At 41.0% G+C, this 72,089-nt stretch overlaps 3 protein-coding genes and 1 long non-coding RNA gene across 8 annotated transcripts; 1 reads left to right on the forward strand and 3 right to left on the reverse strand.

Annotated features, from left to right (window-relative positions):
* Nucleotides 1-4,597: 4,597 nt before the first annotated feature.
* On the reverse strand, nt 4,598-6,223 carry LOC129833867 (uncharacterized). The gene is made up of 2 exons (XR_008756128.1): nt 5,893-6,223; nt 4,598-5,037 (listed from the first exon to the last, which is right to left on the reverse strand). It is a non-coding gene; the product is annotated as an uncharacterized LOC129833867 (long non-coding RNA).
* Nucleotides 6,224-16,636: 10,413 nt separating this feature from the next.
* On the reverse strand, nt 16,637-24,574 carry LOC129833869 (uncharacterized). 3 transcript variants are annotated; one of them, XM_055898710.1, is made up of 4 exons: nt 24,376-24,574; nt 23,042-23,762; nt 21,814-21,963; nt 16,637-18,542 (listed from the first exon to the last, which is right to left on the reverse strand). In XM_055898710.1, the coding sequence occupies exons 2-4, from the start codon at nt 23,690-23,692 to the stop codon at nt 17,511-17,513; spliced, it is 1,833 nt and encodes a 610-aa protein (XP_055754685.1). In that variant the 5' UTR covers nt 23,693-23,762; nt 24,376-24,574; the 3' UTR covers nt 16,637-17,510. The 3 variants fall into 3 exon arrangements, with proteins under 3 accessions (XP_055754685.1, XP_055754686.1, XP_055754684.1); XM_055898711.1 differs by having other exon boundaries at nt 21,814-21,942; nt 23,042-23,791; XM_055898709.1 differs by having other exon boundaries at nt 23,042-23,791.
* On the forward strand, nt 24,560-30,713 carry LOC129833870 (RNA-binding protein with serine-rich domain 1-like). The gene is made up of 7 exons (XM_055898712.1): nt 24,560-24,665; nt 25,251-25,397; nt 25,657-25,824; nt 26,141-26,246; nt 28,933-29,086; nt 29,679-29,820; nt 30,160-30,713. Coding segments are annotated over exons 1-7 (819 nt in total). The 5' UTR covers nt 24,560-24,663; the 3' UTR covers nt 30,260-30,713.
* A 3,492-nt stretch (nt 30,714-34,205) lies between these two features.
* On the reverse strand, nt 34,206-46,824 carry LOC129833871 (uncharacterized). Of its 3 annotated transcripts, XM_055898715.1 has the most exons (7): nt 46,670-46,824; nt 44,421-44,447; nt 44,107-44,159; nt 42,989-43,123; nt 38,259-38,647; nt 37,892-38,020; nt 34,206-37,418 (listed from the first exon to the last, which is right to left on the reverse strand). In XM_055898715.1, exons 4-7 carry the CDS (start codon nt 43,008-43,010, stop codon nt 37,173-37,175), a joined length of 786 nt encoding a protein of 261 aa, XP_055754690.1. In that variant the 5' UTR covers nt 43,011-43,123; nt 44,107-44,159; nt 44,421-44,447; nt 46,670-46,824; the 3' UTR covers nt 34,206-37,172. The 3 variants fall into 3 exon arrangements, with proteins under 3 accessions (XP_055754690.1, XP_055754688.1, XP_055754689.1); XM_055898713.1 differs by lacking the exon at nt 42,989-43,123; XM_055898714.1 differs by lacking the exon at nt 42,989-43,123 and having other exon boundaries at nt 44,396-44,447.
* Between the last annotated feature and the right edge of the window lie 25,265 nt (nt 46,825-72,089).

The following is a 72,089-nucleotide window of genomic DNA, read 5'->3' on the forward strand; positions in this document are numbered from 1 at the left end:
ATCTTTTTTCTCAAATGCAGACATTTTGGGGACTTTCACATTTGATACTTTAGTGGGGTGTATAAATATAAATGACGTGGAAACAACGTTGATTCAACCAGTGTGTGTGACCAGTGGATTGATAGATCACTGTGCCGAGGTACAGTCTTGGCCAAAAGTTTTGAGAATGACACAAATATTAAATTTTATAAAGTCTGCTGCCTCAGTTTGTATGATGGCAATTTGCATATACTCCAGAATGTTATGAAGAGTGATCAGATTAATTGCAATTAATTGCAAAGTTCCTCTTTGCCATGCACATGAACTGAATCCCCAAATAACATTTCCACTGCATTTCAGCCCTGCCACAAAAGGACCAGCTGACATCATGTCAGTGATTCTCTCGTTAATACAGGTGTGAGTGTTGACAAGGACAAGGCTGGAGATAACTCTGTCATGCTGATTGAGTTCGAATAACAGACTGAAAGCTTTAAAAGGATGGTGATGCTTGGATTCATTGTTCTTCCTCTGTCAAACATGGTTACCTGCAAGGAAACATGTGCCATCAACATTGGTTTGCACAAAAAGGGCTTCACAGGCAAAGATATTGCTGCCAGTAAGATTGCACCTAAATCAACCATTTATCGGATGATCAAGAACTTCAAGGAGAGCGGTTCAATTGTTGTGAAGAAGGCTTCAGGTCACCCAAGAAAGTCCAGCAAGCGCCAGGACCATCTCCTAAAGTTGATTCAGTGGCGGGATCGGGGCACCACCAGTACAGAGCTTGCTCAGAATGGCAGCAGGCCGGTGTGAGTGCATCTGCATGCACAGTGAGGCGAAGACTTTTGGAGGATGGCTTGGTGTCAAGAAGGACAGCAAAGAAGCAACTTCGCTCCAGGAAAAACATCAGGGACAGACTGATATTCTGCAAAAGGTACAGGGATTGGACTGCTGAGGACTGGGGTAAAGTCATTTTCTATGAGGAATCCCCTTTCCAACTGTTTGGTGCATCCGGAAAAAGCTTGTCCGGAGAAGACAAGGTGAGCGCTACCATCAGTCCTGAGTCATGCCAACAGTAAAGCATCCTGAAACCATTCATGTGTGGGGTTGCTTCTCAGCCAAGGGAACGGGCTCACTCACAATTTTGCCTAAGAACACAGCCATGAATAAAGAATGGTACCAACAAATCCTCCGAGAGCAACTTCTCACAACCATCCAGGAACAGTTTGGTGACGAACAATGCCTTTTCCAGCATGATGGAGCACCTTGCCATAAGGCAATCGGGGAACAAAACATCGATATTTTGGGTCCATGGCCAGGAAACTCCCCAGACCTTAATCCCATTGAGAACTTGTGGTCAATCCTCAAGAGACATGTGGACAAACAGAAACCCACAAATTCTGACAAACTCCAAGCATTGATTATGCAAGAATGGGCTGCCATCAGTCAGGATGTGGCCCAGAAGTTAATTGACAGCATGCCAGGGCAGATTGCAGAGGTCTTGAAAAAGAAGGGTCAACACTGTAAATATTGGCTCTTTGCATCAACTTCATTTAATTGTCAATAAAAGCCTTTGCCACTTATGAAATGCTTGTATTTCAGCATTCCATAGTAACATCTGACAAAAATATCTAAAGACACTGAAGCAGCAAACTTTGTGGAAATTAATATTTGTCTCATTCTCAAAACTTTTGGCCACGACTGTATGGCAAGAACTGTGGGGATTTATATCAATCTTTACCCTGTATATGGGGGTACTTGGCCATTAGCAGCAGACCCCAGTGCAGGGTTGTCCCGATGGTGTCGGTACCAGCACCAAACAGGTTAGCAACACTAAATACCAGGTTGTCGTCATGGTAGAAAGAATCCATATTGCCAGATTCCTAACAGAAACAGACCCACAGATGACATGAGTTATGTACAACAGTTACTTAAGGAGCTGTTGTAAGTTATTCACAGATAATCAACACATTCTATTAAAGCAGCTAGAAGTGTTTTAGAGTCTGTGAGTTTACATGAAATTCTGCTGATAAGGAGAACTGTAATTCTATCCTCCCTCAGCTGGCATTCAGTCATATGTATACTGGGCACACACTGGATGAATCTACGTTGTTTCTACTTAATTGCAATGAAATTAGATTGAACCAATGACGAATACACGTTGAATTGACATCTGTGCACATTGGTATGTTAGTGGTGGACAACTGAAATTAATTGTGTTTTGCTGCAGTATCCAAGTGCACCACATGGTGGCATAATAAGAAATATAAACTGGGTTCAAATCAAGTCAAATTTTATTGGTCACATACACATGGTTAGCAGATGTCAATGCGAGTGTAGCAAAATGCTTGTGCTTCTAGTTCCGACAATGCAGTAATAACCAACGAGTAATCTAACCTAACAATTTAACAACAACTACCTTATACACACAAGTGTAAAGGAATGAATAAGATTATGTACATAAAAATATATGGATGAGCGATGGCCGAACGGCATAGGCAAGATGCAGTAGATGGTATAGAATACAGTATATACATATGAGATGAGTAATGTAGGGTATGTAAACATTATAAAGTGCCATTGTTTAATGCTAGTGATACATTTATTACATCCAATTTTAAATTATTAAAGTGGCTAGAGATGAGTCAGTATGTTGGCAGCAGCCACTCAATGTTAGTGATGGCTGTTTAACAGTCTGATGGCCTTGAGATAGAAGCTGTTTTCAGTCTCTCGGTCCCAGCTTTGATGCACCTGTACTGACCTCGCCTTCTGGATGATAGCGGGGTGAACAGGCAGTGGCTCGGGTGGTTGTTGTCCTTGATGATCTTTTTGGCCTTCCTGTGACATCGGGTGGTGTAGGTGTCCTGGAGGGCAGGTAGTTTTCCCCCGGTGATGCGTTGTGCAGACCTCAATGTTCATCTCGATTGTGCATCTGTAAAAGTTTGAGTGTTTTTGGTGACAAGCCGAATTTCTTCAGCCTCCTGAGGTGGAAGAGGCGCTGCTGCGCCTTCTTCACCACGCTGTCTGTGTGGGTGGACCATTTCAGTTTGTCCGTGACGTGTACGCCGAGGAACTTAGAACTTTCCACCTTCTCCACTACTGTCCTGTCAATGTGGATAGGGGGCTGCTCCCTCTGCTGTTTCCTGAAGTCCACGATCATCTCCTTTGTTTTGTTGGCATTGCGTGTGAGGTTATTTTCCTGACACCGCACTCCGAGGGCCCTCACCTCCTCCCTGTAGGCTGTCTCGTCGTTGTTGGTAATCAAGCCTACCACTGTCTGCAAACTTGATGATTGAGTTGGAGGCGTGCATGGCCACGCAGTCATGGGTGAACAGGGAGTACAGGAGAGGGCTGAGAACGCAACCTTGTGGGGCCCCAGTGTTGAGGATCAGCAGGGTGGAGATGTTGTTTCCTACCCTCACCACCTAGGGGCGGCCCGTCAGGAAGTCCAGGACCCAGTTGCACAGGGCGGGGTCGAGACCCAGGGTCTCGAGCTTGATGATGAGCTTGGAGGGTACTATGGTGTTAAATGCTGAGCTGTAGTCGATGAACCGCATTCTCACATAGATATTCCTCTTGTCCAGATGAGTTAGGGCAGTGTGCAGTGTGATTGCGATTGCATCGTCTGTGGACCTATTGGTGCGGTAAGCAAATTGGAGTGGGTCTAGGGTGTCAGGTAGGGTGGAGGTGATATGGTCCTTGACTAGTCTCTCAAAGCACTTCACTGGCTGCAGTAAAGGAGAGCCCACAGGTTTTGGTAGCGGGCTGTGTCGGTGGCACTGTATTGTCCTCAAAGCGAGAAAATAAGTTCTTTAGTTTGTCTGGGAGCAAGACATTGTGGTCTGCGACGGGGCTGGTTTTCTTTTCTTTTTTTGGATCCTGGATGCTGATTGGCCGGTATGATGCAAAATTACTAGTTTACCGTTCTAATTATGTTGGTTAACAGTTTATAGTACCAACAAGGCACCTCTGGGTTTGTGGTATATTGCCAATATACCACAGCTAAGGGCTGTATCCAGGCACTGCGCCTAAGAACAGCCCTTAGCTGTGGTAAATTGGACATATACCACACCCCCTCGGACCTTATCGATTAATACGATTCTGTAGTTACACTGAGCAATATTAATGCAACAAGTTATTAAATATGCATGAGATGCAGATTCTGGTCAGTGTATTCAAACCTGCTGTCATAGACAATGGGCGAGATTAAGTTGGAGACAGCATAAATCACAGGCTGTGTGGTGTCAACTGCCTTACCTGTAATAGACAAAACATCTAATCAATTACTAAATAAGCTTTCCAGAACCGAAACGATCACTGAACAAGCCTAACTAATTAATCTATTTACTAATAATATGGTTAAAAATAACCAGGCAATTAGGGATACACATCACTTAAATATATTATGTTAATTCTACTACTACAGTGTAGAAATACTGGTATTGCTCTTACCCTCAGGTTTCTCCTACACTTCAATCAGGTAGTGAATTTCCTCTAAGATTTTCTCCTTGCTAAGTTTCTTGCCCATCCCAAAGTCTCTAAGGTTTGTCAAGGCAAAGAGCCTGTCAGATTCTCCCTAGGAGATGTGGGTTTGGAGTCAGGCGCAGGAGAGTAAGAATTCCAGAAGGGCGTTTTATTACAAGTCCATCAACAGAACAGGCACAGGACCACAACAGCAGCCACTAAGAAACAGGAACGTAGTCCAGTCAAACACGGAGGAACACACTCCTCTGACTAAACTAACGTGCAGGAAAACAGTCCCGTGAAAACACCTGTGACACCCAAACCAACGACAGGTACACAAACAATCCCGCACAAAACCTAGCGGGTAGGGCGAGATTAAATACCCCACTGATTAGCCTAAACTAGACACAGGTGAACACAAGACAGACAAAACCAAACGAAAAAGAAAAGGGATCGGTGGCAGCTAGTAGACCCGGCGACGACGACCGCTGAGCGCCGCCCGAACAGGGAGAGGAGCCACCTTCGGTGGAAGTTGTAACAGAGTCTCTTCTCTTTCTATGAGTCTCCATTGGCAAACATAATTGGCAAACATCCCTGTAAAGAAGGTCGTTTGTTTCCATGATAATTCAAAGTGAAAAAAAAACAAAAAAACATATAATTTGCCATTTCATAATTGACTCATTCATAATAATTATCATATACCAAGAAAATGAATAATCTGCCAAATGATCTATGCATCCTTTCTGGGCATGACCATCTGTAAATGCCAATTAAGCATAGACATTTATATTATTTGCAGAGGATTAGTATAAGAACCTTTGATGGATTTGCTTTCAATGAGAATAACATATCTATAACTCACATTTCTATGTGAATTTGGTCAGGTCGCCCAAAAACGTACCTATTGCAGCTTTAAAGTAACTCTCCAGTGAAAATCCCACTTTTAAAAGTTAATATTCTGTTAACTTATACCCACATAATGTTGTTAACTCCTCCTTGTGGCCTAACATAAAAATGACAAAAAGTAGTTGACTCGCATTAATATTTTGGTATACGCCCACACAATTTTGTTGTGATACGCCCACAACATTCCAACACAGAAAAGCTTATTTTTAACATGCTTAATTACATTTGTTTTGGAATGGAAAATATGTAACTCATATTGTAACTAATTATCGGTCATATTTCATAAATATCTGGAAACACTGGACAATTACTTTTAGGTGATTTGGACATAAAACGCAAAACAAGCTAATATATGGGGACATTGACTTGTATTGGATTAGCTGTCTACAAGTGGCCAGGTAAACAAAACTAAAGCATGGATTTCTGTCTTAGCTTGTCCATAGACTGCATACAGGGTAAGGAAACCCAATAGGTGATTTTGTAATTTTGGTGAACTATCTCTTTAAGAATGTGACAAAGCCAGAATAAGTCAAATATCATTACCATGTCCTTGGTTTAGTTCATTGAGCACAGGAGTGATGTCTTTGTCCCCAAAGTCCTCTGCCTGATTGACCAGCGCCTGCTTAACCATCTTGTATCCTACCAAAACAATCATTTTCTTGGGTCTAAAGTGAATCGTAAAGATGGAGCCATATTTCTTGGAGAGCTGGACAGATAAAGCATACATAAAGTACACAGTTATGCCTCGTAGTCATATACTGTATGAATAAGCACAAAATAGGACCACACATATGGCTTGTTAAACAGGGGTTTACAGTTGAGGTCAGACCTGGCTTCAAATACTATTCACTGTATTTTAAAGACTTTAAAAAACATTTCAAAATATGTATTTAGACAAATCTTCTTACACTATGTATTTGAACCCAGGTCTGTTTTGTTACCAAGATCCCTGAATGAATATTCCTAGGGTGCATCTCAATATTCTAAAGTGGCCTCATCGCTTACGTTGCAACGCTTTGGTCACTGTCACAAAGTATTTTGGCTACTTGGACAGGACATATCTATTGAAATACATTACAGAACAGAACATTAAACAACATTCACCAGCTAAAAGCATGTACAATGTGCGGAAGTCCGTTCTATCAGTTTGCTTAATGTACTTTTCAAACCTGTTGAAATGGCAAGAAAACTATATGTGAGATAAAACAGATAACATCTCACAGATCAAATCAACAACCTCAACTTAGTTCTCTGAAAGCAACGGAAGACGTCATCTTACCTCGCAGAGAGAGTGATAGAGCTTCTTGAAATCCAGCTGGAGCATGTTACCGAGCAGAGGCAGAGGCCTGGGTCCTGGAGGCTCCTTCCCCTGTTCCTCAGAGTTGGAACCAGAGGAGCGGAGGTAGAGGACCAGCAGAAACACCACAGCCCCCAGCAGTGTCACCGTGCTGGGAGCCTGGAGGAGAAGTCCTACCATAAGAGCCATGGATCTCCACAAGCAGTGCTGTAAGATCAGACAGTGATGTGGTACTGGGAAAAGTGAGTGCCCAACACAACGACTGGCTTACATACAGTTGAAGTCGGAAGTTTACATACACTTTTAGGTTATAGTCATTAAAATTCGTTTTTCAACCCCTCCAAAACTGTTTTGTTAACAAACTATAGTTTTGGCAAGTTGCATCTGAGCTCCTAGAGTGTGCGGCTCTCCTTTATTTTAAAGTTTTCCACTCTGCTAACCAGCACCTGGCCTAATAAGTGTGTGTTTATTTTTCTTCTAAGTCAGTTAGGACATCTATTTTGTGTATGACAAGTAATTTTTCCAACAATTGTTTACAGACAGATTATTTCACTTAAAACTCACTGTATCACAATTCCAGTTTACATACACTAAGGTATATGTGCCTTTAAACAGCTTGGAACGTTCCAGAAAATGATGTCATGGCTTTAGAAGATTCTGATAGGCTAATTGACATCATTTGAGTCAATTGGAGGTGTACCTGCGGATGTATTTCAAGGCCTACCTTCAAACTCCAGTGCCTCTTTGCTTGACATCATGGGAAAATCAAAAGAAATCAGCCAAGACATCAGAAAGAAAATTGCAGACCTCCACAAGCTTGATTCCTCCACAAGTCAGCAATTTCCAAACACCTGAAGGTACCACGTTCATCTGTACAAACAATAGTACGCAAGTATAAACACCATGGGACCACGCAGCCGTCATACTGCTCAGGAAGGAGACGCGTTCTGTCTCCTAGAGATGAATGTACTTTGGTGCACCAAGTGCAAATCAATCCCAGAACAACAGCAAAGGACCTTGAAGATGCTGGAGGAAACAGGTACAAAAGTATCTATATCCACAGTAAAACGAGTCCTATATCAACATAACCTGAAAGGACGCTCAGCAAGGAAGAAGCCACTGCCCCAAAACCGCCATAAACCAGACTATGGTTTGCAACTGCACATGGGGACAAATATCGCACTTTTTGGAGAAATGTCCTCTGGTCTGATGAAACAAAAATAGAACTGTTTGGCCATAATGACCATCGTTATGTTTGGAGGAAAAAGGGAGAAGAGGCTTGCAAGCCGAAGAACACCATCCCAAACGTGAAGCGCGGGGGTGGCAGAATCATGTTGTGGGGTGCTTTGCTGCAGGAGCTTCTGGTGCACTTCACAAAATAGATGGCATCATGAGGCAGAAAAATTATGTGAATATATTGAAGCAACATCAAGACATCAGTCAGGAAGTTAAAGCTTGGTCACAAATGGGTCTTCCAAATGGACAATGACCTCAAGCATACTTTCAAAGTTGTGGCAAAATGGCTTAAGGACAACAAAGTCAAGGTATTGGAGTGGCTATCAAAAAGCCATGACCTTATTCCTATAGAACATTTGTGGGCAGAACTGAAAAAGTGTGTGTGAGCAAGGAGGCCTTACAACCCTGACTCAGTTACACCAGTTCTGTCAGGAGGAATGGGCCAAAATTCACCCAACTTATTGTGGGAATCTTGTGGAAAGCTACCCGAAACGTTTGACCCATGTTAAACAATTTAATGGCAATGCCTCCAAATACTAATTGAGTGTATGTAAACTTCTGACCCACTGGGAATGTGATGAAAGAAATAAAAGCTGAAATAAATAATTCTCTCTACTATTATTCTGACATTTCACGTTCTTAAAATAAAGTGGTGATCCTAACTGAGCTAAGACAGGGAATTTTTACTAGGATTAAACGTCAGGAATTGTGAAACTGAGTTTCAATGTATTTGGCTTATGTATGTAAACTTCCGACTTTAACTGTATATATGCTCAAAAAAATAAAGGGAACACTAAAATAACACATCCTAGATCTGAATGAATGAACTATTCTTATTAAATACTTTTTTCTTTACATAGTTGAATGTGCTGACAACAAAATCACACAAAAATGATCAATGGAAATCAAATGTATCAACCCATGGAGGTCTGGATTTGGAGTCACACTCAAAATTAAAGTGGAAAACCACACTACAGGCTGATCCAACTTTGATGTAATGTCCTTAAAACAAGTCAAAATGAGGCTCAGTAGTGTGTGGCCTTCACGTGCCTGTATGACCTCCCTACAACGCATGGGCATGCTCCTGATGAGGTGGCGGATGGTCTCCTGAGGGATCTCCTCCCAGATCTGGACTAAAGCATCCGCCAACTCCTGGACAGTTTGTGGTGCAACGTGGCAGTGGTGGATGGAGCGAGACATGATGTCTCAGATGTGCTCAATTGGATTCAGGTCTGGGGAACGGGCGGGCCAGTCCATAGCATCAATGCCTTCCTCTTGCAGGAACCGCTGACACACTCCAGCCACATGAGGTCTAGCATTGTCTTGCATTAGGAGGAATCCAGGGCCAACCGCACCAGCATATGGTCTCACAAGGGGTCTGAGGATCTCATCTCGGTACCTAATGGCAGTCAGGCTACCTCTGGCGAGCACATGGAGGGCTGTGCGGCCACCCAAAGAAATGCCACCCCACACCATGACTGACCCACCGTCAAACCGGTCATGCTGGAGGATGTTGCAGGCAGCAGAACGTTCTCCACGGCGTCTCCAGACTCTGTCACGTCTGTCACATGTGCTCAGTGTGAACCTGCTTCATCTGTGAAGAGCACAGGGCGCCAGTGGCGAATTTGCCAATCTTGGTGTTCTCTGGCAAATGCCAAACGTCCTGCACGGTGTTGGGCTGCAAGCACAACCCCCACCTGTGGACGTCGGGCCCTCATACCACCCTCATGGAGTCTGTTTCTGACCGTTTGAGCAGACACATGCACATTTGTGGCCTGCTGGAGGTCATTTTGCAGGGCTCTGGCAGTGCTCCTCCTGCTCCTTCTTGCACAAAGGCGGAGGTAGCAGTCCTGCTGCTGGGTTGTTGCCCTCCTACGGCCTCCTCCACGTCTCCTGATGTACTGGCCTGTCTCCTGGTAGCGCCTCCATGCTCTGGACACTACGCTGACAGACACAGCAAACCTTCTTGCCATAGCTCGCATTGATGTGTCATCCTGGATGAGCTGCACTACCTGAGCCACTTGGGTGGGTTGTAGACTCTGTCTCATGCTACCACTAGAGTGAAAGCACCGCCAGCATTAAAAAGTGACCAAAACATCAGCCAGGAAGCATAGGAACTGAGAAGTGGTCTGTGGTCACCACCTGCAGAAAAACTCCTTTATTGGGGGTGTCTTGCTAATTGCCTATAATTTCCACCTTTTGTCTATTCCATTTACACAACAGCATGTGAAATTTATTGTCAATCAGTGTTGCTTCCTAAGTGGACAGTTTGATTTCACAGAAGTGTGATTGACTTGGAGTTACATTGTGTTGTTTAAGTGTTCCCTTTATTTTTTTGAGCAGTGTATATGACTAGCATGCATACTTCTTAGTTCTAGCTAGCAAATATGGTTAACACTAACTAGCTATCTAGCGCCAACAGGAGTGGAAATTTGGCTGCCTACTTTCCCTCCGTGAGCGGTTCTAGTTATGAAAGGACACTTAAAACAAAGACTGCATTTACACAGGCAGCCCAATTCTGATTTTTTCCCACTATTTGGCAAAAGACCAGAATTGGGCTGCCTGTGTAAACGCAGCCAAAAAGTCTTGCTTGAAGTAAAGTTGTTTACAAACTGTTCTCTAGCTGTCTGGTGGCTAGTTTAATCTTCTCCTTGTCCATTGACGTTAGCTAGTGGTTAGTATGAGCTACTAATTACTATTTACATATAATACATTTGGGTAAATTTGGGCACAAAAATCCAATATAGCACCTTAAAGCTTTCTTTTCCTATTTAAACGGGCCAACCAAATGTATATAACACTAACCGTGTCAGTTATTGATAACCGCTAACGTTAGATGATTGACTCTGCTAAGCTTGGATACACCTCAAAGAAAAATAAGACGTAGGCTTCCGATTAGCCTTTGACTATTTGGTTAGTAATGTCAGACGGCTTCATATGTATTGCTAATCAATAATACACTTCATGATTCTGCTTGACATCGGCAGTAATTCTGCACATTTTTGTTAAATCCCAAAATCCTGGAGTCACTGTCATTCACCAAAATAAATTACATTGAACCAACGTGCAATAGATGTTGAATTGCTGTCTGTGCTCAGTGGTGTTGGTGTTTCATTTACTGGAGAGTGAGACCAAATCATGGACACTGGACAGAGTGGATTTCAGTTGTAGCAAAAGGCAGTTTATTAAAGTCAAAGATATCTTGCCTTGCAGTTTAACGTGACACGGACCTTGTCATATGGCTGGGAAAGAGTCAGCTGAAAAGGATCTCTAAACAAAGATCACAGCAGTTTTTATACATTGAACAATGTAGGTAGTGTCTCTTCGGGTTGATCTTCTGACTGGTCCTGAAGAGTTGGAGGCGGGTCTGCTCTGGCCATAGCAGTAGCCCCATTGGTGCACAGCATGAGTCCTCTGCTCTTGGCACCCGACCAGTAGAGAGGGAGTGAGGTGTGTGTGTTCGTGCGAGATGAAATGTTTGTGTGTGTCTAGGAGTCATGTGATAAGAGGAAACAGTAACTTGCAGTTACTGTCTTGGGGCTAGGGGGTTTCCTAATTGGAGGGATGTGAGCAATTACTTAAGTCAGGAACTGTTTTGTGCGGTCTGCAGTTGTGTAACAATGGGTATCCTGTTCAGGGCATCAGCAGTTTTGTATTTTAGTCATGGGGTATGTTGAGCAAGCTTTTAATCCTTTGGTCACAAACAGGCTCTAAAGGTTAACTAGTCTGACCGTTGAGTTAGCTAACCCAATGGTACTGTATGCACAAGCTATATGTATGTTCATATATATATGTAGATGTGGTTATGTATCTATGCATAAGCTAGATATATATTTATTATATATAAGTGGGAAGCTATCACTATGGAGAACATTCACTATAAGATTTCATAAACTGTTAAAGGCTTAAAGTGGAATTGACAGCATTTAGCAACATTAAATATTTGTATCATCTGTTCATATACACCCACAGGAAGAATGACACTTTTTTAATATTCTGACAAGCGAGTACTTAGATATAAATGTATACAATGTTTGGGAATGACGTATAGTAAGGCATTTGTGAAAATTATATAGCAATAGAGTCGGAAAGCGGCCGTGCATTTGGACAATGAATAGACACTGCATTAAATAAAACCATCTGTCTTGTCCAGGACCGGATTCTACACAGACCGGTGCGCCTTAGCCAATCAGAGTAGGCCTATATGCAAATAAGCCAGTTGCCACAAGGCCAGTGTTGCCAACTTAGCGACTTTGTGGCTATATTTAGCGAGTATTTAGAACCCTCTAGCGACAAATATTCAAAAAAGCGACTAGCGACAAATCTAGCAACTTTTTCAGGTGTTATTGGAGACTCTGACATGCTGACCACACCGGACACAGAGCGTGTGCGAGCGTTGCAAAATAAATGTAGAAACCCATGTTATTCCATTATTGCACCCACACTGCTTGCGCGTGCCAACGAGCGTCTGCGACACCAAGGGCTAAAATAGATGTCGTTCCTATTTCAGACGCAGATCGCGCTGCAAGTCCTGCCTCTCCCATCTCATTGGTTTATAGAAGCAGGTACCCACGTGCCATCTCCTCATTGGTTATACCCACGTGGGTGATAGAAAGGCGAACTGTTTTGCCGGTAGTCGTGGTAATACAATGAAAGTTTAGATGCGATCACCATATCATTTAAATGATGAAAAAGCCTGGAAGGAGGAGAGATGACTAGAAATGATTCGGTTGGCCGTTTTATGTGTGGATTAATTGTCGGAGTAGAAATCCTTGTGCATTTCAGGTAAAATAACAACTCAATGTTTATATCCCAGGACAAATTAGCTAGCTAAATAGGACAAATTAACGTTAGCTAGCAAATGCAAGCTAACTAGCTAAATGACCATACATGTTTAATGCTTTTCGACCTGTCCCCAAATTAATGTCATTGGTTCAGAGTTTGTTTTGATATTTTAACCTGCATGTCGTCAGCGCGTTTGGTGTGGGGGGGCGAAATGAATTTATGCACGATAGCGCACGCGCGCAGCCAGTTTGGGCAAGATGTTACTCTTCTCAATGAGCAACGGGTGCTGCCGTGGGCGTCCCAAGGCACTCACATGCGGCCCAGTCGTTGCGCAGCAGTCCCTCCCAGCTGCAGTCAGAGCAGGAGATGCTTATGAATCACGCATGTGGGAAGCCGCCGTTGGCTGATCCCGCCCTGGCTTACATATTTTTTTTTATTAACAATTAACCTGAATTAGGGCCAGGCTAGTTACCATAATTTTCTCACATTGACAGTTTATTCTATTGTCTCTTTTTGGTCCATTTAGATTGTTAATGTAGATTGTATACAAAAAAAAATGTATGGTTAAAAATGTTCATGTTTTACTGTGACTTGTTGTAGGCTCCTAAGTGGACCATAAGGTTAAAAACCAAACCAAATTAAATTTAAGAAACAAAAAAACAAAAAATTTAATTGAAACTAAGTAACTGCCAGAGTGTCTTTTTTGGGTCACTTTTGTCGGTCCCAAGCTCAGATAAAGGAGGGTTGGAATTGTGAAAGTTCATTTGTAGAAGAAAGCTAGAAGAAAGTTCATTTGTAGTTCTAAACATATTTAGGGTGTTTTTTACTCACTTTTTGTCTCTCCCACGACATTATTATTCCTCTCTCCTACAGCGTCCATCACAATTACATGCACATGGTAAATTATGCAAAATAGGCGATGACGTCATTTAGCGACTTTTAGGACAGCCAATAGCTACTTTCCTTACTGAGGAGTTGGCAACACTGCAAGGGCCTGCAATCATTCACTTTGAACTTAACTATGTGTTTACAGGCAGTAGCAACAGCACGACTTCAGATCATTTGAACACATTCGCCAAAAGCCACCTAATGCAACTGAATGGATTTCTGGAAAAATGTAAATACCAAAGGTGTCCCCTTACATTAGGGAATCATTTTGATCAAACAGCCATGAAACTATTTTCGCTCTCCCTCAATTACCTATGCACATCAACAAGATCAACAACTAATGCTAGCCACAGCGAGATGAGCTAAAATCTACTGAGGGAACATTAGATAAACCCTTTCAAACTTTTTCAGCTAGTTTGCCGTCAAAATTGCCCTGATAAAAGTTGGGGAATAGTAGCCTGCTCGTCCTTCTGCAGCTTGCCTGTCAATGCAAGCATGTCCCTACCCTTGTTTTGACAACGGCATGGGAACTGGCCTGACCACTCTTTTGATCGATGTCAAATACATTTGATTGACAACTAAGAGATATGCTAACTGTGGATAATAGTCGTTCAAGTTCAGCATAGCTAGCTAACCAAATGACAGCTGCAGCATCTAGCTGTAGCCAACGAAAAACAACATGAGGGGGAAAAGTCGGTCACTCACCCACTCCTCCAATGAAATCACAGACAAGACATAGCCTATTTCTTTTTCGTTTTGTACGTGCAACTGCGCCCCAAACTGGCCATTGTTTTCTTAGCTGAAATATGGCCCTTTATAATGTCCACTTATGTACATAGGATCCTGTCGCATTTTAACATATTAAAACCAGAGATAAATAATATTATTCCAGCCGTTGTACTATGATTGCAGAGATGTGCACAATATGCTGCAACCAATATCAAAAAGTATTAACTCCAAATAACAATTTAGCTTTGGATTGTTGTAACATTTAAACTTAAAACATGTTTTTCCTTTTTTTGCACTGCATGGATCACCGGTGCAGTTGATTGCAGCACTCAAAATACCGTATTGTAATGAAACAGGCAGGGAGCAGGTCTCGAACCCTCGACCTCCTAGCCCGAGGTCCGGCGCGCTATCGACTGTGCCGCAAAAGCATGCTGAGCGGCAGAGTCGATTTCCGCGCTTATAAACCCAGGGTCGTTACACTACTCCCTCCTTTCAAAGAGCGCGTCCTCGCGCTAGCTTGCGACTTTACGTCTTACAGGAACGCGCTCACCGGCCAAGCACACGCACTGTCGTGGATGCGAGGTCCGATCACTTCCGACACCAATGTAATGAAACAGCAGGGAGCAGGTCTCGAACCCTCGACCTCCTAGCCCGAGGTCCGGCGCGCTATCGACTGTGCCGCAAAAGCATGCTCGAGCGGCAGAGTCGATTTCCGCGCTTATAAACCCAGGGTCGTTACACTATATTGTAGTTGAGTAGTGTTAGGATTTATGTTTATGCACTATAGCCCGCTACCATATTGTTTGAAGATTAATATTGTTTTGTTACACACACACACAAACAACACAGAGGTGTAGGTGTGTAAAGACTGATCAACATAAAGGGACAGGCTATACAGGCTGTGGTCAATCTGGAGAGGGGAGGGGTGCATATCTCTAAGCCAACCAGGGAGGGTAGAGCACTGGACAATACCATATTAGGAACTGTTTGAGTGTAGAATCGAAGGGAAGACACAAGACGGATCTAATCTACCTAACGACCAGATGCGGACATCTGAGAGAAGGGGACCAGTCTGAGTACCAGAGAAAGGCTGAGCAAAGTTTAAACCGCGCTCATCCTCTACTGTGATAGGCCAACAGACGCGTTGGAACTACGTCATCACGGTATAAGAATAGCTGTTTACGTACTTCCTGCCAGTTCCCTGTTCTACCCTGCGCGGTGATACCACGAACCCGTATATACGAAAATTGCATTTGCCATTTATTGTTTGCATTAATTAATTAAAGAAAGTTAGCAGACCTTGCTTTTTATTTATCCTGATACCGGAGTTGTTACACGCAGCGTTCACAGTAGCCAACCTAGTTTACTGCTCAAATGTTGCTGTAATAGGCCTGCCTACATGTTAATCTTTCGTGTTGTGTTTTGTTGATGGTTTAGTTTTTTTGTTAATCATTGTCAAGCTTTAAAAACCAAAGTCAGACAGCAACAATTTAGAAGCCTAGCTAGGACTGTGGCATGTCTGTACCCCCCCCACCCCCTCGCTGCGCACTGTAAATCGGACACACCAATGCTAGCTCATCGGTCTGTAATTTCATAAAGTAAATGACAGCTCTTGACTCATTTAGACTCGCTTATGTGTCCTATTCGGCCCGAGGGCCTTGTTTGACACATGTACGATAGGCTATTAGCCACTTTATGACTGACTTGTGATCATTGCCCTTGCTAGTTTGATTGTATTGACATTCCCAGCCTTAGTTAGTCGTCCGTTTTTGTTAAAAAAATATTGAGTCATTGAAACTGAAACGGTACATCCCGAATGGGTGACGGCAGCGAACAATTGGGGCGGCAGCGTAGCCTAGTGGTTAGAGCGTTGGACTAGTAACCGGAAGGTTGCAAGTTCAAATCCCCGAGCTGACAAGGTACAAATCTGTCGTTCTGCCCTTGAACAGGCAGTTAACCCACTGTTCCTAGGCCGTCATTGAAAATAAGAATTTGTTCTTAACTGACTTGCCTAGTTAAATAAAGGTAAAAAAAAAAAATGTACCAGACCAGCTGTCATTTACAACCTGATAGCAATATGTTTTGGACTACCAAGAAATGTACTGGTGAATTATATTAATTATGCATTGAACTGCATTCATATATTCTGCAAACAATGCCTTAGGTCATGGATTTTTTAGTAAAATATAACCTATTTTTAAAAAGTCTTAAAGTAAAGTTGGTTTTGAAGCATGAACTGGGAATGTTATATTTTTGACTGATGTGACCGTTTGTTTCATATCTGCAAAGTAGTTAAAAGGCTGTCAGTTCCACTGTAACACTGCCATAAATATTACAACCAAAATAACTTCCTAATTTGTTGGATATTATGTAGCACTTTATTCAAGTACATTTAGTTCTGTACACAGACAGGACATTCTGCACTTTAAGGCTGATCTAGCAGAAGGCAGCAGAGACCTTGCATTGGTGAAGACTTTAATGCTCTTTAAAGACTGATGGCAACATAATCAAAATCCATTATTAAAATGATAGGACATGCTTCTATATTGCTCTTTGTGATTTGATAAGTGTTTCATGTAAAAATGGTAGATAGTCTCGAGGACAAATGTTCCTTTCAGAATGGACAATGAAGTGGTATTCATTTCTATGGGGATATCATGGTTCTAAAATAATGACACATGCTTCAAAAACATAAGAAATCCCTTAAAAACCCAAGACATAACATGTACTGAAACATTTGGCTAAAGGAGAGGTAGTGGATAATTAAATGTACAAATGTGAACAGAGCAGAAGCAACTTTGGATTTAAACTATGGAACAGAACCCTATGGGGTTGGTTTCCCAGACACCAATTTAAGCATAGTTCTGGACTAAAGCTCCTTTTCCAGAATTTCCATTATACATTGAACATGCTTTTAAGTCTCGGACTAGGCTTAATCTGTGTCCAGAAAACTGTCCCTATAAGTCTGGATATGAGTGAACTAAAGCCTTACATGCTGACCACACCAATCGCGTTTATATCCCAGGACAAATTAGCTAGCAATAGCAAGCTAGCTAACTAAACTGACATAAATGTTTAATGCTTTTCGACCTATCCCCAAATGAATATAGTTGGTTCAGAGTTCGTTTTGATATTTCAACCTGCGTGTCCTGATTGCGTCTGGTGTGGGTGGACAAAATCAACATGCGCACAATGGCGCACGCACACGCACGGTCTGGTCAGCATGTTAGAGTGCCTCCACTTTAATGATGTTGAGCTGGGTTTCCTGTGGGGAGACTGTGATGTCTGAGTCCAGGTCAACAGAGGCCTGGGTGGGGGCCATACAGTCCTGGAGAGCTCCCTCTGTGCTGGTGCTGGGATAGTCTGTACTGTCTGTTCCTCTATAGGACTGTGAGTGTGACTGCGTGTATGTGGTGGCGTAAGACTGTGTGCATGAGGGCATGTGTGTTTGAGTGTGTGGCTGCTGTGTGTAGGCTGACGAGTAAGGCTGTGTGTGCGCCAGCGTGTATGTCGGGGTGTGTGTGAGCGTGAGGCTATCGGTGGTACTACTGATGCTGCCTGTCTGGAAGCCGTTGATGCCATGGGGGCTCTGTCCGGACAGTTTGAAGGTCTCTATGGTCTCTAGACTGGAGCTGTCCATCCCGTTGTAGCTGGGCCGGGCCTGGCTACACTGAGCATACCCTCCTTGGCTGAAGGGGAACGTGTCCTGGCTGTAGGAGGCAGAGCCTGAGGCAGGTAAGACCGGGGGTGGGGGAGTTTTGGGATGCTGTCGCTGCTGGTGGAGGCTGGTACAGGGTGCCTCCAGTCTGGAGGCCAGGGTCTGCAGGGTGCTGAGAATCTGCCTCTGGACCTGGGTCTGCTGGACCTGCTCCCTCTCCAGTCGGTACTGCTGCTCCACCAGCATGCGCACCGCCAGGCTCAGGCTGTGGATCTCAGAGCCCAGGGTCTGGACCTGCTCCTGGAGATCCCCACCACTCCCTCCCCCGCATCTCCCTCCAGCCTCCTGGTGAGCTGCCTGCTGAGGGCTGGGGTTCCTGTCTCTCCTGAGAAGGCCCTGGTTCATGCCCTGGCTCCCAGGGCTTTGGAGGCGGATGACAGGGCTACTACCCTGGGAGGTGGGTGGCGGTGGTGGGGGGTTGGGGAGCCGGATGCCCACACGGGGAGGAGCAGGGTGTGGGGAGCGGACAGCTTGGCCACCGACTCTCTGCTGGAACATCTGTCTGGGAACACTGGCTCCTTGCTGGCCATCCAAATTCCTCTGCAGAGTACAAGTCCATTGTAACATGGGTCAGTCGTAACAGGCTAAATATATCAAATTAAAACCTACTTAGAAAGCTGTTCCATGTGCCAATGATTGGTTAGTCTTTACATGACTATGAAGTTTAATTTAAAAACAAATTTATCCATCAATTATCTTTGGTTTTATTGACAGTTTTGAGGCCATGTTTTAAAATATATTTTTGCTGCCTCTCTATTTCTATTATTGACCTTTGGAACATTCTCTATGTATCGACACATATCTTATCAGTAAGATAAGGCCTTTTGATTGGTATAGTTGATGACAATAATTGTTGTATTTTTTCACAAGACTCCCAAGATTGGGGTTAGTTGTTGTAACTCATTGTTACAACTTACCCCTTTACCTAAAATGATATAGCATTTAGACACATGAACATATTTATATCAAATTTCACTTCTTTACATCAACGTTGGCAATGCAACTATGATAAAACCTTTGAAAAAAATGTAAAAGACACATTTTTTATTTTTGAACGCTAATACTAAATATAGTTTTTCAGCTATTCAGTTTCTGGTCAATATGACAAGCCTAAAAGATAACTTGTTTTTTTGTCAATTTTGTGTATTTTCATCCATCTGTTTTAAATCATACCATTGTTGAATTACCCCTAATGTTTTACCATTAAAGACAGTGTTACAATTGTCCCTGCTATTGGGGTAACTTTCATACCTTGGGTCTAAGCCCAAATTGTGAAAAGTATACGTGTAACTGTAGCCTACCTTTAGTTAGCAGACAAAATGTAAGTTGTTCATGTGAAATTCTGAAATCTTTAAATCAAACAGTGTTCAATAAAGATGTTTAAAACAACTTCAAAATGTGTTACTCATGTCCCTGACCTCCCCTACTCATACACTGTAACAAAACACTTTAACTGTCATACTCTTCCCAAGAAATGAACAGAAATCCAACAAAAGGATGACCAAACACTCAGCGCATGCCACGTGTTGGGAGGAACTGCATTGCCTGAGGTAAACCGATCAAAACGAGTGTTTGCTCAACCTTTTGTTTGATTGAAAGATGTACCACTGTTAAACTTTTGTAATGCTGTTCATTTCAATAGACAACTTAAAGATAAATAGTTGATTGTGACGACCCTCCCACTCTGTCTGCCAAATTCTTTCTCTTTGCTCTTGTTTTCCTTAATAGGATGCCAGTGGGCGGAACCGGGAGGGTCGTCAGCTAAATGGGACACACCTGGGCTCGGGTGTGTCCCGGGATAAATACACCTCTTCCCCATTCATTGAGGAGACTCCCTCCATGCAGACACACTGTTAGAGTTTGGTTGTGGCTGTTTTATTTGGCGCCTTTCAACAACCCTCATTATCACATTTATGCAATCAATCACTCACAATTGTTAATTGTTTTTAGTTTACGTTAATAAATATATTTTGTTATTCCTTATCTCCATGTTGTCTCGTCTGGGATCTGAAGGTTGGTTCCTAGACATTTTGGCGTATAGCACTTGGCTGCATTATGGACTAACACTCGTGTTGTTGGGCTTACTAGTATGTGTGTTGTGTTTGGGAGAAAATGTGGCGTTAATGTTTGAGAACTCCGTAGGGGCTTTGTTTGCATCTTTTGTAACAGTTTTTGAGGTGTAATGTTTGGTGCCCAGTGTTGGTTGCCTTTTTTGTTTGGTAAACTTGCTACTGCAGTGGATAGTTTGCTGTGCGCTGCGTTGGAGAGAGGACATTGGTTCGTTTCCAGGTCCCTACCCAGGCTGGAGACTCTTGCCCTACTTGCTGTTGGGACAGCGGTCTGAGGTGAGCACAATCGGCTGTGTACCTCAGTGGAAGATTTGGGAAGGGTAGTGAAACTTGCTACCAGGAGTTAGAGCTTTTCTTTTCCCCCTGTTTTCCCCCTGCTAAGTGACGTGTTTCACTTTGGAATATGTTGGGCATGGTTATTTTGTTTGGTGTCTGTGGACTGAGTAGTTGTCTCGGGGGCACATCTGTGGCTTGGGGAATCTGCCAGCGTGCTGGGTGTCTTTTTTGTATTTTTTCCCCTTGCCAGCGGGCTACAGTGTGTAATTACCCACTCAAATCCGCATGAAGACTAGGGTTGAGTTATTATATGTTTTGGGGAAGCTCCATATACCATCTCTTCTGTGGTGCCCAGTGTGGTTCATTTCTCTTGTGGTCTGGTGTTCTCAGCAGAGGGGAAGAGTTTTTTTTATTTTATTTTTTTTATTTTGTATTTGTGACTATGGCATCTTACGTAGACACGGTCATTCACTTTCCATCAGAGGAACTGTTAGAATTATGTACCTAACAGCAGCTGTTGAAGATTGCTTAACACTACAAAATTGAAATTAGTGATAAATGTCAAATTGTTAGGTTGATTTTGAAGGCCTCTGGAGTGGTGTTCTTGCAGTTACAACTGGGGCAGCTTCTGCTGAGTACTCGCCGTCTCCCCGTAACGTTACGGCTGCACCGTCTGTTAGCCCTAGTATTCTTTTTGAACAGCAGAAAGAACTGCTTCTGTTACAGCTAAAGGATGATTGGGTAAAGTATGAAAAGGAATTGCAATTTAAACAGGATTTGGAGCGTGCAAAAATAAAGCTGCAACCAAAGCGGCTTGAGTTGGTTAGGGAAGGAAAGCTCTCAGGAGAGTATGCTCTGGGAAGTTGACCCAGATTTACAGAGGGGTTGTTCCTCTTTTGGTCGTGCCCCGGACACATTTGATATTGTTGGAAACTTACAGTTCATTTCATTGTTTGAACGTGTTGCTGATGCTAGGAGTTGGCCTGATTCTGACCGTCCTTGTTGGTTCCCGGTTTTATGGGGGTGAAGGCCACCCTACCACTCTGTCTGCTAAAATCTTTCTCTTTGCTCTTGTTTTCCTTAATAGGATATCCGTGGGAGCCGGGAGGGTCGTCAACGAAATGGGACACACCTGGGCTCGGGTGTGTCCCAGGATAAATACACCTCTTCCCCATTCATTGAGGAGACTCCCTCCATGCAGACACACTGTTAGTTTGGTTGTGGCTGTTTTATTTGGCACCTTTCAACAACCCTCATTATCACATTTATGCGTGCAATCACTCACTCACACACAATTGTTAATTGTATTTAGTTTACGTCAGTTAATAAATATATTTTGTTATTCCTTATCTCCATGTTGTCTCCCTTTTTGTTACGAACTTTGAGCCGGTTCGTGACATTGATGAATCGACACCATTTAAAATAATTGTGTATATGACGGTGAGTTTCCTTTGCCTTGTACTCACCACTTGAGTAAGCCTCTGAGGTCCTGGGTCATAGGACTGTGGTTGATCTGCTGCCACAGGTCTCTGGACATCAGAACCAGGAGCATTAGACTGTTCTCTTCTCAGCAGAGCTGCTACCTGCTGGTAGGACTGATAAGAAGAGTCTCTTATCTGGGGGAAATAAAGATCCAATCAAAGCCTAGAAATGACATGATCACCACAGTAATAACACCTCTCATATGATCATTTGTTTCAAACCAGGGTTGTTCAGGAAGTGGAAACATTTTGAAATTGAGTGTACTGTGTGGGGGTACTACCTGAACATGTACAACAAGAAATGCAATTTATTTTACTGAAACATTTCAGAAGGATTGTAAATTTAGAGCTTGGGTACCCGTCTGTTTCTGCTACAATTCTACTCCTTGACATGCAAAATAAGAAAGAGTACAAGGAGTGTAATGTAAGCAAAACAGGTTCTGGATTTTTATGTAAATTACACTACTGAAAGATTTACCCAACATGTAGACTCCACCATACTACAGGCCTTTTCTGTATGGTCTTCCCCAGGCTTTCAAACAGAACGTGAGAAGCCTGAGTGGTATACTACAAAGCAGGATTAATGACTTAGCCAACAACTTGCCTAAATATTTTGAAATAACGTTACATTTAGAAAGATAAGATTGAAATGGACATCGTCTAATTGACAACCAAAAACATCTACATTTAGATTTCTTAATGAACCAGAAAGTTAGTTCTGGTTTATCAAAGTTAGCTGGCTAACTCAATTGATCATGCTTTGGAATATGAGGGCTTCTGAGGCTATCCCCAGGCTAATTGTGCAGAGCGCATAAATGCCGAGGCTCGTTGATGAACTCAATGTGCTGTACTCAGTACAGGATCATAGGCCTAATTATATCCATTTGTACACTGCAAAATGACCTGAAGTAATCCCAAACCGATATTGTATTTGACAATACCAGAATAATGACATACCTCCATTACATTGAGACACTATCACATCTCTATTTATTGGTCTGAATATTTGGGATCAAATTTTCTTTATATATTTTTTATGAAATCTTTATTTTTTTAATATAAAAAAAACAGTAGGCCAAATACAATTGCTTGCAGCCTCAATTTGGCCCACCGGCCGCCAGTTACCAACCCTTTCTGTATATATCTACTCAAACTTGATGTCTCTGCACCCTTTTTGGTTTTAGTGAATCACACGACTATGAGACGTGCCTACCTTTGCTCTATGAGACAAAGCCTTATCCAGAAGCCTTTTGCGTGCTGCCAGTATGGGGTTAGTAGCTGGCGAGGGCGTGGCTCTCTTACGCATGTAGGCCCCTGTCACAGTCACAGCCGCTGCTCCTGCGGGTGGAAGACCCCTCTGTTGAGAGTTCTGAGCCAATGATGTGACACTGACAATCTGGATGTCCTTATCCTCATTCTTGTTCCCTTCCTCCTGTTTCTCTGTCCTGTTGCTCTGTCCTCTGCCGGCGCCTTCACCTCCTGTCCCAGACGGCCCCTGACCCCTGACTTCAGGAGGAGTGGAGCCAGGACACTGCTTGGCGAACTCTGATGCCGCAACATAGCCTGCGTGGCGTGACGCCTCCCGCAGTAGATTCCGTATTTGCTGGTCGTTCCAGCCCTCCCGGCTCCCACCATCTCCCCTCCCTGCCCCAACCCCAGGTGTGGTCTGTGGGTCTGGGGCTGCAGCACTTTCACCACCCCTCTGGACCTTCTTCCTCTGGAACTCCTTGAGGTACAGGTAGATGGCCTGGGCAGACACCCGGATGTTCTCCAGCTCCAGCACCGCCTTGATCTTGCGGAAGCTCAGGCCCGCCTGCCGCAGCTCCACCACCTTGCGCTTGGCAGCATCGTCCAGACGGCCCATGGTTGGTCACTCACTCCAGGCTGCTCCACTGGAAGAGCCCTTCTCCAATCGGGACTTAGGCTACTTCTATCTGTTGAGAGACAGAGAATTCACTACTAACTGTAGTAAATAGGTCATTTGGAATTAGACTTTCAAACATAAATACATTAGGCTAGTGTAGTTAAACTGATCAGAAATCACACAGATGGCACCAATTCTATCACATAATCTTCTTCACCTGAAACCTCACATTGATAGCTAGACTGACATGAAAAGCAATTTAACTTGTGAAGGACAGGACTCCAGGCAAAATTGACTGATTATTTTTAGCAAAATACATAAATTATTAGCTAGATTTAATAAGCTAAATAAACATAATACATAAGCCAATAGAACACGGCTGGCAGTGTATCCTAGCCTCTGCCACAGACTTCCACCTGAACTAAGCTTGGAAGCCGTAGCGTAGTCTACCTTCATTACTCCACCGGTACCAGCAGTCTAGCATCAACGTAGGGGACACTGTGTACTGTCCACTGTCTAGCTAGTAAATATTTGAGCTAGATAGAATCAAACCTGTCCCACAATGTGAACACATAGCCTAACGGTCCTAACCTAACGTTGAAAAAAGGAAAGGATTTTATCTATATAGCTAACTAACGTGAGCTAGTTCTAGGTAATAATTTTTGATCGTGGTGCCAACTCACCTCAATACGATACTGCACGTTTTCAGCTAATTTGAAAATAACCCATATCGTTTCTTTTAGTGTGCAAGCTAAATCGTTAGGGGAAAACATACATTTTTATCAAGTAACTATTAGCTAACCTTACTGGTAGAACCAGTGGTCGAGGGTTGATAGCTAGCTAAAGATTTTAATATGAATGTTGACAAAAGAGAAAATGTGGAAAACGTCATTTAGGCGACTACGTCATCATTACGCGTCAGATTTAGCACAGAGGAACGAGTGGTTGAGCCTGCATCCGACTCGAACGAAATGTACGTATTCTGGGTTTATATAACTATTTCTATTCCATATTACGATCTTCTCAATGTTGACCATTTTGGCATTACATTAGATACATTTTAATGCTTGAGCTACATCAACAGAGCAGGGCACAACGTTGCTAATTAGCTATCGTTTCTGGCCTTGCTTGTTCTATGAATGGAGGAAGGCAATGGCGGTCGCATAAACGCAACATATAAACAGTTAGATAGCGTTTGAAGATGAAGAACTTAATACTAATGCTGTTCGGAGCGATCTTACTAGTACTGTGTCTACACTTTCTCGCACACTGCACGAGCTAGTTTATGTCCATACTAGCTAGTTCTCTTAATTAGCCCTACATTCTGATTATTTAGCTAACGCTAACGTTAGCTAAATCACAATTGTATTTAACCAACATTGGAGAGCAAGCTAGATAGTTTATTGGTGATGAGTGAATAAGACTGTTATACTGCAACTGCCCCTGGCTTATTTTATAATGCAACTTATTAGCAAATTAGCAGCATTTGTAATGTATTCATTGTCTTTTTAATTGCATCTAACTAACTTAATTGACATATTTTTTTTCACTTACTTAGGGCACCGTCACCCACAAAGCGTAAGGAGGAGGAAAAGTCAAAGGACAGGGGAAAAGAGAAGACTGCCACCAAGGAAGGGGGGGACAAGGAGAGAGGCAGGGAGAAGGGCCACAAACGACGCAGTGCATCCACTGGGAGCAGCAGCAGGTGAGATGCCTCCCCTTGCTCTTTCAGACTATGTACAATGTTTAACTACCTCAAACAGTGCTTTAGGACACACTAGCTAGGGCTTTTCACACTGCTAAGCCAAGCTGGAATGCCCTATGTTCCAAAGTGGGCCAAGAGGTTAATTGGACACGAATTTCAGATGGTACCTCCCTGTTTTGCACAGTTTCCTTTGATTGTGTGCCTAATGAACACAACCCTTGTTGCTGGCTTGTTTGTGTATGTATATCTTACTACCCAGCTCCAGCAGCAGCTCTGGCTCCAGCTCTGGTTCCTCCAGCGGCTCTAGTTCCTCTGGCACCAGCCGCTCTGGGTCTTCCCGGTCCAGCTCCTCCAGCTCATCTAGTTCCTCTGGGTCGCCCGATCCCGGCCGCCGCCGCCACGACAACCGTCGCCGCTCCCGCTCCGCGTGAGTACTAGCTGATACGTTGTGATTGTGGTGCTAAACAGTGTCTGCTCATCGGGACAATCCCTGGGTTCACATAGTATTTGAAATCGTCCAAATATTTTATCTTAGTCTAGGACAATGGAACCAGTGGCACACACTGAACGTAGTTGAAATATGTCAAATACTATTTGAACCTTAGGTCTGGTTGAGAATGCCGTTTTATCATGATCAAAATGGTCCAGTTGTGGGAAAAACTACACGTTTGTCCCACTTTAAACAGTGTCTTTTCACTTAGTAAACTCTCATGGTTTTGTAATGACTGTCCATTGTGCTATAGGTCCAAAACACAGAAGAAGGGAGATGACAAGGAGCGAAGGAGAAGGAGCCCGAGCCCCAAGCCCACCAAAGTTCACTTAGGAAGACTGACCAGAAATGTGACCAAGGTGAGGGACTACACGACACGGCTCATCCTAGCTGTGTTTCTGGGCTTACTACAGTTGGTGTGCAAGTGTAAATAAACCCAAATTCAACAACGGGAATTCTGTATGTAAAATGTATAGATATTTTTGAAGTCACACTTTACTTGAAGGTGGTATAATACACAAGGAATTCATAACACCTTTCTGAGTGTTGCAGTCAATCATTAATAACAACATTCATAACACCTTTCTGAGTGTTGCAGTCACACATTAATAACAACCTTCATAACACCTTTCTGAGTGTTGCAGTCACACATTAATAACAACCTTCATAACACCTTTCTGAGCATTGCAGTCAAACATTAATAACAACCTTCATAACACCTTTCTGAGTGTTGCAGTCAAACATTAATAACAACCTTCATAACACCTTTCTGAGCGTTGCAGTCAAACATTAATAACAACCTTCATAACACCTTTCTGAGTGTTGCAGTCAATCATTAATAACAACCTTCATAACACCTTTCTGAGTGTTGCAGTCAATCATTCATGAAAACATTCATAACACCTTTCTGAGTGTTGCAGTCACACATTAATAACAACCTTCATAACACCTTTCTGAGTGTTGCAGTCAATCATTAATAACAACCTTCATAACACCTTTCTGAGTGTTGCAGTCACACATTAATAACAACCTTCATAACACCTTTCTGAGTGTTGCAGTCAATCATTAATAACAACCTTCATAACACCTTTCTGAGTGTTGCAGTCAATCATTCATGAAAACATTCATAACACCTTTATCATTCACAAGGAGTTTTCAAAATAAAATATCAAATAGATCTTCATTTATCCATTGTTCAATCCATTGTTCAATTTATCCATTGCACACACACATTACCGGTCAAAAAGTTTAGAACACCTACTAATGCATGTGTTTTTCTTTTATTTTTTACTGTTTTCTACATTGTAGAATAATAGTGAAGACATCAAAACTATGAAATAACACATATGGAATCATGTAGTAACCAAAACAGTGTTAAACAAATCAAAATATTTTTTATATTTAAGATTCTTCAAATACTCCCCCTTTACCTACCTTGATGACAGCTTTGTATACTCTTGGCATTCTCTCAACCAGCTTCACCTGGAATGCTTTTCCAACAGTCTTGAAAGAGTTCCCACATATGCTGAGCACTTGTTTGCTGCTTTTCCTTCACTGCGGTCGGACTCATCCCAAACCATAATTTTTTTTTTAGGTCATGTGATTGTGGAGGCTAGGTCATCTGATGCAGCACTCCATCACTCTCCTTCTTGGTAAAATAGCCCTTACACAGCCTGGAGGTGTGTTGGGTCATTATCCTGTTGAAAAACGAATGACTAAGTCCAAACCAGATGGGATGGCATGGCATATCGCTGCAGAATGCTGTCGTAGCCATGCTGGTTAAGTGTCCCTTGAATTATAAATACATCACTGACAGTGTCACCAGCAAAGCACCATCACACTACCTCCTCCATGCTTCACGGTGGGAAATACACATGCAGAGATCATCCGTTCACCCACACCACGTCTCGCAAAGACACAGCGGTTGGAACCAAAATTCTCAAATTTGGACTCAAGCCCAAAAGACAAATTTCCATCAGTTTAATGTCCATTGCTCGTGTTTCTTGGCCCAAGCAAGTATCTTCTTCTTATTGGTGACCTTTAGTAGTGGTTTCTTTGCAGCAATTCGACCATGAAGGCCTGATTCACACGGCCTCCTCTGAACAGTTGATGTTGAGATGTGTCTGTTACTTGAACTTTGTGAAGCATTTATTTGGGCTGCAACCTGAAGTGCAGTTAACTCTAATGAACTTATCCTCTGCAGCAGAGGTAACTCTGGGTCTTCCTTTCCTGTGGCGGTTCTCATGAGAGCCAGTTTCATCATAGAGCTTGATGTTTTTTACGACTGCACTTGGAGAAACTTTCAAAGTTCTTGAAATGTTCCGTATTGACTGACCTTTATGTCTTAAAGTAATGATGGACAGTTGTTTCTGTTTGCTTATTTGATCTGTTCTTGACATAATATGGACTTGGTCTTTAACCAAATAGGGCTGTCTTCTGTATATCCCCCTACCTTGTCACAACACAACTGATTGGCTCAAACACATTAAGAAGGAAAGAAATTCTGCAACTTAACTTAACAAGGCACACCTGTTAATTGAAGTGCATTCCAGGTTACTACTTCATGAAGCTGGTTGAGAGAATGCCACGGGTGTGCCAAAGCTGTCATCAAGGCAAAGGGTGGCTATTTGAAGAATCTCAAATATATATTTTTATTTACTTTTTTACTTTTTTTGCTTACTACATGATTCCATATGTTATTTCATAGTTTTGATGTCTTCACTATTATTCTACAATGTCAAATAGTACAAATAAATAAGAAGCCATGAATGAGTAGGTGTTCTAAAACTGTATATATTGATATTTTGGGATATTGAAATATATTTCACAGCGGTTTAGATGGTACAATGATTCTCTACACTATAGCCTACATTGCTTGTTTTGTCACATAAACTGAAATGAGTTGACCATTTTAGTATTTTAGCAGCTATCTATAGCGGAGTGATTTCTACATGTTGCGCCTTAAAGTAAAAATGTACTTATTCTCTTTGAATGAGTTGTATGTCGAGACCATGTTGGAAGTCATTTTGATCTTCTGTTGAACAGGACCACATCCAGGAGATCTTTGCCACCTACGGCAAGATCAAGATGATTGACATGCCAGTGGAGAGGCTCCACCCAAACCTGTCCCGGGGCTACGCCTATGTGGAGTTCGAGACTCCAGAGGAGGCCCAGAAGGCCCTGAAACACATGGATGGTGGTACGAGGGCAACTTGGGCATGTTCACTAGGCCACAGCGTAGTAGAATGTTTTGCAAATGAAAATGAGCAATTCTTATTGGACAAGTTCAGATAGTTCCTCTTGGTTTCTGGTCATTTCGTGCCTATTGAACACAACCTTGTAGACTGTAAGAATAACAGACCTGGTACATACTTTTTTGAGCTACAAGTAATACATTCCCATTGTAGCCAATTAAACCTGGCTGTTACACTGGTTGCACGAACAGCACGTGACTGGAGATGAGCTGTGAGAGGCTTTTTAATTTTCTCCCAGTCGATGTGTGACTCACGAAGGATTAACGCTTAGTGGTTTGTGCTTCGTCCGTGATACCAGCTCCCAGTGGAGCAGCTAAAAACATACAATGATTGTGTTCTTTCATGCGAATGCTACGTCCTTAATGTATCATTTCTGGAAGACAGTGCAGAGCCTTTGTTGGACTATTGGCTAACCCCTTGTACTGCTTTGTGTCCGTCTGAAATCTCAATGTTTTGGAGTTTAGATACATTTTAACAGAGATGTTTCTAGCATGACGTTGAGGTTTGTGCGTATTTCTGTCTTTCCTCTGTTCCAAGGTCAGATTGATGGTCAGGAGATCACCACCTCTGCTGTGCTGGCTCCAAGGATACGCCCTCCCCCTCGCAGACAGTCACCCCCACGCAGAATGCCCCCACCTCCCCCCATGTGGCGCCGCACCCCACCTCGCATGAGGAGAAGGTTAGTGTTGGCCCTGGTCGGATGGCCCGAGCCCTGGTGGGTCTGGTGGTTTGATAGCCCTGCTCTGATAGCTCTAGCCCATGTTATGGTGACCTGGACGTCCTGGATTTATAGTACAATACTGGTAACAAATACTTGCTTCAATCACCAATTTCAACAGTAATTTGAATCCTCCAATCTGACCTACTGTCCTGAGAACATTCCTGTAGTGTTTAATTCTCTACTCCTAGCGCCTCTAGCTTCTTGTGGTGTAATATGTTGACCTGTTGATAGTTTCTTCAAGTGATGCAATATAAAGGTACTTTACTGACACATACGTGATGCTTTGTTTACCTGCAGGTCTCGGTCACCAAGGAGACGGTCCCCCGTGCGCCGACGCTCCAGGTCCCCGGGGCGCAGACGTCATCGTTCCCGCTCCAGTTCCAACTCCTCACGGTAGAGGAACAAAGCTACCCCCCCTGCTCACCCCAACAACCCAGGGTGAATGTATTTTCCATGATTACTTGCATCCTGTCCCCTCTTCTCTTCTTGAAAATGCATTGGAGGACAAAATCGTAATGTTCCTTCTCCTCCATTGTGCTTTGAGGTGGCGAGAAGAGAGGATGAAAGGAATCAAGGAAATACAATTGAGCTTGTACCTCAAAAGAATTTGTCTGAAGTGAACAGTCTAGTTTTTTTGTTTGTCTCATTACGTTTTTCCAATTTTCATTTTAAGGTTCCCACACAGTCGTTCAGATTACTTGTTGATCGTCATATCCTTTGTTATCCATTCAGAGGTCAGGCTTTGTTTTAGTACTAATGATTTGCTCAAGATGTGTAGCCTGTCTTTTCACCACTGTGTACTGATTTTGTACATGCTTTGAAAATAAAAAGGAAGAAACTTCAACCTCAAACTTTTTGTCAATTTCTGTGGCTTTTTTAAGTCTATGTTTATTGACTAGCTAGAGACACATTTCTATATTTCGCCATATAAGAAACACATGCACACATTTAAACCCGTACGCTACTTGTCCTTTAATTGATAAAATGTCTAGCACAACTAGCTGTGTTTCTTTTGAACACTTTACACATTTTTGAATTCCACCTCTGTAAAAGTCCTTTCCCTGATGACACTAGTGGAGGAGCAGTGTGATTTCATACAAGCGCACTTGTTTCTACAGTTCCTTGCCTCCGATCCTCAATTGCTTTTGACCTTTTTCAAAAGGAGGCGAGTAGAGGACATGAGGAAGGGAGAATATCTCATTGAGATTCTCCCATGATTAGTGTAGTAAGGTTTAAACTTCTCCAGGAGAGGGCATTATCTTCATATACAACTGGTTTATTTTAGCACACCTGTGTGTTCAGTCGAGCACAGAACGCTTTGCACCATTCTTCAACAGTCTTACCGGTATGTTTGCTCTTGTTCAGTGGGTGTGATGGGATATGACCTGATTGATATGGGTGTGACCATTTGAATCTCAAAACGTATGCAGCACGTCATACTAAATCACCCTCTGGGCTATATAATCACATCATTCTTCAACTGATCGTTCAGAACCGTCCGTTTCTGTTTAAATAAGTTATTGTAATTGGGGGGAAAGCCATTAATTCAACATATAACCATGTGTCTGATTAGTGTTGTTCACTTTGACTTATAAGACAAAAGTTTGTATTGTAGTTATTCACCCTGAGGGCTTTACTACGAAGTGGGATAGAGGACTTAGCAGCTGACTTTGGTCAATTCTGAATTCAACTTGGCTCACCTTTTAGCCAGGTACATTTTTATGGCAACGAATCCTTCAGCTCTAACCTGCTCCAGGCCAGACTAACTCCACTTCAGATAGCGTTTAGCTGGCGTCGTAGTATACCCCTCTGGTCTGTAAATCGAAGTGCAGGTTTAGAACATAGATGGGGGTACAATGGCTGATCGTGACTTACTATCTGACTTCAGAATGAATCAAGGAAATTGACCTAAAAGGTCGTCACGGGTTGTAATTGAAGGTGTTTGAACAGTGGTGTTCCCTTAACTTGATTGCTTCACCATGATCATTATCTACTTTAATGATTATCAATAGTTCTCTGTCTGTTTGTGATGCCCAGCCTAAAATGATGGTGATGGAGCTCATGCTCTTCTCTTGTATTCTGTGTGATGACAACACCCCCCAAAGACCACACAGTGGGCCACACTGTAGTGCTAGATGACCTTGAGGTCTCCCTCCTCTCATGTTCTGCAACAACATAAAACAGGTTAAGTTGCAAACATCTATTTACTCTGACATGAACACATCTAAATGTATGGTGCACATGGCACAGTACATTGCAGGATATTGATACATTGATATAAGGCAGATAAAGATGGACCTCTAGGCCAGAGTACACATTCATAACAAACACAGCCTTTTATCACTCATCCCTGCATTTTTATTATTTTACCACTGTTTTACTGCTAGTGTTTAACTATTGGACGTGAGGCTTGTTGCTCTGAGGTTTCATTTCTGCAACAGACGGGACAACATGAGGGTGTTGCCAATCACTATTGCTGTTCTCAGTGGAAATTTTAGCTTGTAAATCTTAGTGGGGCAAACTCAACATATATATTTATTTTAGATGCATGCCACTACACGGTGACAAACGGTTCCCCACCAAATTGTTAGGGCCTACATAAAGCTGTCCCAACAGCAGAGCTTTCTTTTCAGCACCATGGAGTGAATCCTTACCACCGCTACACCTGGCTATCAGCGGAGCCTTGTCTGGCAGTGAAACAGTTCATTCAGCCTCGTGTACTGCCTTTTAAAAACCATAGCTGATATGGCCGACTTGCTTAAACAAATGTGTTTACTACTGACTCCTTGTGGATTTGTGTAAGTTGATAAAAACCGCATTGTGCTTCAATAATAATGAGTTTTGACTTTTGAACCACACACAAACATTATTAAATTTATGTTCAGTAAATTCAGAATGTTATTCTTATATCATTAACACTTAGCTTTAAGTATAAGCAAGTGCAAGCAAACGAGCTGTGACGAGGCAGGCCAATTGGTTCAGCACTTTAGAAATGAACACTGACAGAAATTCAGATAGATTTTAGTTCAGATAAATTCAGCAACAAGTTGAGGCTTTAACTTGACTCTTGTTTAAGTCACCACACAGTGAGAGGGAGAGACTCGGTTAGCCTACCGTTTGAGGTATTTTATTAGGCCTATTTTGTCTGAAAAGGAAGGAAAGTACAATCATGAGGATCCACTTTTATATACAATATCCCGACGCACAGACAGCGCATTGCGCATACAAAACAACCCTTGCAATATCAACTGGAATTACATGGGTCTATTACTGACATTTCTGTTGAAAAAAAATATTTGAAAGGGAGGAGACTGTCACTGGCAAACATGGTTACAGACCAAACAACCTTATATAGTATTTCCTCCTCGTCAAGAAAAGCACATGAGCTAATTATAATACACAAAGTAAGCAAAACAATTAAATAATTCCAACATTGTCTAAAATGATGAAGAAGATACTAATGAGATGGACCTATATCAGCAATAGGCCAATAACAATTGAGATGTAGAAACTATGGCATAAGGGAACGATGAGCGCATAAGAGGCAGTCTGTAATTTTGATTAAGACAATGAGTGAGCTAAGATGGAAGTAGTCAATATAACTTTTTGTTCAGCACTTTTGAAATGTACAGCGACAGAATTCAGAACATGGTCCGTTCTTCCAGTATTCTCCCTGTACACCAAGTCAGAACCGTATGATAAATAAAGGGGGCATATAGGGGCATATAAGCAGACAATGAAAGCTCTTACAATATTATATGATGACATTTCTCTAAAACAGGGTATAGGCTACCTGTGCACCACTAAGTCAGAACAGTAAGCTAAGTTCTGAGGGTGAAAGGGACCAAATTATTAGGGTGAGGAACATGGGCTACTAACAGCTTGCTGCACTTACTTACTATTTTCCTATTTGGTCTTAAAAAGAGATTACAGTACATTACAGGATATTGATAGATTCATATGATGAGTCAATAAAGATGAATTCCCTCATATGGACCTCTAGGCTAGAGTACACTTACATATCAAACACAGCCTTTTATCATTCATTTATTTAATTAGGCAAGTTAGTTAAGAACAAATTCTTATTTACAATAACAGTCTAGGAACAGTGGGTTAACTGCCTTGTTCAGGGGCAGAACAACAGACTTTAACTTGTCAGCTCAGCTATTTGATCTGGCAACCTTTCAGTTACTGGCCCAACGCTCTAACCACTCGGCTACCTGCTGCCCAATGTGATCATCCCTGTGTTATTATTATTTTACTACTTATGTTTTACAATTCCAGTTGTAAATTGTAGCATTGTATTGTAAAAGGTAACCTTATAAACAAATTCTGACTATTAATCAGGTTGTTTATTTTTTATATATATTTTCCTTTTTTTATTGAATATTTAAAACATACAATATACTTGCAGTGAAGCCGGTCAACAATTACATCACGTTGGTTATCTAACAGCCTCCCATCCAGAGCGACACACAGAAGCAACCAGGGTCAATGCCCTGCTCAAGGACACATCGACAGATCTCCCATCAGCCTTCCAAGAACCCTCCCACAATTCTCCAAGAACTGCCCCTCAACCATCCAAGACCCCCCCCCCCACCTAGAATGAAAAAAATATTATAATAATTCCATTCCCCACCCACAAGACCTTCCCCCAATGCACCAACAACCAACAATAACCAACCAACAACCAAAAAGAGAAAAAAGACAAAGATAAAGGAAAACAGAAAACAACAAGGACAACAAACATCATAACAGCAAGGCCAACCTTATATGTTTGACTGCATGTATGGCAATATTTACATGTGTGTGTGTCCATGTATGTGTGCATTTGAATGAGAGTGTGTGTATATTGCATGTGTACAAACACCTGCATGGCATTAGCCTCAGGAACACCTGCATTAACTGTAACAACACTGCCCCTCAGTGTCATTCAAACATACTTTTTATTATGTTTTATTTTGACCTTGTTTTTTTGTGCTTTTATTTTGTCAGGTTGTTTATTGTGCTGACAATTTTTTTTGCTGACAAGGCTGCGATTACAGGGTTTAGCAACAGGACATGAGGACGTTATTACAGGGTTTAGCAACAGGACATGAGGACGTTATTACAGGGTTTAGCAACAGGACATGAGGACGTTATTACAGGGTTTAGCAACAGGACATGAGGCCGTTATTACAGGGTTTAGCAACAGGACATGAGGACGTTATTACAGGGTTTAGCAACAGGACATGAGGCCGTTATTACAGGGTTTAACAACAGGACATGAGGCCGTTATTACAGGGTTTAGCAACAGGACATGAGGACGTTATTACAGGGTTTAGCAACAGGACATGAGGACGTTATTACAGGGTTTAGCAACAGGACATGAGGCTGCTCTGAGGTTTCGTTTCTGCAACAGACTGGAGAGAACATGGGTGTTGCCAATCGTTATCGTTGTGCTGCAGAGTGCTGACCACAGCAGACTAAAACATAAACGGTTTGTAACCAACCTATGGTTGAGGCATGTCAGAAAATCAAGATATAACACAAACAATTATTCTGTCAAGATTAACTATATTACATTAACTGATGGCATATTGGATGCAACGGTATAACATTTACAACATCAATGTGATAAGCCCAACTGTTTCAATCTTCTCACTTGTTTGTGTTAATATAATATATCCTCTTATAACCATATCAACTCTACCTGATGTTAATAATGTCTCTTTATTGTTCAATAACTATTAGGTGTTTTTTTACCTTTATTTTTCTAGGCAAGTCAGTTAAGAACAAATTCTTATTTACAATGACAGCCTACCCCAGACAATGCTGGTCCAATTGTGTGCCACCCTTTGGGACTCCCAATCATGGCCAGATGTGATACAGCCTGGATTTGAACCAGGAACTGACTGTAGTGATACCTCATTCACTGAGATGCAGTGCCTTAGAACGCTGCGCCACTCGGGAGCCCAAATGGCTTCAGACAAAAAAAACTTCATGACATGGACACTTTTTTTGTTGGGCCATACCAGTAACATTTCTCATCTGTAAGTATGAGGAAGTTGTTATTCCGTGTTGTACTGTATGTTTGGACTCATTTACAGAATCAAGAACAGGCAGTTCAAATGAAACCAAATACTGTATGAAAGATACTGTAAAAAAAATACTGTATGAAAACATGAATACAGTCATAATCGAATACGCTGAAAATGTGTGATCCACAACTTCCCCTGAGTTTCTGTCTGACTTGTCTTGGTAATTTTCTGTACTTCTCTGGGAAAGGTACTGGTGCTCCACTGATGCCCCAACTGATACATAATATTATACCTATTACTGACTAAACAGCCTTCTCACTCTTACAAACGGTTAAGGGTATATTTGTCCCTGATGTGCACTGTGTCATTACTGATGTATAGACATCATGTGCTTTTGTTAATGCTTTATTTTTACTTTACTTTGAGCAACATTTGCAATACTGGAGGCTTCGTGCCCTGGATCACCACTGGAGGCTTCTTGCCATGGATCATCACTGGAGGCTTCGTGCCATGGATCATCACTGGAGGCTTCGTGCCATGGATCATCACTGGAGGCTTCGTGCCATGGATCATCACTGGAGGCTTCATGCCATGGATCATCACTGGAGGCTTCGTGCCATGGATCATCACTGGAGGCTTCTTGCCATGGATCATCACTGGAGGCTTCGTGCCATGGATCATCACTGGAGGCTTCTTACCATGGATCCTCACTGGAGGCTTTGTGCCATGGATCATCACTGGAGGCTTCGTGCCATGGATCATCACTGGAGGCTTCTTGCCATGGATCATCACTGGAGGCTTCGTGCCATGGATCACCACTGGAGGCTTCCTGCCATGGATCATTACTGGAGTGGAGAGACACACAGGAGGCCTGGCTCTGGGAGAAGGCATCCGACTCACCAGGCTGGGGAGACATGCAGGAGGCCTCTTCCTTAGCCGAGGCACCGGATACACTGGGCCGTGGAGGCGCACTGGCGGTCTCGAACGCAGAGCTAGCACAACTCGTCCTGGCTGGATACCCCCTGTAGCCCGGCAAGTGCGGGGAGCTGGAGCAGGCCGCACTGGGCTGTGCTGGCGAACCGGGGACACTGTGCGTAGGGCTGGAGAGCAGGGCTGGCACACTCCGTCCTGGCTCGATGCCCACTCTAGCCCGGCCGATGCAAGGAGCTGGGATGTAGCGCACCGGGCTATGAGTGCGCAATAAGGACACAGTGCGCATCACCCCATAGCGCGGGGCCTGACCAGTCACAAGCTCGCCACGGTAAGCACGGGGGAGTTGGCTCAGGTCTCCTACCTGACTCCGCCAATCTCCTTGTTTTTGGGGCTGCCTCTCGGGCTTCCTTGCCAGCCTTGTTCCCTCATACCGCTGGTTCCTTCTCCTGGCTGCTTCCAACTGTTCCCATGGGAGGTGATCCCTACCCGGCAGGATCTCCACCCATGTGTAGGATCACTTGCCGCCCAGAATGTCCTCCCATGTCCAGTCCTCTCTTCCACGCTGCTTGGTCCTTTGGTGGTGGGTAGTTCTGTCACGATCGTCTAAGGGAGGAGACCAAAACGCAGCGTGGTAAGTGTTCATGTTAATTTAATAAATAAACTGAACACTGAAAAACAAAAACAACAAAGAGAGTGAACGAAACGAAACATTCCTGTAAGGTGCAGCAACACAAAACAGAAAACAACTACCCACAAAACACAGGTGGGAAAAGGCTACCTAAGTATGGTTCTCAATCAGAGACAACGATAGACAGCTGTCTCTGATTGAGAACCACACCCGGCCAAACACATAGAAATAGACAACATAGAACAAAAACATAGAATGCCCACCCCAACTCACGCCCTGACCAAACCAAAATAGAGACATAAAAAGGATCTCTAAGGTCAGGGCGTGACAGGGCGAGCATAGATAATATATTTTTGTGTTAAACTTTTCCTGATTTCAATATACACACTTTCGTCATGTTTTGCCATGTGTACCATACCCTCAGTCTGAATCAAACAGTAATTATTACCTCAGATTGCTTGATTGCTTTGAGATCCTCCAGCATCTCAATCTCCAATCTTCTTCGGAACTGTATATGCTCGTCATCGATTTTCTTTATTTCATCACATTGCATCTCTTTCTCCATCTCTTCCTCAGTCTGAAAAAATATAACTGTGGAATAACTAGCCGACTAGTCCAGCAACTTACTCAGTGCATTGACACATTACACTGTGTGTCTACATTTTGGAATTATTCATGAACAATAACATGTAGACAAATAAATGCAAGACCTACTGTTTCTGACAATAACAACACATGATTACCTAATTTATTAACATTAAACACAAAATAAGTTAATAAGTTGGCTAAGTTAATGTAATATTGCTGGGTCTTACCAATTCCTCAAAGCATTCTCCAAATCTGAATTTCTCCAGTCCTGGGAACTCCGCTCCAGATTTAAAGAGATCCTCCAAGCTTCTGGCAACCAGGTGTAGAACTTCAAACTCGTAGGCGTAGACATTGCCATCTTCACATAACAGGAGAACCAGCTGCCATCCTGCTGTCGAACATCGGAAGTCATCCAGGGCACCAATGACCACCATCTCCATTCTCTCTGGAAGGTAGCAGTCTTTCCAAACTTCTAACTGTTCACCATCTCCAGCGTGGACAGTGTCCTCCAGACCCCCGATTCTCAACTCGTAACTTTTCGGCTTTGCAAGAGGAATCTTGCTGTTGCGATGTTTCAACACAAGCTCTTTGATTTGGCCGAGGAATTCTACAGCTTCTGTGGCAACAATTGACAATAATTAGAAAACATATTTAACATTGTAATGGTCAAGAGTGCAGAACATCCTACTTACAACCTGCAAATATTGACATTTTGAATCTTAATGTATTATTAGCCATCTCATTTAAAGATGCTGTCCTGGATCTTAAGCGCAACAAATTCCTAACATATTTTATAAATTGGATTTGTAACATATCACCTGAATTGCACACAGAAAAATATATATATATAATAATAAGGATTTGCAGGACGTAACATATCATATGATGATGTAGTACAGGGGGTCCGTTTTGGCTCGTGTGCACCACGTTCAAAACTACTGGTTGAAATTATACAAAAGTTCCGGAGCATCCCTTTAAACATACAATGATGGGTGGTTCTCACATATCACATATCAGATGTTCAAACATTGTTCCTGGAAGCTTTCATGTTGTTCTTTTGGCTTGAGCTGTCACATTGTATATCTCTGAAGGTATAGCTGTGGGTATAGTCTCAGCTAGTTGTCTTGCACTGTGGCAGTACTGTATTGAATGTTGGTGCTGTAACTCAAATCACACAGCTAAATCCCATCAGCTGCTAAGGTTGCTGCGGACTGGCTGAGGTCAAATGTGGATGAAGAGGAGGTCATCTTGATGCTGTTACAGTACATGTTTCCAGCTGTGATGACATCTTCCTGTGATCCAAGTCAACTGGTGCGCTCAAAAGTGGTAAGCTTCTTGCTCCCGAAGGTTGTGAAATTGGCTTCAAGTGCTTTTGTAGGTCGCATTGTGTAGGTCGGTGCTACAGTCTTAAAATGTTCATCTTCCAAATATGCCCCTGAAATCGTACTCTCGACCTGACAGCAGTGGTACCCTGTGATGCAGTAAGGGTTTCACTAAGGTCAATAGACCTGCTTCTCACCACGTCCATGATTGTTAGAAATCCAGGTTAGCGGGGTAGGAAGCTAAAGTCCTTCATCAAGTCTATGGATAAAAGTAATCTAATCAGATAACTAATGAATTTAGTGAAATTCTGAGTGCAAAGTTTGTTATTATTATTTCTTATTTGACTGCCAGCCATAACCGAGGTTGATTTAATATTAATATTAATACATTTTATTTTAAGTGCTTTTCAAACATGACTGACTAACCAGGGAGAGCACTAAACATGATGACAGACTAACCAGGGAGAGCACTAAACATGATGACAGACTAACCAGGGAGAACACTAAACATGATGACAGACTAACCAGGCAGCACACTACACATGATGAGAGACTAACCAGGGAGAACACTAAACATGATGACAGACTAACCAGGCAGAACACTAAACATGATGACAGACTAAGCAGGGAGAACACTAAACATGATGACAGACTAACCAGGGAGAACACTAAACATGATGACAGACTAACCAGGCAGCACACTACACATGATGCCAGACTAACCAGGGAGAACACTAAACATGATGACAGACTAACCAGGGAGAAGACTAAACATGATGACAGACTAACCAGGGAGAACACTAAACATGATGACAGACTAACCAGGCAGCACACTAAACATGATGCCAGACTAACCAGGGAGAACACTAAACATGATGACAGATTAACCAGGCAGAACACTAAACATGATGACAGACTAAGCAGGGAGAGCACTAAACATGATGACAGACTAACCAGGCAGCACACTAAACATGATGACAGACTAACCAGGCAGCACACTAAACATGATGACTGACTAAGCAGGGAGATCACTAAACATGATGACAGACTAACCAGGGAGAGCACTAAACATGATGACAGACTAAACAGGGAGAGCACTAAACATGATGACAGACTAACCAGGGAGAGCACTAAACATGATGACAGACTAACCAGGGAGAGCACTAAACATGATGACAGACTAAACAGGGAGAGCACTAAACATGATGACAGACTAACCAGGGAGAGCACTAAACATGATGACAGACTAAACAGGGAGAGCACTAAACATGATGACAGACTAACCAGGGAGAGCACTAAACATGATGACAGACTAACCAGGGAGAAGACTAAACATGATGACAGACTAACCAGGCAGAACACTAAACATGATGACAGACTAACCAGGGAGAACACTAAACATGATGACAGACTAACCAAGTGAGAGCACTAAACATGATGACAGACTAACCATGGAGAACACTAAACATGATGACAGACTAACCAGGGAGAACACTAAACATGATGACAGACTAACCATGGAGAACACTAAACATGATGACAGACTAACCAGGCAGAACACTAAACATGATGACAGACTAACCAGGGAGAACACTAAACATGATGACAGACTAACCAGGGAGAGCACTAAACATGATGACAGACTGACCAGGGAGAACACTAAACATGATGACAGACTAACCAGGGAGAGCACTAAACATGATGACAGACTAACCAGGGAGAACACTAAACATGATGACAGACTAACCAGGGAGAGCACTAAACATGATGACAGACTAACCAGGGAGAACACTAAACATGATGACAGACTAACCAGGGAGAGCACTAAACATGATGACAGACTAACCAGGGAGAACACTAAACATGATGACAGACTAACCAAGTGAGAGCACTAAACATGATGACAGACTAACCATGGAGAACACTAAACATGATGACAGACTAACCAGGGAGAACACTAAACATGATGACAGACTAACCAGGGAGAACACTAAACATGATGACAGACTAACCATGGAGAACACTAAACATGATGACAGACTAACCAGGGAGAACACTAAACATGATGACAGACTAACCAGGGAGAACACTAAACATGATGACAGACTAACCAGGGAGAGCACTAAACATGATGACAGACTGACCAGGGAGAACACTAAACATGATGACAGACTAACCAGGGAGAGCACTAAACATGATGACAGACTAACCAGGGAGAACACTAAACATGATGACAGACTAACCAGGGAGAGCACTAAACATGATGACAGACTAACCAGGGAGAACACTAAACATGATGACAGACTAACCAGGGAGAGCACTAAACATGATGACAGACTAACCAGGGAGAACACTAAACATGATGACAGACTAACCAGGCAGCACACTAAACATGATGCCAGACTAACCAGGCAGAACACTAAACATGATGACAGACTAACCAGGCAGAACACTAAACATGATGAAAGACTAACCAGGCAGAACACTAAACATGATGACAGACTAACCAGGGAGAACACTAAACATGATGACAGACTAACCAGGCAGCACACTAAACATGATGCCAGACTAAGCAGGGAGAACACTAAACATGATGACAGACTAACCAGGCAGAACACTAAACATGATGACAGACTAACCAGGCAGAACACTAAACATGATGACAGACTAACCAGGGAGAACACTAAACATGATGACAGACTAACCAGGGAGAGCACTAAACATGATGACAGACTAACCAGGGAGAGCACTAAACATGATGACAGACTAACCAGGGAGAACACTAAACATGATGTGTATGGATTGTGAGGTTCTGACATGGAGAGGGAGTTCCAGAGCTGGGGGCCTGCACTGCTAAAAGGACGTTCTCACATCGAGCAGAGCCTGTTGCGAGGGATGGTGAGGAGGCCAGTGTCAGAGGAGCGCAGTAAATGGGTGGGAGTGTAGGAGGTTAGAGAGGTGTGTGAGGGCCAGTCTATTTGAAGGTGAGCAGGAGTAGTTTGAAGATGATCCTGTATTGAACTAGGAGCCAGTGAAGTTTGACGAGGGTTGGGGTGATATCCCAATGTTTGGTCTGTGTGAGGTCTCTGGCAGCTGAGTTTGAATGGATGGAAGAAGGTCCAGTGTTTTGTCAGGGAGTCTGTAGAGAATGGTGTTGCAATAGTCCAGGCGTGAATGAGGGTTTCAGCAATGGGGTCGGTGATAGTGGGTCCGAGTTGTGACATGTTTTGGAGGTGCGTAATACATACTGAAGGCCTACGTTGGTTAGCATAGGGAAAATATAGCTTTGTTTGGCAGCATAAAACGTACAGCAACTGTATTGTTTAATGTCCAATAGGGCAGGTAATTACTCTAACAGTCAATTCTTAATTAAACTTCATTTTGGAAATGTAAAATCCAAGTCCGGAATGATTCTTCAATGGAGGTGGTGAAAAGGGAACAGGGTATCACAGACACTCATTGACCAACAGCCAAACAACCTCCTCACAGCGGAGACATCAGTCCAAATATCATCACCCATCACCTTCATCCATGTTTTCTTCTGTCACACTGCTCACATGCATTCACCTGCAGATCCACACACACCTTGATGGAATGTTTCTTCTGTCACACCAATCGAACACTTGATAGCCTACCTATATAATGAAATATCTTCATCCAACATTTCTTCTTTGGCACTGATGAATCTGGTGTCCAGAGCTATCTGTCTTCTCTGATGTCCAGGTCCCACCGACTTTCAGAGAGATTTGTCACGCACGACGTCCTAAATCCTAGTTTGAAAAATGTACTACTTCTCAAACCTCGTACAAGTCTCACACAGGCACATGTGGTGATTTAATGGACATGTTTGCGTCACTATTATATCTCAACATAGAAATTCAACCACTATGCAGTAATACGACAGAGGAAGAAAAATCTCTGACGAAAACTATGAAAAGATAGCAGCAAAGATGTGTTATAAACAGTTGTCAATAGGTTATGGCATAAATCAGACAAACGTGATATACTTGATGTGTTCCCATTTAGAACCGTGACTAGTTAGTAGTGCTTGTTTTAATGGGTCCCAAATGTACAGTAGGACATCTGAGATACGAACACATTAGAAATGGAGGTTGTTTGGAACACTGAATTCTGAAAGGCCCATAACTTTGAAATCCATTTAAAGGAATAGTTTGAGATTTTGGCAAATGTTCTACTTACCCAGAGTCATATGAACTCATGGATACCATTTGTATGTCGCTACATGCAGTTTGAAGGAAGTTGAAGGTAGTTTCTGGAGGGAATGCTAAATAGAATCAGCGCAACGAATGGAAATCTATGGGATCAGCTAGCTTTTTGATTTCCTTGTGGATTTTTAAAGAATCGGCCTTAGGCCTTATATAGTATAGAATGACAACCAATCATAAAACATGAAGACACTGTTTTCATATAGTGAAGGAGGGGCCCTAGTGGCCACAAGTCACCAGTAACCAAGCAAATTTCTCTATCATGAAATTTTTATGTTTATGGAAATTGTTTATTGAAAAACATTAAACGTGTAAAATATGAGGTCTAGTGTTGTCTTAACCCGGGATTCAATCCGATTGCGGGTAATAGGCAATGCGGCTTTTAAAGGCAATGTTCCCGAGTTCACGGAGATCGCATTCACGGTAAATGCTGCATATGTCAGCTGAATCAGACATTTCCTTTTAAAGTGTCTGAATACAAAGGCCATTGGATGACAATACACTACATAAAGAAAGTCGGCTGATACCTTTTTTCCCACTCTCACAGTGAAGAAACTCAGTCTTTATCTGCTTTAACGACCTGTATAAAATGATAAAAACAGTATAAGTATTGTTTTATTAAACTGATTTGAATTGATTTAACTAAAACAACAAGAAATACACATTTGCAAATTAGGTAAAGAACCCAGACATGCCTTGAGTAAATTCTTAAACAATTGAAATTCAGCAAGTCAATAAATGTAATAAACAAAGTGTGGGCCAACGTCATTTCCATGTAAATAACCTGGAGCCTCATATATATATATCATCTCTTACATTTTTATAATTGAAATATCTTTACCCCATTGATGTGATGATTCCCCGATGACTGTTGGGAAAACAATACAAATGCTGGTGAACAAGTAGGGCAAAAAAAGCACTTCAACTTGAAGAATCCACACCAAAATGAATAAACACTACTCATGAATAATATAGATTAAAACTATTTTTGGATTGGTCTACCATCCCATCAAATCAACATGACAATTATAATTTAAAATGTCATTCCAATAAATAGTTTATTTGAGTGAAACACACCTAATAAAGTTGAAATAGGCTTACATTAAATAGTTGTATACACCTAAACATTCCGTATAAACCTAGGGATGGGCATTTGACTTTTTTTGACTGTTTGAGTACTCCAGTACTCAAATAAAAAATAAGCTATTTCTAGAACAATGTCTGCACTGGGAAATATGTCAACAATGTCCAATTTATCATAACAATTACAGGTAAGGAATCCTAATAGCTAAATTGTTTAATGTAGGTCAATTCAGTCAATAAAAAAACACATTTAAGATTAATTTATTGAAACTGTAATATCAACTGGTTATAGTGTATCCTGGAACACATCTTCAATAAAGTAGTAACCACAGTGTGGCGCTTGCTGATAAAAGCCTATGGCTGTGCAATTTCATAGCCTTGTTTTGCTAATATAGACGCTCTTATTTCCCGAGCACTTATCACAGTCAATACACATATTTTATAGTAAAAGCATGACGTAATATAAGAGATTAAAATAGAACAGAATACTGCGAAGTGATTCGCATCTCGCGTCTGAACAGTTATTCACAAAGAATGGTAATTTGAAACGGGTCTCAATTTGGCAAGTTGAAACACATATTTTTCAGGGTTACAAACCTAAATCTGTCTTCTTATCGATATACAGACGTTCAATTTAGTTATTTAGTTATAATGATCTAAATGTATTAACACATTTTCATTGAACACTGCATTGGGATGAATTAGGGTCACGACATATGTTTGGGGAGTAGGCCTGGGCTTAATGGTTCTGATGAAAATACGTTCTTTGTCTTTATCAAACTAATGTTTTTGCATATTTCCAGTGTGGATGCTGTCTATATGCAGGGTGGTGATAGCCAAGGCTAACCAATTCTAAATGACACTAGCGGTTCGCAATGTAGGGTATTCAATAGTTACCACAGCCACAACGTCCGAAACCCTGCCTGTTTTTACATTTCGCTTCTTAAAATCTGATTTTAAACCTAACCCTTAACCCTAACCTTAATCACATTGTTAACCTTGTGCCTAAACCTAACCTTTTAAGCTTTTTTATATGAATATTTACGATATAGACAATGCTGACTTTGTGACTGTGATAACTAGGTTCACTCGCAAAGTCACCTAAACTGAAAATGACGCAGTTCTTCCAAAACTGCAGCTCATTGCTGGAATACATATTTCCCTACTTCAGTCAACCAGTCCATTTTGAAGTTGTGATAAAGCTCTCCTCATTTTGCAAGGATTGTAGCTTCTGTATCCCATCAGTTTGACACGTTTTTATAGTCATTTATTTCTATAAGCGCATTCAGCACGCGTGAGTAGAGGGAGCAATCGTAATTCAACATAGGTTAATGCTGCGTTAATGTAGTCGTCGGAGCGTTCTATTTCCTAACTGCGATGTTGGAAATATGACTTTGTTTCATTCATGTGCATTTTGGTCGGAACAATTCTTCAACATATAAGATTTTAGCTACCTTGATAAGCTAACTAACGTTGCTTATAATTAAGTTAGCTAGCTAAATTAACATTGATATAAACCCAGGTTCGTTACAATATGATCAATATGATTAAACTAGCTACCTTATGCCGTACCCATCTTGTGCTTGTCAAAAACGTGTTGTTATCATCTTTTGTTCGAAAATGTAAAAGGTCAGTGGTCACAATTCGGTAGCTCACACAGTTTCCCGAATTGTAATTCTGATGTGAAGGGTCATTCAAGTGAAACTTCCCAGTCAGAACTTCCGATAACTCCGATAGCACGTGAACGCAGCATATGCTACTTCTCTAATGTATCTAATGGATTTCTCGAGCCAAAGTAGAAAACACTTTCTTCTCACCAAAGACACGTTTCTTCAGCAGACATATATTTATTTTTATTAGCCTACTCGGGAACCGAAACCATAGGACCAATATTTGTGGTAATAGTAATTAGAACAAAATAAACATCATACATTTCCGGAAGGCTATCACCCCTTCAATGAAACACTTATACAGTATTACAAACAAGTCTATCGTAACATAGCTTACCAGATTCAAATGTAGTCTGTAAGAAATGTAAAGGCAATTTACCAACAAAACAAAAAACGTTTGAACTGCTTCTTTAGGGCTGTTGCGTAAGAACTTGGCGTGACAAGTTGTTCTTGACTGAACACGGAAGAGCTTGAGAGGACAGTATAGTTCACTGGAAAACTACTGTAGGCAATATGCTGTGTGCGTCATATTTCATTATAGGCTCATGACTGAGGCGTGGCTTTAGACTACGTAGCTAAATTTAACCCTTTTCTCTTAGACTTTAGAAAAGGACGTGGAGGGAAAGGCAGTTTTTAAGTTGTCAATAAAACAAACATTTTGGGGGACTGTTGCAGCTCACTTCTCCTTTAAACCATCTATTGTGTACAACAATATATGAATTTGATTTCATTTGACAGAAATGTTGGTTAGACTATTGTTATAATACCATTTATACCATTGTAACAAAGTCATTGGATACGCATGGATATGTTGTGCTATCTGTGTTAATACTTTCAACCTAAGTTAGAGACTTCTTAAGTGCAACTGATGTAGCTTGCCAGAACGGTTTAGTCGATGTTGATGCCCTGGGCAGCCTGCAACTCAAGCTCTTTGCCTGCTCACAGGTTACTGACATGTTGTTCCTCTGCATGGGTGTGGCTCCTTCATTTCTCATTCTGTTCCACTGAGAATGGTGTTTTAGCTCACCTGGCCAGTACACGATGGAGGAGTTTTTCCAGATTGAAATTGATTGCATTTCTTTTTTGAGTGGTTGGCGAAGGGCGAAGTCGGCTCAGAACAAGGTTGTACTAAGCTATATGGAATTGTTTTAAGGAGGTCATACCAATAATCATTTAGCTATTTGATTTTGAATTTCAAGACCGCTTGAAGTCTATATTTTTTTAAATACATTTTTTTTTAATCAAATTATTTTGGGCCTTACTGCTATTAGCCCATACAAACTCATTGAATAACACAAAACAATCAACATTCATTTTGTCCTGAAGTGTCTGTCCTATATCTGAGAGATATCAGGAAGATCAGAAAAAATAAGTATTTTATTTTTTATATGTATTTAACCCCTCCTTTTGGGCACAAAAGAGTCTAAGCCCTGTAAGCCGTGGGAGCAGGGGTTCTACTAAGCTATATGGAATTGTTTTAAGAAGGTCATACCAAGGATCATTTAGCTTTTGGATTTTGAATGTTAAGACCGCTTGAAGTAAAAAAATATATATACAAAATTACTTGATGAACAATTTTATTTGTGGCCTTACTGCTAATAGCCCATACAAATGCATTGAATAACAGATTCACGACATGGAAGAACAGATAGTCCCCTCCAATAAATCTACAGGAAGTTTGTTCTGAAGTGTCTGTCCTATATCTGAGAGATATAAGAAAGATCAGGAATATATATATTTTTTTACATGTGTTTAACCCCTTATTTTTGGCACTAAACAGTACCTTCATTCATTTTTTCAACTGGTACCGGGGGACCTTCAGACAAATCTTGTGAGACCTGTTGGCGTCCTAGAGCAAAACAACCGACATGTACCTGTGAGTCTCACTTTTCCACAGGGGGGTCGGTTTCTCCCATCTTCCGTGTTTATGCTACATTGTCACATCTGATAACACGGAAGAGCTTGAGAGGACAGTATACTTCACTGGTAAATTACTGTAGGCAAAATGATGTGTGTGTCATACTTCATTATAGGCTCATGACTGAAAAATAAACTGAGGCATGGGGTTTAGACTAGTAGCCAGTTTTAACCAACTTTCACTTTAGAAAAAGACGTGGAGGCAAAGGCACTTTTTTAAGTTGTCAATAAAACAACACTTTTGGGGGATCGCTTCTCCTTTGAACCATCTATTGTGTACAACAATATATTGGTTAGATTTAATTTGACAGAAATGTTGGTTAGACTATTCTTATACACTTATACAGGTATAACAAAGTAATTGGATACCATGATACACATGGATATGTTGTGCTATCTGTGTTAATACTTTCAACCTAAGTTAGAGACTTTTTAAGAGCAGTTGATGTGGTTTTCCACAACGGTTTAGGTGATTTTCACGCCCTGGGCGAGCCTGGAAATGCAGCTCTTTACCTGCTCACAAGTTACTGACATGTTGTTCCTCTGCATGGGTGTGGCTCCGACATTTCTCATTCTGTTCCACTGAGAATGTTGTTTTGGCTCACCTGGCCGGTACATAGGAGGGTAGGGTAGGAGGAGGGTAGGAGGAGTAGGAGGAGTTTACATCGGTTGAAAGGGATTTCATTAGTTTTCTAATTGGGCTGCTTCCCGGGTGTGAACCAAATGCCCCTCTTGAGCGGATGGCGAATGCGAAGTCGGCTCAGAATAGGGTTCGACTAAGCTATATGGAATTGTTTTAAGAAGGTCATGCCAAGGATCATTTAGCTATTTGATCTAGACCCGTTGAAGTATAAAAAAATATATACTAATGTATTTGATGAACAATTTTATTTGGATTTACTGCCCATACAAATGCATTGAATAATAAATTCACTACATGGAAGAACAGATAGTCCCCCCAATACATCTATTGGAAGTTTGATCTGAAGTGTCTGTCCTATATCTGAGAGATGTAAGGAAGCTAAGGAAACATTTTTATTTTTATGTACCCCTTATTTTTGCCAATAAAGAGTGCATTCGGAAAGTATTCAGACCCCTTGACCTTTTCCACATTTTGTTACATTACAGTCTTATTCTAAAATTTATAAAATCTTTTTTTTCCTCATGAATCTACACACAATACCCCACAGTGACAAAGAAAAACAAGTTTATTGAGATTTTTGCAATTTCTTTTTTTATACAAACTAAAATGTCACATTTACGTAAGTATTCCGACCCTTTACTCAGTACTTTGTTGAAGCACCTTAGGCAGCAAATACAGCCTTGAATCTTCTTGGGTATGATGCTACAAGCTTGGCACACTTGTATTTGGGGAGGTTCTCCCATTCTTCCATACAGATCCTCTCAAGCTCTACTCAGGTTGGATGGGGATCGTCACTGCACAGCTATTTTCAGGTTTCTCCAGAGATGTTAGATCTGGCTCAAGTCCGGGCTCTGGACATTCAGAGACTTGCCCTGACGCCACTCCTGCATTTTATTGGCTGTGTGCTTATGGTCGTTGTCCTGTTGGAAGAGGAACCTTCGCCCCAGCCTGAGGTCCTGAGTACTCTGGAGCATGTTTTCATCAAAGATCTCTCTATACTTTTCTCTGTTCATCTTTCCCTCAATCCTGACTAGTCTCCCAGTCCCTGCCGCTGAAAAACGTCCCCAAAGCATGATACTTCCACCACCATCCTTCACCGTAGGGATGGTGTCAGGTTTCTTCCAGACGTGACGCTTGGCATTCAGTCCAAAGAGGTAAATCTTGGTTTCATCGGACCAGAGAATCTTGTCTCTCATGTCCTGAGAGTCCTTTAGGTGCCTTTTGGCAAACTCCAAGCGGGCTGCCATGTGTCTTTTACTGAGGAGTGGCTTCCGTCTGGCCACTCTACCATAAAGGCCTAATTGATGGAGTGCTGCAGAGATCGTTGTCCTCCTGGAAGGTTCTCCCATCTCCACAGAGAAACACTGGAGCTCTGTCAGAGTGACCATCGGTTTCTTGTTCACCTCCCTGACCAAGGCCCTTCTCCCGATAGCTCACTTTGGCCAGGCGGCCATCTTTAGGAAGAGTCTTGGTAGTCCAAACTTCTTCCATTTAAGAATTATGGAGGCTACTGTGTTCTTTTTATTTTATTTTTTTAAATTTTATCCCCATTTCTCCCCAATTTTTCGTGGTATCCAATCGCTAGTAATTACTATCTTGTTTCATCGCTACAACTCCCGTGGGGGCTCGGGAGAGACGAAGGTCGAAAGCCATGCGTCCTCCGAAGCACAACCCAACCAAGCCGCACTGCTTCTTTAACACAGCGCGCCTCCAACCCGGAAGCCAGCCACACCAATGTGTCGGAGGAAACACCGTGCACCTGGCCCCCTTGGTTAGCGCGCACTGCGCCCGGCCCGCCACAGGAGTCGCTGGAGCGCGATGAGACAAGGATATCCCTACCGGCCAAACCCTCCCTACCCCGGACGACGCTAGCCCAATTGTGCGTCGCCCCACGGACCTCCCGGTCGCGGCCGGCTGCGACAGAGCCTGGGCGCGAACCCAGAGACTCTGGTGGCGCAGTTAGCACTGCGATGCAGTGCCCTAGACCACTGCGCCACCCGGGAGGCCGCTACTGTGTTCTTGAGGGACCTTCAATGCTGCAGATATTTTTTGTTACCCTTTCCCAAGCATTTCTAAAAACCTATTTTCGCTTTGTCGCGTCATCATCATTGTGTGTAGTTTGTTGAGGATTTGTTTATTATTATTCCATTTTAGAATAAGGCTGTAATGTAACAAAATGTGGAAAAAGTCAAGGGGTCTGAATACTCTCCCAATGCAGTGTAGACAGGTGTGTGCCTTTCCAAATCATCTCCAATCAATTTAATTTACCACAAGTGGACTCCAATCAAGTTGTAGAAACATCTCAAGGATGATCAACGGAAACAGGATGCACCTTAGCTCAATTTCGAGTCTCATTGTAACGGCAGTCTAGCTCTTCCTCCTCCTCGGACGAGGAGAGGCGAGAAGGATCAGAGGACCAATGTGCAGCGTGGTAATTAGACATAATGAATTTAATCAAACAAAAAACAAGACACTATACAAACTGACAAAACACACTAACCGTCACAGTCCCGTGTAGCACCAACACTGACACAGGAACAATCACCCACAAACAAACAGTGAGAACAGCCTACCTTAATATATTCTCAATCAGAGGAAACGTCAAACACCTGCCTCTAATTGAGAACCATATCAGGCAACACATTTAACCCAACATAGAAACAGACAAACTAGACACACAACATAGAATTCCCACCCAGCTCACGTCCTGACCAACACTAAACAAGCAAAACACATACGAACTCTGGTCAGGACGTTACACTCATAGCAAAGGTTCTGAATACTTATGTATAGAAGGTATTTCTGTTTTTAATTTTTAATACATTTGCAAACATTTCTAAAAACCTGTTTTTGCTTTGTCATTATGGGGTATTGTATTGGGGAAAAAATCATTTAATCAATTTTAGAATAAGTGTTTAATGTAACAAATTGTGGGAAAAGTCAAGGGGTCTGAATACTTTCTGAAAGCACTGTATATACTGTACCTCCGTTCATTTTTTCAACTGATACCGGGGCACCATCAGACGAGTCTTGTGAGGCCTGTGGGCGTCCTAGAGCAAAACAAGCGACATGTTCCACAGAGGGGTCAGATTAGTGTGGTTTAGCCGTTTCACAGGGATGGTTAACTCTCCAAGTTCTACTAGTTCATACCAATCTAGGTAGATCCTCTTTCAGTTTTGATGCCCCCCATTCTTGGAATAGCCTGCAGAACTCATTGCAACTTGATTCCCTGGGGCTGCCAGGGCAGTTTAACAGTCTAGTATTAGGTGTGTTGAATATACAGTAAGTTGCAGTTATTTTGATTTAAATGAAGAGATTGTTGTTGTTGTAATATTGAAAGTTGTAACTTGTAGTGTTTTATTATTTTTGCTTTATCTTTTTTAGAGTGATCCTTTTGTACTGTGGCATTGTTCTGTTGTATTGCTGTGCTCAGGGCACCTTTTGAAAATGAGCTACACCACAATACCTACTAGATGTCCTCATGGTACTGTAGAACTAACTACTACTGATAGTAATGTGTGATAACTGAACTAGTCATGATAAACAGATAATTTAACCAATGTTGGGGATCTTCATCTATTTTACGGTAGTCATTGCCCTATAATCTGGGAGGAAGATAACAGGCTAAATTGCAAACACATCTATCTACTCTGACATTAACACATCTAAAGCAGTGGAGGCTGCTGATGGGAGGACGGCTTATAATAATGTCTGGAATGGAGTGTATTGGATGGAATGGAGTAAATAGAATGGTATCAAATGTGTTTGGCAATGTACAGTATAACAATAATCAATAATAATAATAATAATAACAATAATAATCAAGCATGTTATTGTACTGCATTGATTTCAATTAAATTGATCTCTATGTCCTGGTTTTTCCTAGAATAAATGGATGGAATAACTTGTTTTGCAAATCCACAATGGCTATTTTCCTACTTCCTGTTTGGGCTTAGAAAGAGATTACAGTACATTACAGGACATTGGTACATTCATATGATGAGTCAATAAAGATGCATTCCCTCATATGGACCTCTAGGTGGGAGTACATTTACATAACAAACACAAACACAGCCTTTTATCACTCATCTCTGTGCTTTTTATTATTTTACCACTGTTTTACTGCTAGTGTTTAACTGTAGGACGTGAGGCTTGTTGCTCTGAGGTTTCGTTTCTCCAGCAGACTGGAGAGAACATGAGGGTGTTGCCAATTGTTATCGCTGTGCTGTAGAGTGCCGACTACAAAGCCTTAGCGTAAACCTTCCCCTCTGTGGTTGAGGCATCTCAGAATATCTAGATATAACACAAAACATTTATCTGATTAGACTAACTATGTTTCAAATACATTAACTGGTGGCCTAATGGACACAACAACATAACATTTAAGACAAGTCTAACTGGTTCAATCTTCTCTCTTGTTTGCGTTAATATAATGTATCTGAAATGTGCTCTTATAACCAAAAACAACTCTACTTGATGTTAATATTGTCTATTTATTTGTTCCACAGTGCTCAATAACTATTAGGTAAACATGAATATAGTCATCGTCGAATAAGCTGAAAATGTGTGATACAAAACTTCCCTTGAGTTTCTGTCTGACACGCCTTTGTAATTTTCCTCTCAACAGGTTGAGTCATGCACGTGCGTACTTCTCTGGGAAAGGTAGTCAGATAACAAAACACCCTGGTGCTCCGCTGATGCCCTGAGTTCCTCCTGACTGATGCATAATGTTGTAACTATTACTAATGTATTACTGACTAAACAGCATTATCTCTCTTACAAAAGGTTAAGGGTATAATATTATTCCTTGAGGTTCATGGTGTCATCACTGATACATAGACATCATGTGATTTTGTTATTGCTTTATTATTTTACTTTGAGCAACATTTGTAATATTAAAATGCATTTATGCTGTTCAAAATGAGAAAACGTACAAACTGAACCAGTGACAGAAGAGGTGTTGATTGTGTTAGGTTGGCCTCTCAAAACCGGTTTAAGGTTGAATAACCTCAGATCAAAACATTCCACATTTCCTGTTTTGTTGTGGAAACAGTATGAGTACTGTACAATTATTTTTATGCTTTTAGGGATCAACTCACACTGCCATTTTATCTTGGCCCTCCATTCTTCACTTGTAAAGATGACCACTTAAACTTACAATAAATAAATGGAATAGCGAGTCCTCTCTGTTACAGCATGGCTGTAATGCATCACCCAAGTAGGTGTTACTGGTGGTGGGAGTTTGAGTTTGCCCCAAAACCTGTTTTATTTCACCTTGAGATCAAATGTATTTTGCCAGAGAGATCTGGTCCAAGTTATAGCAGCAAACTGGAAGGAAACTAAAACATCCAACCTACTTTTAACAATTCTCATTTATTGACGGATTCAAAATATTTACAAGATAAGTTTGTGTCATAAAGTAACATAATTGTATGTAATCATCATGCTGTCTGTTGTTTTAGTCCTCTGTATTAGCTGTGGTTTCACTGAATGGTCTACATTCAAACAAGTTCAGTGTCACACCCTTTCTGAAGTTTCCTGTCACATCAGAAATGTGTTCATTTTCATTTCATTCATTTTCCACTGTGACATAAAGCACATGGCAGACTATTTGACAAGGGACACAGTTGATAGCTTATTACAATTAAACATCCCCCAATATAAACAAATAAAAAGTAAACAACCAAACACAAATACCAAACCAAAAAGTTAAACAACTTCAAAATGTATTACCAAGGTTGCTGCGTTCTATGTCTGTTATTAGTGGTAATAAGTGTATTGTTTGTCCGAGCTGTAATTCACAACTCTCAATGACAGAAAGCATTTACTTACGCATTATGACTATGGCACAGTTGCCTTAATCCCAGTTGAGTGATTAAAGAACCATTGTTTTTTCTAAGACATTTTCTCTTGTGTAGTGTACAAAACGCATATTGCTGCAGACATCCTGATCCAACACAGTCTCACGTGCGTTTTTGTGTGGCTTAATTCGTGAGAAAAGACACGAATTGATGTGCTTCTTAGTTCGTGCGAAAAGACACACATTTAACCAGTAGGCTTCACACAAGCCTTTGCAACAACCATATAGACAGGATAATTTATATTTCATTTTTGTTCTTCTTAATGGCTAATTCAACGTCATGAATATACAGAAATGTTGTCTTTGTTGAACCATGTTTTAAAATGTTGTATGCCTATATGTACTGTTTTAGACTGAACATAATTTTTGAGAAAAGACGCACATTTACGTGCGACTTAATTCATGGGGAAAATGGTTTTTATTAATGCCAATGCTGTTTTCTATGCACGATTTCGCTTAATACTTTGGATACTGGTGCACTTGTAATCAGAAGGCCTTTTTGTCATGTAGGCAACAGTACACGATTTTCTTCATAACCCATGTCTTATTTCGTGGAGCCTAAATTACACAATTTTCTTCATAATGCATTTATTACATGTTAAACAGGTTAATGTAAAATAATGAATTATGTTGGTGTCACGTCCTGACCATAGTTTGCGTTGTATGTTTCTATGTTTTGTTTGGTCAGGGTGTGATGTGAGTGGGCATTCTATGTTGTATGTCTAGTTTGTCTATTTCTATGTGTTTGGCCTGATATGGTCCTCAATCAGAGGCAGGTGTCAGTCTTTGTCTCTGATTGGGAGCCATATTTAGGTAGCCTGTTTTGTCATTGTGGGTTGTGGGTGATTGTTCCTGTTTCCTGTGTCTTTGTGTATGTCACCAGACAGGACTGTTTCGTTTCGTTTTTATTTCTCGTTATTTTGTTGTTTTGTTCGAGTATTCGGTTTTCATTAAAAGGAATATGAATAGAATACTCACCACGCTGCATCTTGGTCCTCCTCTCTTTCTCCTAACGACGAACGTTACACTTACACTTATGGCTTACACTTATGGCACTTCCAAGGCCTTTCCATTATGATTATTACGGTCATGTCAATCATGTTATATACTTAGGCTACTGTAAATGTCAGTTTCCTAGTACCGAATAGCACTTGAATGCAGTATTATGCTGGCTTCACATTCTCGTGGGAAATGGGAAAATGGGAAGTTGTAACTCCGACATGATTGTGTTCCAAGTGCTTTTGAAGTCGGAACAATTATTCAACTAATAAGATTGGCCACATCGTTTTCTCATTTCCCACTTGTAATTCCTATTTTGAGGGTCATTCAAATGAAACTTCCCAGTCGGGACTAGGAATTTCCGAGAACTCCGATAGCACCGGAACGAGGCATTAGTATGTGTAATAGACAACAGTAGGGTCTGAGTGGCGGCATGTCCAGCACTCATACCCATTCACGACCACCGCGAAGTGAGTGTCAGTATCCTACTATGTGTCCGTCCGTGCAGTCAACTAGTATAATTATTGTTTGTGACGTAAGTATGGGGATTATTATTAAGGTTCTGGTCGTCTGAGATACAGGCTATACAACAAGCAATATAACTATAGAATTAAGAAACTAAAGGAAATAAAGTAATAAGGAAATAAATGCAAAAAATTAAATATTTACATTTACATTTAAGTCATTTAGCAGACGCTCTTATCCAGAGCGACTTATAACCTTAAATAAATATAACCTTAACAAATGTTTGGTTGCTTTAAGACTAATGAGTCATGTCTACACAATAATATTGGAGCGGTTCCAATGTTTAGCCTACATACATAGCCTACATCTGTCTTCAGATTTATTTAAAATAAATGTCTTCAGATTTATTTTGTGGGTGATTTTTCCATTGAAAGAAATTTATTTAATCTTCCACTCCACTCTTCCGATACATTTATTTGCTGCAGACAAGATGATATTCAACAGGTAGGCATTTTGAAACCGTTCAGAGATCATTCCAAGTAATGGCACTCTTTGGGTTCTTTGCCAGGGAACATTTAAATACATTATCAATGGCAAATACTGTTTTCTATGCTTGATTTCACTTAATATTTTGGGGTGTTGTTGCGCTCATTGCAGTCAGAAAACATATGTTGGCCGATCTCTCTTTATTTCTATCCATCCTCTTGATACAGATCTCTTGATCTATCCTTTGGCTGCATTTTAAGTAAGTGGAAACTTTTTCTCTTTTAATTTAGCTTTCTTCCCATTTCTTGTGTTTTCAAAAACAAACCAGGTTGTAGTTTAAAAATAAAAAACAACTGGAGGAGATTATTCAAAAATTGTATCTTAAAATAAGTAACCAAATCCCACTGGCCCAGGTATTGTATCTGTCAACTAGCGACACTCATTGCACTATGCACCTGAGGTTATGGCAGGAGGCCTACATCTATGTTACAATAGTAGTCAACAGTTAGTATGACACATTATGTTACAGTGTGGCATGTGGGGTAATGTTAAAGCCTCAGGCTTAGTTTTATTACCAGGCGAGGTCCATTATCAGATCTGACCCATATGATTGAGTCATTAAAACCCATGTCACCTTCAAACACACACACAGCACTTCTTTAGTGGGTTTGAGAAGGGTAATGGCTTGATGTTTAATGCGAACTCAACGTCAGCTCCTTAGTTGGCCAAACTCTCTTTATCAATTGCTATTGTTAGTAGATGTCGACCGATTATGATTTTTCAACGCTGATACCGATACCGATTATTGGAGGACAATAAAAGCCGATGCCGATTATTCGGACGATTAAAAAAACATGTATTTATATATATATATATATATCATACACACACACACATTTTTGTAATAATGACAATTGCAACAATACTGAATGAACAATGAACATTTATTTTAACTTAATATATAATACATAAATAAAATCAATTTAGTCTCAAATAACATGAGAACATATGTTAAAACGAACCACCAGATTTCATGGGTCTTCAATATTCCCAGTTAAGTTTTAGGTTGTAGTGCAGAAATCAGAGCTTGTCTGCATGGTCCCCTGTCAGTCTGCTCCTCCGCGAAACACAGACCTTATTTGAAGTAGATCAAGACATTCTCTATGGAAGACATGAACGGTAAAATAACGAAGGAACCCCTTTCAAGTTCAGCCGCATTACAGGAATTATAACGCGTCGACTATTTCTCTCTAAACCATATACCTTTGACTAATCCGGAAACTATCACCTCGAAAACAAAACGTTTATTCCGTTCCGTATTTTATCTAACGGGTGGCATCCATGAGTCTAAATATTCCTGTTACATTGCACAACCTTCAATGTTATGTCATAATTACGTACAATTCTGGCAAATTAGTTTGCAAAGAGCCAGGCGGCCCAAACTGTTGCATATACCCTGACTCTGCGTGCAATGAACGCAAGAGAAACGACACAATTTCACCTGGTTAATATTGCCTGTCCGGAACAATCTGTCCTCTCTCATCCCTCTGTCTCCATCTGAACCTAATCCCTGGAGGCTTGTTTGCCTTTTTCTTTTTCTTTTCCTAAAAAGTGCATTTCAATTATCCTGGCTGGTCCACTAATAAAAGTCTCCCTCAAGCATGGCTTGCTTGTGCACATATGGAGCACAAGCAATAATTTTTTTTCTCGCATAAGGTGAAGTGATTTGTCAGCTGAGGAAAGGCACCTGCAGTAGACCCACGTTCTGGCTCACTCACACTGCTAACATGTGTAGAAGTTCACAAGGATGCTAACAAGTGTACCGTCGTGCCTCATGCTCAATGGGCAATATCATTGATGCCCGTGTTCAGGTCATATCACGGAGTCTACGTTTAAATTCACATTTGTGCCATGTGGGGTCTACTTTGACAAACAAAAAGCATTGATAAATCATAAGGCTGTGGTGCTGGGGTTGTGTTGGGAATATTTGTGCACGTATGGGAGCTATAGGGGTTACATTACCGGTAATGTTACATTACCCTTTCTGGGTTGAGCTCCTCAGCCAGCCTTTTTGACTCGTTAATGGCCTCGTCCAGTTGGGCTTGTGGGTCCTCCTCTTGGTTGAGCTCCTCAGCAAGGCGTTCTGCCTTTTTAATAGCCTCATCCAGTTGGTCTTGGGGGTCCTTAGAGGCCATACCATCTCAAAAGAAACATTAAGAGACCATTTCCAATCATAGCACATTCCTTCACATTGTAACCTCCCGTCTATGACAAAAGCTGCATGTCATTGATTGCGTGTGTGTTTTACTATGTCCTGCATGTCACTAAAGGTCTTCATCCTCCTCCACACGCAGACTGACTGATCTACAAATCACTTTGCATAACAAATACATATTTATTATTACTTGCAGATCAGTCAGTCTGTCACCATTTACCAACAATGCACTATTAGTCTGTCACTTTCTTTTTCATGTTGTTCTATGACATGTGTGCAACTCCAGTCCTTAAAGGCTACAGTGTCCAAAGGTTTCGATCAATTTAGATCATTGACTAGTTAGGACCTCCTCTCACCTGATTGTCTGAACAGGATTTCATCAACTCCTTTACGTCCCTCCTAGGGTCCCTCTCTCCTTCTTCCAAGGAGAAGTCACAAGATGAATACAGATAGTGGCAATGTGTATTTCTTGGAAGATGCAAAGAGGAAAATTAGGAATATATAGCCTAATGTATAAGTGGTTAAAATAATACGTGAGAATGATTTTCCCAACAGATATTAGTGACCAATGTATTCCAGTAACTTGTGACATAAGGAATGGATACAATATCCCTTTAAAATAAAGCACATATAGACCTATTGTTCTGACGGAGCAAGGAGAAACATATTTTCCCTATTGGAGAGTCAACTGGATTAAGGAGGGCAGGTCAAGAAGGTGAGGTCTGGCTACACCTCTAAACAACATGAGAGTTCCAGATGGAATAGCATCAAAGACTATGGCGAACTCTCTAGTTGTTACAGGGATATTGTAACGAGATAAAAATTCCTCATAATTGAGTAACAATCCTTCTGCATTAAAAAGTTGACTCACCAGCAAGATATGATTATTGAACCAGTTCTTAAAAAATAAAGAATAGTTTCTATACAAAATGTCCTTATTGTTCCAAATGAAATACCTACGCGGGGAAAAATTATGTTTATATATTAACCACCAAGCTAAGAATAATTATCTGCGAAAAGCAGATCATTTTGCAGGAATCTTATCAATGTTATAGTTACAAAGTAACATAAAATTGAGGCCACCAAAACGGGAGAAGATGTAACGAGGGATGAAATTCCAAATTGAAGTAGGATTCTTTAAAAAATGTTTGGGCCCAATTTATCTTAAAAGTATTATTCAAAGTAGGAAAATCCAAAAAATTGAGTCCACCATATTCATATGAGTTCATAATGACAGATTTTCTAATATAATGTGTACGATTTTTCCAGATGAATTTGAAAAGCACCTGGTCAACCGCTTTAGCTATTTTGTTGTCAAGGTATAGAGACTGGGCTGCATATGTAGGTCTGGAGATACCTTCAGCTTTAGAAAGCAATACTCAACCTTTCAAGGTTAATCCCTCTGCAACCAATGGTTCAACTTCTTTTAGTTTTTTTCAATAATAGGTATAACATTTAATGGGCATCTTTCCTGTTGATCCTTAGATATGGTAATCCCGACCTACCTGTTATCTGACCAGGGTCTAGACATCTGGTGTGGGCGAAAAATCTATAAACAACAAATGTCACATGACTGGATGAGGTCACCATTCTTGTTCTTCTTGTAACTTTCTGGTAGGCTTAGAAGCTTTCCGGTGTTTTGCTGCTCTCACAGGTCAACGCAGGTATTGCACTTGATTTATCGTTCTCATAACCGGAGGTGCAGCCAAGTGGAAATACGAAAGCTTTCTAGCTATTTCACACTGACTGTATTTTGAACACAAGAAAGTTTATAGTGAAAGGTGCTTACACTTAGAGCCATGTATTTACACTCAGCCACCCTAGCCTTATTACGGCTTAACGTTTTGGTAATTTTGGTTGGCCAACAAAATTTAAGACTACAATGACTGCATACGTTTCCCCAAATGTTAAACAAACAAAAAAAATGTTTTGGTATTGATGGACAATGGCAAGGTTGCTATTGTATTTTCAGTTACATTCTGATCAATGAAAATGGTTTACACGTTTGTTTTTGTAAGAAATACATGGAACTAGAACCGAATAAAACTCCATTAGCCATCGTGCATTGATTACATTCATTCTATACTGAAAAGTATTTTCAGAAAAATCGAAAACAGTACATATAGGCATACAACCACAATGTTTTAATATGGATTAAATAAAGACAAAATATATATATATATTCATAACGTAAATTAAATAAATGAAACACTGGCTAACGCGTCTATGGTTGTTGCAAAGGCTCATGTGTCGCCTACTGGTTAAATTCGTGTCTTTTCGAACGAATTGAACCACACAAAAATGCACAAAAACGCACGAAATATGCTGAAATATATTATGTACATATATGCGCGAATTGAATGTGAGGTTGGGCTGGTGCGTCATACTTCATTATAGGTTCATGACTGAGGCGTGGGCTTTAGACTACGTAGCTAAATTTAACCCTTTTTCTCTTAGACTTTAGAAAAGGACGTGGAGGGAAAGACAGTTTTTAAGTTGTCAATAAAACAAACATTTTGGGGGACTGTTGCAGCTCACTTCTCCTTTAAACCATCTATTGTGTACAACAATATATGAATTTGATTTCATTTGACAGAAATGTTGGTTAGACTATTCTTATAATACCATTTATACCAGTATAACAAAGTCATTGGATACGCATGGATATGTTGTGCTATCTGTGTTAATACTTTCAACTTAAGTTAGAGACTTTTTAACCGCAACTGATGTAGCTTGCCAGAACGGTTTAGTCGATGTTGATGCCCTGGGCAGCCTGCAACTCAAGCTCTTTGCCTGCTCACATGTTGTTGACATGTTGTTCCTCTGCATGGGTGTGGCTCCTTCATTTCTTATTCTGTTCAACTGATAATGTTGTTTTAGCTCACCTGGCCGGTACACGATGGAGGAGGAGTTTTTCCAAATTGAAACTGATTGCATTTCTTTTGTAATTGGGCTGCTTCGCGGCTGTGAACCAAATGCCACTCTTGAGTGCTTGGCGAAGTCGACTCAGAACAAGGTTGTACTAAGCTATATGGAATTGTTTTAAGGGGGTCATAACAAGGATCAATTAGCTATTTGATTTTGAATTTCAAGACCGCTTGAAATATATATTTTTAAATACAAAATAAAAATGTTATCAAATAATTTTTGGCCTTACTGCTATTAGCCCATACAAACGCATTGAATAACAGATTCACTACATGGAACAACAAATAGTATCCCAAAACAATCAAAAGGAATTTGTCCTGAACTGTGTGTCCTATATCTGAGAGATATCAGAAAGATCAGAAAAAATAAGTATTTTATTTTTTACATGTATTTAACCCCTTATCTTTGGCACTAAACAGTGTAAGCTCTGTAAGCCATGAGAGCAGGGGTTCTACTAAGCTATATGGAATTGTTTTAAGAAGGTCATACCAAGGATAATTTAGCTTTTGGATTTTGAATGTTAAGACCCCTTGAAGTAAAAAAAAATATATACAAAATTACTTGATGAACAATTTTATTTGTGGCCTTACTGCTAATAGCCCATACAAATGCATTGAATAACAGATTCACTACATTCCCCTCCAATAAATCTACAGGAAGTTTGTTCTGAAGTGTCAGTCCTATATCTGAGAGATATAAGAAAGAACAGGAAACATGTTGTATTATTTTTTTTTACATGTATTTGACCCCTTATTTTTTTTACACTTAACAGTCTAAATATATACTGTACCTCCATTAATTTTTTTCAACTGGTACCGGGGGACCTTCAGACAAGTCTTGTGAGACCTGTTGGCGTCCTAGAGAAAAACAACTGACATGTACCTGAGAGTCTCACCTTTCCACAGGGGGTCGGTTTCTCCCAGCTTCCGTGTTTATGCTACATTGTCACATCTGATAACACGGAAGAGCTTGAGAGGACAGTATACTTCACTGGAAAATTACTGTGGGCAATGTGCTGTGTGCGTCATATTTCATTAAAGGCTCATGACTGAAAAATAAACAGAGGCATGGGCTTTAGACTAGTAGCTAGTTATACTAGTTATAACCAACTTTCACTTTAGAAAAAGACGTGGAGGCAAAGGCACTTTTTAAGTTGTCAATAAAACAACACTTTAGAGGGATCGCTTCTCCTTTAAACCATCTATTGTGTACAACAATATATTGGTTAGATTTAATTTGACAGAAATGTTGGTTAGACTATTCTTATAATACAACTTATACCAGCATAACAAAGTCATTGGATACCATGATACACATGGATATGTTGTGCTATCTGTGTTAATACTTTCAACCTAAGTTAGAGACTTTTTAAGAGCAACTGATGTGGTTTTCCACAACGGTTTGGGTGATTTTGACGCCCTGGGCGAGCCTGGAAATGCAGCTCTTTACCTGCTCACAGGTTACTGACATGTTGTTCCTCTGCATGGGTGTGGCTCCTCCATTTCTCATTCTGTTCCACTGAGAATGTTGTTTTAGCTCACCTGGCCGGTACATAGGAGGGTAGGGTAGGAGGAGGGTAGGAGGAGTAGGAGGAGTTTACATCGGTTGAAAGGGATTTCATTCGTTTTCTAATTGGGCTGCTTCCCGGGTGTGAACCAAATGCCCCTCTTGAGCGGATGGCGAATGCGAAGTCGGCTCAGAATAGGGTTCGACTAAGCTATATGGAATTGTTTTAAGAAGGTCATACCAAGGATCATTTAGCTATTTGATTTGTAATTTTAAGACCCCTTGAAGTTAAAAAAAATATATACAAAACTATTTGATCAACTATTTTATTTGGCTTTACTGCTAATAGCCCATACAAATGCATTGAATAGCAAATTCACTACATGGAAGAACCGATAGTCCCCCCAATACATCTATTGGAAGTTTGGTCTGAAGTGTTTGTCCTATATCTGAGATGTATAAGGAAGAATAGGAAACATTTTATTTTTATGTACCCCTTATTTTTGCCAATAAAGAGTGCATTCGGAAAGTATTCAGACCCCTTGACCTTTTCCAAATTTTGTTACATTACAGCCTTATTCTAAAATGTATTAAATCTTTTTTTCCCTCATCAATCTACACACAATACCCCATAGTGACAAAGTAAAAAAAGGTTGTATTGACATTTTTGCAAACTAATTAAACAAACTAAAATATCACATTTACATAAGTATTCAGAACCTTTACTCAGTACTTTGTTGAAGCACCTTAGGCAGCAAATACAGCCTTGAATTTTCTGGGGTATGATGCTACAAGCTTGGCACACTTGTATTTGGGGAGGTTCTCCCATTCTTCCGTACAGATCCTCTCAAGCTCTATCAGGTTGGATGGGGAGCATCACTGCACAGCTATTTTCAGGTCTCTCCAGAGATGTTAGATCTGGCTCAAGTCCGGGCTCTGGCTCTCAAGGACATTCAGAGACTTGCCCTGACGCCACTCCTTCATTGTATTGGCTGTGTGCTTATGGTCGTTGTCCTGTTGGAAGAGGAACCTTCGCCCCAGTCTGAGGTCCTGAGTACTCTGGAGCATGTTTTCATCAAGGATCTCTCTATACTTTGCTCTGTTCATCTTTCCCTCAATCCTGACTAGTCTCCCAGTCCCTGCTGCTGAAAAACGTCCCCAAATCATGATACTTCCACCACCATGTTTCACCGTAGGGATGGTGCCAGGTTTCCTCCAGACGTGACGCTTGGCATTCAGTCCAAAGAGTTAAATCTTGGTTTCATCAGACCAGAGAATCTTGTTTCTCATGTTCTGAGAGTCCTTTTTGTTGCCTTTTGGCAAACTCCAAGCTGGCTGTCATGTGTCTTTTACTGAGGAGTGGCTTCCGTCTGGCCACTTTACCATAAAGGCCTAATTGAATGGAGGTACAGTAGATATTTAGACTGGAGTGCTGCAGAGATGGTTGTCCTTCTGTTAAGTTCTCCCATCTCCACAGAGGAACACTGGAGCTCTGTCAGAGTGACCATCGGTTTCTTGTTCACCTCCCTGACCAAGGCCCTTCTCCCCGATAGCTCAGTTTGGCCGGGCAGCCAGCTCAAGGAAGAGTCTTGGTGGTTCCAAACTTCTTCCATTTAAGAATGATGGAGGCTACTGTGTTCTTGGGGGACCTTCAATGCTGTAGATATTTTTTGGTACCCTTTCCCAAGCATTTCTAAAAACCTATTTTCGCTTTGTCATTATGGGTCATTGATGAGGATTTTTTATTATTATTCTATTTAAGAATAAGGCTGTAATGTAACAAAATGTAGAAAAAGTCAAGGGGTCTGAATATTTTCCCAATGCAGTGTAGACAGGTGTGTGCCATTCCAAATCATCTCCAATCAATTGAATTTACCACAGGTGGACTCCAATTAAGTTGTAGAAACATCTCAAGGATGATCAATGGAAACAAGACGCACCTGAGCTCAATTTCGAGTCTCATAGCAAAGGTTCTGAATACTTATGTACAGAAGGTATTTCTGTTTTTTATTTTTAATACATTTGCAAACATTTCTAAAAACCTGTTTTTGCTTTGTCATTATGGGGTATTGTATCAGGAAAAAAACATTTGATCCATTTTACAATAAGTGTTTAATGTAACAAATTGTGGAAAAAGTCAAGGGGTCTGAATACTTTCTGAAAGTACTGTATATACTGTACAACCGTTCATTTTTTCAACTGATACCGGGGCACCATCAGACGAGTCTTGTGAGGCCTGTGGGCGTCCTAGAGCAAAACAAGCGACATGTTCCACAGAGGGGTCAGATTAGTGTGGTTTAGCCCACACTGTTCGGACGCTAGAGACAGATCGGCGGTAACAACTTCAGATGACTCCCAAGACTCTTGAGGTGGTCGTAGAGCAAAATGGAGAACACCATCATTGGAAGTGTGACATAGGCAAATGCAGATATCTCTAACTTAAACAGACAGAATTCTATGAGTATTATTTTCATTTTTTTCATTTTGCTAATTAGATTTATGTGGGGTCGCGGAGATCGACCATCGGTGGTTTAATAGTGCTGCATTAGCGGACTGATAAGTAATCTAATGTTAAAAAAAAAAAAATCCAGCAAAAAAATCACAGCAGACTGGAGAGAACATGAGGGTGTTGCCAATTGTTATCGCTGTGCTGTAGAGTGCCGACCACAAAGCGTAAACCTTCCCCTCTATGGTTGAGGCATCTCAGAATATCTAGATATAACACAAAACATTTATCTGATTAGACTAACTATGTTTCAAATACATTAACTGGTGGCCTAATGGACACAACAACATAACATTTAAGACAAGTCTAACTGGTTCAATCTTCTCTCTTGTTTGCGTCAATATAATATATCTGAAATGTCCTCTTATAACCATATCAACTCTACTTGATGTTAACAATGTCTATTTATTTGTTCCACAGTGCTCAATAACTATTAGGTAAACATGAATAGAGTCATCGTTGAATATGCTGAAAATGTGTGATACAAAACTTCCCTTGAGTTTCTGTCTGACACGCCTTTGTAATTTTCCTCTCAACAGGTTGAGTCATGCACGTGCGTACTTCTCTGGGAAAGGTAGTCAGATAACAAAACACCCTGGTGCTCCGCTGATGCCCTGAGTTCCTCCTGACTGATGCATAATGTTGTAACTATTACTAATGTATTACTGACTAAACAGCATTCTCTCTCTTACAAAAGGTTAAGGGTATAATATTATTCCTTGATGTTCATGGTGTCATCACTGATACATAGACATCATGTGATTTTGTTATTGCTTTATTATTTTACTTTGAGCAACATTTGTAATATTAAAATGCATTTATGCTGTTCAAAATGTGAAAACTTAAACTGAACCAATGACAGAAGAGGTGTTCTTGATTGTGTTAGGTTGGCCTCTCAAAACCGGTTTAAGGTTGACTAACCTCAGATCAAAACATTCCACATTTCCTGTTTTGTTGTGGAAACAGTATGAGTACTGTACAATTATTTTTATGCTTTTAGGGATCAACTCACACTGCCATTTTATCTTGGCCCTCCATTCTTCACTTGTAAAGATGACCACTTAAACTTACAATAAATAAATGGAATAGCGAGTCCTCTCTGTTACAGCATGGCTGTAAGGCATCACCCAAGTAGGTGTTACTGGTGGTGGGAGTTTGAGTTCGCCCCAAAACCTGTTTTATTTCACCTTGAGATCAAATGTATTTTGCCAGAGAGATCTGGTCCAAGTTATAGCAGCAAACTGGAAGGAAACTAAAACATCCAACCTACTTTTAACAATTCTCATTTATTGATGGATTCAAAATATTTACAAGATAAGTTTGTGTCATAAAGTAACATAATTGTATGTAATCATCATGCTGTCTGTTGTTTTAGTCCTCTGTATTAGCTGTGGTTTCACTGAATGGTCTACATTCAAACAAGTTCAGTGTCACACCCTTTCTGCAGTTTCCTGTCACATCAGAAATGTGTTCACTTTCATTTCATTCATTTTCCACTGTGACACAAAGCACATGTCAGACTATTTGACAAGGGACAAAGTTGATAGCTTATTACAATTAAACATCCCCCAATATAAACAAATAAAAAGTAAACAACCAAACACAAATACCAAACCAAAAAGTTAAACAACTTCAAAATGTATTCCCAAGGTTGCTGCTTTCTATGTCTGTTATTAGTGGTAATAAGTGTATTGTTTGTCCGAGCTGTAATTCACAACTCTCAATGACAGAAACCATTTACTTGTGCATTATGACTATGGCACAGTTGCATTAATCCCAGTTGAGTGATTAAAGAACACCATTGTTATTGTAGTTTCAGAGGAAACTTCCAAGATAAACACAGCAAAAACACCATGTATAAAACCTGTGTGAAACAAAACCTAAATGTTCAAAAGCGTTTTCTACCATATTTCTAAGACATTTTCTCTTGTGTAGTGTCCAAAACTCGTAATGCTGCAGACATCCTGATCACATAATAGAAGTTTACACAGTCACAGTTTGCAGTTGGTTTGCAAATGACGGCCAAATGCACACTGTTCAGAGGTGCTAAGTAGACCTATGCCTGACCATGTAACAAAGGTCTTTGTGCCTGTTCTCTAAGACCATTCAGGATGTCATCTGTGTAGATTCCCAAAATCATTCTGTCCCTGACATCCTGATCATTGATAATAAGTTTACTCAGGCACTCCGTTTCGGCACAGTTTCCGTAGGGAAAGTCATTTCTGTCTGTCTCAGGGTTTGAGAGAGAGAAAAGATCCCCACAGTTCTTGCACGGCCTTCGGTCTTCATAACAATTGGTCTGGTGATTCCTGTAGAATGCTCTGCATTTTACAGAGACAGGGAATCTGATACCGTTTCCCTGTTCATCATGTCTGAATGACAACACTGCATAAGACACATAGTCATGCCACACATTTAGACATGACCCATTGATCATAATGCTCCTTTCTCTCTCCCCTCTACAGGACAGGGATGCTCCATAGTACTTCTCTGGTCTGAGGGCTCCAGGGGTTTCGTTGTAGCACACAGCAATGACAGTAGCCTCCAGAGTGTAGTAGTTTGTGTAGTTACTCTCGTCGATTATTCTGGGGGGCAAGTCCAATGCATTCAGGAAATGTAGAAGAAAGCTTTTTATTTGATTTTCTTCCTGATCACCACAAATCCTGACAGCCTGAAACACAGACAAGTGAAACATGCAATATTCAACAAATTATAAGATAAATGGGCAATACATGTTTTATATAATGTGTTTTATTGTCATTGTTTATTGTTCATTTTGTTGATGTGGAAATTGGTCGAGGACAAAAGCTTCAGGTTAAATACATTCCATTTACACACTTACCAAATCCAGAAGAATGGAAAATGGAGTCTGACGGGGTGGACACTTGTAATAGTGGAATGCCTGTGGAAATCTTCCTTCTAAATGGTCCATCACCTCTTGAGACTCAAAGAAGGCAGTTGGAAGAAGACGGGCCTCATGAATGTGACCTAAGAAAAAGATGCTGTGAAGCAACTTTTAACAAACATGAATAATTAATAACATAATTAACAAACAATGTATAACATAACAAGATCAATTAATAATTGTTTGTTCTAGAAACAATTCATTTGTAACATGTATAGTAAACCAAAAATATGCTAAATGTGTGGGAATGTATTTTAGGCGTATGATTAGTGTATTTAATTAGGCGATGTGTACCATATTCACGTAATGATGTATTCCGTCAACTCCCATCCCCAGGGGACTACTCCAAAGCCTCACAACCTGTCTAATAAATGCTGTTCCTGATGACTTTAAGCTTCCATCATTTATTTTCCTCCGTTCCCAATAAGTAGCTGTTGGTCTCCTTAAAAGTGGTATTGTAAAGTGTAATAAAGTTAATGTACAGTAAATAATATATATTTCTAAAATGCTGTTCAAACCCAATTCAAGCAGCCCTACTCTGTTTGAGCTGTGTTATCCCATTTCCCCTGCATAATGAGAAAGCAAGTTGAGTTTCTTTATTTTTCACTGCCTTTTTGTATTCTTGAGTACACAAATGGGCATCATTTGTTATAGTTGTGCAATTTCACTAGTTAAGCAATTTAACAACTCTGATCAACTACAATACTTGGTAATCTTGCTGTACAAACTTTTGCTTTTGACTCTGGAAATAAATCTGCATGTTAACTACTACTGAACAGCTTAAAGGGATAGTTCAGCGTAATTACATTTTAGATGTTTTCTTACCTTGAAAACAATATGTGAATAAGAACTGACTGTAATCCACAATTTGGTTTCAAATAACTAGCCACTGCTAACATGACAGTTGGCAATACTTTCAAGCTAACCTCTCATTTGCCACTACTTTACATTCAAGTCAACCTCTCATGGGTAAAGACTACCATGCTAGTCGATACCCATATACTTCCAGCCTGCGAAACAACCTCGAACTTCCTTCATACTAGATGGACACAGAGACATCAAATGTGTATCTCCAAGTTCATCTGACTCTGGGGAAGTAGATAAAGGGCCTCATTGCCAAAATGCCTAAGTATCCCATTAAATCATGCCATAATCATTGCAAAATAATGTCAAACCAAGTCATTGAGTGACAATCAGTTTAAGAGATGATTTGGACATGACATTTAAAAGGGGTAAAGGGAGGTCTTTTATTTGTTGGTCCTAAAATGCTTATTAGCATTAGTTGTAACTGGCTAGTTAATCAAATAAAAGTGTGGATCGCTGTCTGCCCTTGTCCATAGACTGCTTTCAAGATAAGAAAGCACATTTGCTGAACTAACTATTTTAATAATATCTACAATTATCTCACAAATGCAAAAATCATATTAGTCTATATGTATCTTGCACTATCATAAGTGAACACAATTGACACTAACCTTTTTGTAGGTGGTACCTGCCCCTGTAAATAGAAAAACAAATATTTAACAACTTAATGTAATTTTAATACGGTATTAATAGTAATATTTAGATGATTCATATTGTAATTTGTATTACTGATTTCTACTTACAGGGCTGCTCATGATTGCCGTGGGTGCTGAAGCCTAGCAAATGAATGACTGGGAGGTAAAATGTTGTAGGGTGGGGCACAGAAAAGAAGAGAAGAATGAACTAACATCCATTCAGATTTGAACATATTAACTTACTCAGCTGCAGTTATGTTTTTCTGTTGGATAGTAAATCGATAGGCAAAATGAAATAATAATAATAACAAAATAAGCAGAGTTTACCCCATTAACTTATGTTTGTCTATGAAACCCATAGGAATAAATTAATGTGAAGGATCCGGAAAGCCAGTAGCTGTTTGGTGCATGTTACGCCTTCAAACCTTAGTGCAGTGCTCACTGACAAGTAGCATTACAGATAGAATTTGTAACCCAGAAAGGTCACAGGGCTATAAAGCTGAAGCATGCCCTTACAACTATGGTGTCAGGACCCGGTGCGAGAAACAGTCACTAATAATCGGCAGAACCCAGAAGATGAGGCAGACACAGCAGTACTAGAGATGGTGGTTTAATTAAAGAACAAGATCTTCAGGCAAAGAATCTAAATCCACAATGTCCAAAATAAAGCCAAGAGGCAAAAAATGGATATCTTCCAAAATACAAAGAAAATCCACAAAGTGGTAAGAACAGCAAGGGAAAAAACAAACCTCAAAAGACTAATCCAAAATACACAAGAACAAAACCAGAGAACCTCTGGAAAATCCAACAAGAGAAAATATATGTTCAGAACAAGGCTTGGGCTGGGGCTGGGTGATAACATACAAACACTGAGCAAAGAACTGAGGAACACACAGGGTTTAAATACCAACAAGGGAACGACACACAGGTGCAATCAATAATAGAGCAAGGAAAAAACAAAAGGTTCAAAAAAGGTGCAATGGGGACATCTAGTGACAAAAACCAGAACAGTCCTGGCCAAAACCTGACATATGGTAGTGAGAGGAAGTCCAGTCCTGCATGGGAGAGGATGGAAGTAGGTGAAACTGGGCCCACATTCTGCTAATATTCTCATCGATGAAGCATCTGATCTCTTTTCTGTTCCCAAAAATATAATTTTATTTAAAAAAATTAAAGGGGCGGTGTGAGGTCCAAAAGGTGGTTTGTTGCCTGAGGGCAACACCATGCCATAGAGGGTTAAGTTTCACCGAGTCGTAGCTGAATGATGACATGAATAAAATACAGCTAGCGGGTTATACAGTGTATCGGAAGGATAGAACCGCAGCCTCTGGTAAGACATGGGGTGGCGGTCTATGTATATTTGTAAACAACAGCTGGTGCATGATTTCTAAGGAAGTCTTGAGGTTTTGTTCGCCTGAGGTAGAGTATCTCATGATAAGCTGTAGACCACACTATTTACCAAGAGAGTTTTCATCTATATTCTTCGTAACTGTCTATTTACCACCACAAACCGATGCTGTCACCAAGACCGCACTCAAGTAGCTGTATACGGCTATAAGCAAACAGGAAAACGCTCATCCAGAGGCGGCGCTCCTAGTGGCCGGGGACTTTAATGCAGGGAAACTTAAATCCATTTTACCTCATTTTTACCAGTATATTAAATGTGCAACCAGAGGGAAAAAACACTAGACCACCTTTACTACACACACAGAGACGCGTACAAACCTCTCCCTCGCTCTCCATTTGGCAAATCTGACCATAATTATATCCTCCTGATTCCTGCTTACAAGCAAAAACGAAAGCAGGAACCACCAGTGACACTGCTCTG

The sequence above is a fragment of the Salvelinus fontinalis genome, chromosome 34 (genome assembly GCF_029448725.1).
Source record: "Salvelinus fontinalis isolate EN_2023a chromosome 34, ASM2944872v1, whole genome shotgun sequence".
Lineage (NCBI taxonomy): Eukaryota > Metazoa > Chordata > Actinopteri > Salmoniformes > Salmonidae > Salvelinus > Salvelinus fontinalis.

Bases quoted from the DNA above. Each gene is read 5' to 3' on its own strand.
- LOC129833869 (XM_055898710.1), bottom strand. From the start codon at position 23,692: ATGGGCCGTCTGGACGATGCTGCCAAGCGCAAGGTGGTGGAGCTGCGG. The intron at 21,964-23,041 runs GTAGGCACGTCT...TATTTCCCCCAG, and splicing joins CTTTGTCTCATAGAGCAAAG to ATAAGAGACTCTTCTTATCA. The intron at 18,543-21,813 runs GTGAGTACAAGG...TGTACTCTGCAG, and splicing joins CTCAGAGGCTTACTCAAGTG to AGGAATTTGGATGGCCAGCA.
- LOC129833870 (XM_055898712.1), top strand. The intron at 26,247-28,932 runs GTGAGGGACTAC...TCTGTTGAACAG, and splicing joins TGACCAGAAATGTGACCAAG to GACCACATCCAGGAGATCTT. The intron at 29,087-29,678 runs GTACGAGGGCAA...CTCTGTTCCAAG, and splicing joins CCTGAAACACATGGATGGTG to GTCAGATTGATGGTCAGGAG.
- LOC129833871 (XM_055898713.1), bottom strand. The intron at 38,648-44,106 runs GTATCAGCCGAC...TTGTTGCCACAG, and splicing joins CTGTGAGAGTGGGAAAAAAG to AAGCTGTAGAATTCCTCGGC. The intron at 38,021-38,258 runs GTAAGACCCAGC...ATATTTTTTCAG, and splicing joins GAGAATGCTTTGAGGAATTG to ACTGAGGAAGAGATGGAGAA.